Below are 72,089 nucleotides of genomic sequence, written 5' to 3'. Positions count from 1 at the left end.
CGTCTTTTAATTTCATGGCTGCAGTCACCATCTGCAGTGATTTTGGAGCCCGCAAAAAATAAAGTCTGACACTGTTTCCACTGTTTCCCCATCTATTTCCCATGAAGCGATGGGACCAGATGCCATGATCTTCCTTTTGTGAATGTTGAGTTTTAAGCCAACTTTTTCACTCTCCTCTTTCACCTTCATCAAGAGGCTTTTGAGTTCCTCTTCACTTTCTGCCATAAGGGTGGTGTCATCTGCATATCTGAGGTTATTGATATTTCTCCCGACAGTCTTGATTCTAGCTTGTGCTTCTTCCAGCCCAGAGTTTCTCATGATGTACTCTGCATATAAGTTAAATACTGTCCAAATGTTCTACAAACATAAAACAAACACTCTTCTCAAATACCTACTTCATGGTGACTGCAGCCATGAAATTAAAAGACGCTTGCTTCTTGGAAGAAAAGCTATGACAAACCTAGACAGCATATAAAAATCAGAGACATTCCTTTGCTGACAAAGGTCCATATAGTCAAAGCTATGGTTTTTCTAGTAGTCATGTATGGATGTGAGAGTTGGACCATAACAAGGGTGAGCACGGCAGAATTGATGCTTTCGAATTGTGGTGCTGGAGAAGACTCTTGAGAGTCCCTTGGACAGCAAGGAGGCCAAACCAGGCAATCCTAAAGGAAATCAACCCTGAATATTCATTGGAAGGACTGATGCTAAAGCTGATGCTCCAATATTTTGGCCAAAGTATTGCGAAGAGAAGACCTTGATGCTGGGGACTGAACAACAATAATGTCACATCCAGCGCTACAGTTCCAACCGAGGCTATCACAAACTGGTTGAGTTTGTGATAGTTCATTGTTATATGCCATGAACCATTCAGTTTTTACATGGATATAACTGTTGAGTTAAATGAAAGTTATGGAGAGAACTGGTTTTCTTGGGTGGCGCTGGTGGTAAAGAACCCACCTGCCAATTCAGGAACCATAAGAGATGAGGGTTCAATCCCTAGGTCAGAAAGATCCCCTGAAGAAGGGCATGGCAACCCACTCCAGTATTCTTGCCTGGAGAATTCCATGGACAGAAGAGCCTGGCAGGCTCTAGTCCGTAGGTAGCAAAGAGCTGGATACAACTGAAGCAACTTAGCATGCACGCACATCGTGAGAAGCACCACTCTTGCATCCTTTATGATATTAAGGGTGGTACTATACTCTTTGTCATTCCCGTTGGGATCCAGTATTGTTTTTGATTTACCGTCTTGACTTGGGGTTGCATACTCAGGAGTTTGCACTGGGCTTTACTGCTATTGTAGCTCTTACTCTAATGAGCAAGAGACCAATATGAGAAATACACCAAGAATAAAGTATGTCCATTACAATTATTTAGGAATTGAATAAATGACCACTGGGTAGCTCTACAGAATTACTGGATCCATTATGACACAGTATTGGGCCAGGACTCCAATTACACCTGACCTCTGCACATCCTTTATCTAACAAGGGAGAGTGTAATAGTTCCTTGGATTTTCACAGGATGTGAAAGAACTTGTGCCACATCGCCCTCAGAAGACAGGTATTCTATTTCCCCAGAATACAGTTGTCTGAGAAAATGGCTGGAAGCCCTTTGGAGAAAAAGAGGGTGGACTATATACATTTTCCATCTGCAGCAGAGTTTTTATTCAGTTGGTCAATTCTGATAACTGGGTCCAATCACTAACCCAGGTCTAGAAACTTGGTATGGGAAGATGACTTTCTATTGTGAAATCTTACCTCAGGCCTCTGCTCTCATCTATTTTTGAATCTTTTTTATCATATGCATATATTTTTAAATTGTATTTATTTCATTTATTTTTTGGCTGTGCTGGGTCTTCATTGCTGCACTCAGGCTTTCTCTAGTTGCAGTGAGCGGGCCACACTCTATCTGTGGTGCTCAGGCTCCTCCCTGTGGTGGCCCTTCTTGTGGAGCATGGGCTCTAGGCACACAGGTTCAGTAGTTGCAGCTCCTGGGCTTAGTTACTATGGGACACGAGGGATCTTCTGGGCCAGGGATCAATCTCGTGTTGGCAGAGATTGGCAGGCATATTCTTAACTGCTGGACCATCAGGGAAGTCCCATGATTGCATATTTTAAGTAACATCTTTGGGCTGCTTGTTTATCTTGTCCCTAGGAACCAGTACACATTCCATATGTATTTCATATATGGGCACGATATGTGGCCCTCTGAGCACCACTCCAAGCTGCTGATTATTACGAGAATTTCACTCAGTTATTTAGCTAATATTTAAGTGGTACCACCTGGCCTCTGCTATTCCTGGATCCTCTCATTCTCATTGCTATTTATGAGCCTAGATATGGTAACAGCACATTCTACTATCAGCCCTAGATTATGGGGGACAGCTGACACTGATCTTCTAAGATTCTGCTAGAATGTTCTGCCACCATAATCACAATATCTCTTACCTTCTTGATAAATATATGTCTCCTCTGCACCATCTCAAGGGATATAGCATCTGGTGAGCTTTCTAATCATAGGGAGTAGATTCCTTCCTGCGTGCTCCCTTCTCTGAGCCTTTTTATCTCTTTCTTCTTAGTATGTCATGGCAGTTCTGACATCTGTGATTCATTTATGTGAGCCATGACTTTTTCCATGCTTCTAAGAACCATCCCAGCAACAACTTAGAAGCAACTTATGGGGCTCTCGTCAAGATGTTAATTCTGTCACAGGAGAGTCCTACATAATTAAACTCTCTCATCAGCTTTATATAACGTACCCCCTGATGCCACACCCCCAGGAACCACTTCTAGGCATATTCTCCAGCTCCTGCCTGTGCGCTGTGAGTCAGACTGTGCAGCCGCTTTGGTGTAACATCCCTCTCCTCCTTTAGCAGGCTCGGCATTTTCCCAGTTAGACTTTGCTGAATTTTCAGCATAGTTATGGACTTGATGGGGCTTCCCAGGTGTCTCAGTGGTAACGAATCTGCCTACCAGTGTAGGAGACTTGGGTTTGATCCCTGGGTCAGGAAGATCCCCCGGATGAGGAAATGGCAACACAGTCCATTATTCTTGCCTGGAAAATCCCATGGACAAAGGAGCCTTATGGGCTACAGTCCATAGGGTTTCAAAGGGTCAGCTACAACTAGGCAACTAGCTTGCTCACATGGACCTGATGGTCAGGAAAGAGGTTAGGATAGATCCTGAAAGCTGGCGTTGACTTCTAAAGCACATGTCACTTTTGAGGTCTCTGTGTGTACTAACAGAGGTGTATTTCTAGAGGAAGACCGGACACTTCCACAGACAGGAAGATTCAGAAGAATTTGAGAGATCTCAGGTGCATCTACCAAACTTGATTTCAAGATTCAAACCAGGTTTCAGGGTTCAAATCCTTCCCTATTAGAGCTCTAATTGTGGGGTAGAAGAATTCTTGCCAACAGTCTATTTGGCTTCATGGGGTCTTAGTTGTGCTTTGCAGGATCTTTTGCATTTCAGGGACTCTAGTTGAGGGGTACAGGCTTCAGTGGCTGCAGGTTGAGGGCTTAGTCACCACGTAGCATGTGGGATCTCAGTTCCCTGACCAGGAATCAAACCTGAGTCCCCTGTATTGCAAGGCAGATTCTTAACCACTGGATCACCAAGGAAATTCCAAGAATGGATTCTTCACTGAAGTTCTACCACTGCCTCAAGCAGGCCTTCACTCTTGATAAGACTTTAATTTGGGGTGAAATTTTGACAAATACAAAGTAGAAAGGGATGCACTAACCACTGCAACATCTGCTATTTGATAGACATGAAGGAAAGAGTGACTATACAGACTACATGATTGGGTGCATGCTGCTAAACAGAGATAAAATGACAGATCCCCATTTATTAACAATTTAAGCAAATTTTGAGAATCAGGAAAAAAAAGTGAAAGTGAACGTCACTCAGTTGTATCTGACTCTTTGTGACCCCATGTACTATACAGTCCATGGAATACTCCAGGCCAGAATACTGGAGTGGCTAGCCTTTCCCTTCTTCAGGGGATCTTCCCAGCTCAGGGATTGAACCCAGGTCTCCTGCATTGCAGTCAGATTCTTTACCAGCTGAGCCACAAGGGAGGCAGAGACCCTCCTTAAACTTCAGAAGAAATCTCTTGAAATCAAAGGACAAAAAGTGTGAAGGCCTAGTTGAAACAATGGTAGAAATTCAGGGAAAAATGCATTCTCCAGACTTGCCCAATGGTTCAGTGGTTAAGAATCTGCCTCGTCATGCACAGAAAGTGGGTTCCATCCCTGGTGAGGGAACCCAGATACCACATTCTGTGGGACAACTAAGCCCTCGAGCTGGGACCAGAAGCTGCTCCTGATCCTGGATATGCTTAGTGTCTCAAAGCGAAAGACTGTGCAATCTATGCAGTGTGTAGTGACCTTGGGGGTCTGCCCCTATCTCCTGTATGGTGCTGGAGTCCCTTTGAGATACAAGACTGAGTTTGGGGCCCTCGTTCAGGATGTGGGATGTGTCCAGTGCTGCGCTCAGTGCAACCTGGGGCTGGACAGGAACTACAAGGTCCTTCTCAATGTTGCTCAGCCTATGTCTCTGGGGAACCTGCTTTTGGTTCTTCCCTCATAGCTCAGTCAGGAAAGAGTCTGCCTCCAATGCAGGAGACCTGGGTTCAATCCCTGGGTCAGGAAGATCCCTTGGAGAAGGAAATGGCAACCCACTCCAGTATTCTTGCCTGGAGAATCCCATGGACAGAGGAGCCTGGTAGGAGTCTATGGGGTTGCAGGAGTCAGAGGTGACTGAGTGGCTAAGCACACGTATTTTGGGGGCTATCACTGTAGGTTTGTATCAGCTGGGATTCTGCGGAGGACACGTTCCAGGAAGACACGGTAGAATCCTGAGGAAGAGGTGTCCATTGAGGAGGAAAGAGCACTATCAAGGAAGGCCCTGAGAGACATCTTGGATCAAGTGTATCAACCACTAGCCATCCAGGAATGACTTATCCACCTGCACTGATGGGAAGACTCACATGAGGTACCAGGCCCCAGGTTGGCTTCCACATCTATGTGGGTGGCTCCTGTCTGAAAAGTTAAGAAGGCCCAGTGTTGTTCCAGCAGTAGTCTGGGGCATTTTGGAAGGAGCAGGTGTGGGGGAGCCTGGTGAGAGTGATGCTGAGGGCATAGCTGCCGAATGGAAGGCATGTGCCCTGACTGCAGAGATTCTAGCCTCTGGTCCCCAGCAGTCTCGTTCAGCAGAGGATTACTATAGAGATATCTTCCTCCAGATATGGGGCAGATTTCATGTTCCAGACAGCTTGACAGCACGGCAATTTCAGAGAGTGGCCACCACTAGCTTTATAACCATGTGGAGGGAATGGCCATAACTGGCAGGAAAGTACTTCAGGCAGTGTTAGCTTCTCTTCACCGATGTTTAAATACAGCAGAGATGCCAGAGAGTGGCATGGTGCCAGGGACCATTTTGGTGACAGAAGAACTTAGTAGATGTACTGAGGGTGTATGTAAAGGTGTGCGGAGGGGTCGAGAATGAAACGTCAACAGTTGTGGTGGATTCCCTGCTTCTGCTCTGTGAGTGCTCTTTTGTCTTTACTGTTCTACCAGAGTGTGTCTCACATAAGGTAAATAATCTAGAGAACTTGGTTGTTTATAAATGGGCTTCCCTGGTGGCTCAGGGGTAAATAACCCACCTGCCAATGCAGGAAACACAGGTTTGATCTCTGGGTGCAGAAGATCCCCTAGGGGATATGGCAACTCTCTCCAGTATTCTTGACTGGGAAATCCCATAGACAGAAGGAGCTGGGAGGGCTACAGTCCATGGATCACAAAAGAGTCAGACATGACTTAGGGACCAAACAACAGCAACAGTCAATTCCATTGCTGCAGCATGCCTGGGATTATTGATACTCTACCTACCACCCTTAAGGGGGTTCTTTTTACCATCTGTCCAGCCCCTGATTCCTCTCCAGAATACCAACTTTAGACTCTGAATCTTAGAACAATTCCTGGTACTCACTGTCTTAGGTCAGGTTTCCTAGAAGCAGAGATGGGGGTGCTTAAGCAAGCAATTTATTTGAGAAGTGATTTTCACAAAAAAATGAGAAAAGCAGGGAAAATGGGCTTATGATTTCAAATGAAAATGAACCTCAGCTTGATCCCATGGGGAGAGCTCTAGCAAAAATCACACCTGGGAGTGGGTCCCACCATGAGGTCCCACCGCTACTTGTCCTCTGCTTTTCTGGGGATCCCTTTATATTCCCTTGTCAACCAGTCATTGCCAGCAGGCTTTGAGATGTGATGGTGTTCCCAGGCAAGGATACTCTCATTTAACCAAGAGCAGGTCTCTCTGGAAGTCTGCCAGTGCCCCAAGTATCTGGGAGATGAGATATCTGCTCTAGCTCCCAATGATGACCACTACACCCAGTATCCACCAGCACCATCCATTGTCTTGAACCCTTAGTCCTTTAATTCTCCACAATCCTGATAAATGGAAGTAACAAAAGAAACATGCCTGAATATTCATTTTGGATCATATATTTTAAAATGAGAATTTTCTTCTTTACTATTATTTCTTCCTAAAATAAGACTGATTTTAAAAGTGAGATGGGGGATACCAATCTATATACCAATCTGTATACTATACCATGTTATATATGGTCCATACTGTTCTTGGCTTCATAAATGATTGTAAAATAATGGAGTTACATATCACACATCACATTTTTTTAAAAAAATCTGGCTTTCACAGGACTGAAATATTAATGAAAATCATAAAGAAGACCAGTATCTGCTCAAAGTTTTTCATTCTAAGTATTGTGATGTTTCAGTTCAGTTCAGTTCAGTTCAGTCGCTCAGTCGTGTCCGACTCTGCGATCCCATGAATCGAAGCACACCAGGCCTCCCTGTCCATCACTAACTCCCGGAGTTCACCTAGACTCACGTCCATCGAGTCAGTGATGCCATTCAGCCATCTCATGCTCTGTCATCCCCTTCTCCTCCTGCCCCCAATCCCTCCCAGCATCAGAGTCTTTTCCAATGAGTCAACTCTTCGCATGAGGTGGCCAAAGTACTGGAGTTTCAGCTTGAGCATCATTCCTTCCAAAGAAATCCCAGGGCTGATTTCCTTTAGAATGGACTGGTTTGATCTCCTTGCAGTCCAAGGGACTCTCAAGACTCTTTTCCAACACCACAGTTCAAAAGCATCAATTCTTTGGTGTTCAGCCTTCTTCACAGTCCAACTCTCACATCCATACATGACCACTGGAAAAACCATAGCCTTGACTAGATGGACCTTTGTTGGCAAAGTAATGTCTCTGCTTTTTAATATGCTATCTAGGTTGGTCATAACCTTTCTTCCAAGGAGTAAGCGTCTTTTAATTTCATGGCTGCAGTCACCATCTGCAGTGATTTTGGAGCCCCAAAAATAAAGTCTGACACTGTTTCCACTGTTTCCCCATCTATTTCCCATGAAGTGATGGGACCGGATGCCATGATCTTCGTTTTCTGAATGTTGAGCTTTAAGCCAACTTTTTCACTCTCCACTTTCACTTTCATCAAGAGGCTTTTGAGTTCCTCTTCACTTTCTGCCATAAGAGTGGTGTCATCTGCATATCTGAGGTTATTGATATTTCTCCCAGCAATCTTGATTCCAGCTTGTGTTTCTTCCAGTCCAACATTTCTCATGATGTACTCTGCATATAAGTTAAATAAACAGGATGACAATATACAGCCTTGATATACTCCTTTTCCTATTGGGAACCAGTCTGTTGTTCCATGTCCAGTTCTAACTGTTGCTTCCTGACCTGCATACAGGTTTCTCAAGAGGCAGGTCAGGTGGTCTGGTATGCCATCTCTTTCAGAATTTTCAACAGTTTATTGTGATCCACACAGTCAAAAGCTTTGGCATAGTCAATAAAGCCAAAAATAGATGTTTTTCTGGAACTCTCTTGCTTTTTCCATGATCCAGTGGATATTGGCAATTTGGTCTCTGGTTCCTCTGCCTTTTCTAAAACCAGCTTGAACATCAGGAAGTTCACGGTTCGCATATTGCTGAAGCCTGGCTTGGAGAATTTTGAGCATTACTTTACTAGCATGTGAGATGAGTGCAATTGTGCGGTAGTTTGAGCATTTTTTGGCATTGCCTTTCTTTGGGATTGGAATGAAAACTGACCTTGTCCAGTCCTGTGGCCACTGATGAGTTTTCCAGATTTGCTGGCCTATGGAGTGCAGCACTTTCACAGCATCATCTTTCAGGATTTGGAATAGCTCAACTGGAATTCTATCACCTCCACTAGCTTTGTTCATAGTGATGCTTTCTAAGGCCCACTTGACTTCACATTCCAGGATGTCTGACTCTAGGTCAGTGATTACACCATCGTGATTATCTGGGTCGTGAAGATCTTTTTTGTACTGTTCTGCTGTGTATTCTTGCCATCTCTTCTCAATATCTTCTGCTTCCGTTAGGTCCATACCATTTCTGTCCTTTATCGAGCCCATCTTTGCATGAAATATTCCTTTGGTATCTCTGATTTTCTTGAAGAGATCTCTAGTCTTCCCCATTCTGTTGTTTTCCTCTATTTCTTTGCATTGATCGCTGAAGAAGGCTTTCTTATCTCTTCTTGCTATTCTTTGGAACTCTGCATTCAGATGCTTATATCTTTCCTTTTCTCCTTTGCTTTTTGCTTCTCTTGTTTTCACAGCTCTTTGTAAGGCCTTCCCAGACAGCCATTTTGCTTTTTTGCATTTCTTTTCCATGGGGATGGTCTTGATCCCTGTCTCCTGTACAATGTCACGAACCTCATTCCATAGTTCATCAGGCACTGTATCTATCAGATCTAGGCCCTTAAATCTATTTCTCACTTCCACTCTATAATCATAAGGGATTTGATTTTAGGAAACTGTAAAAATATTCCTTTCCAATTTGCCATAAGAAACTCCTTGGAGTTATATTGGAATAACTGAATTTACTTTGGTATAAATAGAAACAGAATACATATTTTATGTATTTCACAAATGCATCAGTTCAGTTCAGTTGCTCAGTCATATCCGATTCTTTGCAACCCTGATTTTTTGCTAGACTGTAGCACACCAGGCTGCCCTATCCATCACCGACTCCCGAAGCCTACTCAAACTCCTGTCCATCAACTTGGTGATACCATACAATCATCTCATCCTCTGTCATCCCCTTCTCCTCCTTCCTTCAATTTTCCCCAGCATCAGGGTCTTTTCCAATGAGTCAGTTCATCACATCAGGTGGCCAAAGTATTGGAGCTTCAGTTTCAACATCAGTCCTTCCAATGAATATTCAGAACTGATTTGCAAATATCTCTGGAAATAGTCAAATATTTTGCTGTTAAATAAAATATAGCACTACAAAAAGGATCACTACAGCTTCCTATGATGCAAAATTATCTGGTTTACTAACCAGTCAACCAATGAAAGAATTACTTTGCCACATGATTTTGCTTCAGATTCTTTTTGTTACTATTATTTTGCTATCTCAGCTTGAAAGAATTTAGGATTTATTCATATTTACATCACAATGAAAGGAAACCCACCCAAGTCAGAAATATTTGTCCAAATTCTCCCACAACAGATTTCAGAATGAATTCCTTATCACTTTGTCAAGTGCTTCAGCAGAGAAAATTAACAAAGTCTACCTTGAAAGTGGTAGGCTAAACAGGATACTAAGAATATGCAAGATAAATTAAATAGCAAAAAAGAAGGTGGAGTGAGGGAGACAGGAAAGAAGGGGGAAGGGAGGAGAAGATGAAAGAATTGATTTACTTAAAGACATTATATGATGATAATATCTTAGTTTCTTCTATTTTTATTTTTCTGTTTTTGAACTATTGTTTAATTCTTAATGTGAGTAAAAATATTGTTGTTCTAATTTTATAAATGAAAAAATGGTTTAGAGTGTCATAACTATTAAATAGTGATCTGGGATTCTTACTGAAATTCTAAACAATCCCCTCTTACTTCCCCTCCCCATTCCAGGATTTAATGATCTGAGTCCAATTCTGTCTTTGCCACTTATGAGGGAGTCATATTATCTCCTTGGGCCTCACTTTCCATCTGGAAAATAACATCTGTTCCAGTTGTATCACACTGTGATCTTATCTGGTAATAGCAAAGGAGAATGTACAGTTTTCAAAGAATATAAAATATACATACTAAACTGAAAAACTATTTTTATTATCTCTAGTCTCAGTGTGCCTAGTAATAGTACTTCTATAATTACTATAACTTTTTTTATAATTTCATAGAATTGTGGCCAGCAAAGCCCTTATAATACCACTTTGCAATCACCCTGTAAATAAAGACATTGTTACCTCCGTATTATAGTAGACTGAGAAGTTTCCCTGGCCACATTTAGAAATTAACTTTAATTCTTAAGCAGGCATAAATCTACAAATCAAATCATCCAATGAGGATAGTGACCACATTTTCTGTAAAAAAAATTATCCTAAAACTACAAAATGTATTTTGCTTATATTTAAGCAGAATAAATCTAGAACAAAATGCTGCTGCTGCTGCTGCTACTAAGTCGCTTCAGTCGTGTCTGACTCTGTGCAACCCCATACACGGCAGCCCACCAGGCTCCGCCATCCTTGGGATTCTCCAGGCAAGAATACTGGAGTGGGTTGCCATTTCCTTCTCCAGTGCATGAGAGTGAAAAGTGAAAGTGAAGTCGCTCAGTCATGTCTGACTCTTAGCGACCCCATGGACTGCAGCCCACCAGGCTCCTCCATCCATGGGATTTTCCAGGCAAGAGTACTGGAGTGGGGTGCCATTGCCCTCTCCAAGAACAAAATAGTAAACCTTTATTCCAAAATTTCATTTGTTAAAAATAGAAAAATCCATAAAACCATGAAAAATTAAAAGTACACTAAAAATCTAAAGATGGCTCTAGGAAACTAGACTATGACGGAAAAGTTCCAACTAAAGGAATCAGTTACGCATGGACAGTGAGAGATCTGCAGGAATGAATGCAGTGGGTAGAACGTGGATTCTTATGTGTAGAAGTGGGTCCAGAAATGCCTCTGGTTAAAGAAACCATCCGGGAAGGAGAAACCATGGACCATCATTAGTGCCCTTTCCAGTTGTGAGTGACTACAGTGGAACTCAAAGTTAAATAGGCTCGGCATATAAAAAGTGACTTTTGAAGCAGGTCCACAGAAAAAAGATGGCTATGCATCAAAGAATTCTGTTGTTGAAAGGCAGTCCAATTTTGGCCACTGGCATCTTTTTAACAATCTTTGATGCCCATAACTATGAAACTCATAATGCTGAGCAAAACCCGCACCTAAAATCTAACAATTTGTTCAAGATGGTGAGTGAGAGATTTGAAATCCAGCAGCAGATACCACTGGGTTTCCTAGGTGGTACTAGTGGTAAAGCACCTGCCTGCCAAAGCAGGAGATATAAGAGATGTGGGACAGAGTTGCAAAGAGTCGGACATGACTGAGCGACTGAGCACGCATGGAGCAGTTACCATTGAAGAATGATTTTGTTGTTCTCTCAGCCTCCTGATCATCAAACTTCACACTCTTCCCTGGTGGCTCAGACCGTAAAGAATCCACCTGCCGTATGGGAGACCTAGGCTTGATCCCTGTATTGGGAAGATCCCCTGGAGCAGGGCATGGCAACCCACTCCTGTATTCTTGCCTGGAGAATCCCCTTGGGCAGAGGAGCCTGGCGGGCTACAATGCAAGGGTTTACAAAGAGTCAGACATGACTTATCAACTAAGTGCGCGCACACACACACACACACACACACGCTTACACCAAATGATAAGTCTGTGTGATGAATTTGTCTGAAGATGCCTACCTTGCTGCTAAAATAACAATTGAAATATCTCTTTAGGCTCTATTATAAGTTATTGTTATTAGGGTGGTATATCTGCAGTTAATGCAAGTTGGTACACATACAGCTATTAATCTGGGAAACATTTACATTTTATTCCATTTCAAACATACAGGATATTCAAATGGTCTTCCTGACATTGTATGACATTTCCTCATGTTCAAGGAATTTTAGGTCCACTGGAAATGCTTCCTGCATGAATCCTGCCAAGAGGAATGAAAATAATATCTTTGGAAAAGATCTAGGATCTGCTATCATGAATGACATAATCTAACATAGTGGTTTTCAGAATACCATCTATTGCCTCAATAGAGCGAATTAATAGCAGACACATGAATCAGAAACACAAGTTTTCTGAAACAATATTAAGCATTACCACTTGTATTGAACTCTGGTATTTTTCCCTTTCCTCTACTCTCTTCCTAAGACTCCTAGTGAATAGATATTTAAACATATCCACTGTAGCCTCTGTCTCTTTAGCCCTGTTCTATAATTTTCAAAATTTTATTTCTCTGTACTTCATTTAGGATATTTTTTTCTGACCCATCTTTAATTTTGTGATTACGCTCTAAAGCTTTTTCTAATCTACTTTACAAACCATCTATTGTATTTTTACTTCACCTAATGTAATTTGAGTTCTATTTTTTAAAGTTTGTTAAGTTCTTTTTTTTTTTTTTTTACAAAAACTTCTTTTTACAGACTTCTTGTGGTGCTGGAGAAGACTTGAAAGCCCCTTGGACAGCAAGGAGATAAAACCAGTCAATCCTAAGGGAAATCAACCCTAAATAGTCATGGGAAAAACTGTTGTTGAAGCTGAAGCTCCAATCCTCTGACCACCCAATGGGAAGAGCCAACTCATTGGGAAAGACCCTGATATTGGGAACGAGTGGAGGCAGGAGAAGAAGGGGTCAACAGAGGATGAGATGATTAGATAGCATTACGGACTAATGGACATAAAATTTTTTTGCAAATTCCAGGAGATATTGGAGGGCAGAGGAGCCTGGCATGCTGCATTCCATGGGGTCACAAAGATTTGGACATGACAGCAACTGAAACACAAAACAAGCTGAAATTCTCAATCTCATTTATTATTTTTGGAACGTACACAACACATTTATTTCTAACTTTCTGTGATGGTTCTATATCAGGATCTGCTGTGTTCCTTGTCTCTGCTTCTAGTAGTTATTGTTCAGGTCTCTTCTTTCTGTGCTTTCTTAATATATCTCGCATGCTAGGCATTGAATATGAAAAATTTCAGAGCTATTTTGAGGTCTGGGCTTCCCTGGTGGCTCAGATGGTAAAGAATCTGCGTGCAATGCTGGAGACCTGGTTCCATCCCTGAGTTGGAAAGATCCCCTGGAGAAGGGAATGGCTACCCACTCCAGAATTCTTGCCTGAAGAATCCCCACAGACAGAGGAGCCTGAAGGACTACAGTCCATGGGGTCGCAAAGAGTCAGACACAACTGACCGACTTTCACCTCACTTCACATTTTGAGGTCTAGAATGATATTATCTTTCCCTAAAGAGGATTTGTATTTGTTTGTATAATGCAAAAGGTCTCTGAATCCTAGCTCTCAGACCTATAAGATACCAAGATGTTTCTAAACTGAGCTTCAATCCGTGTGAGAGCCTATCTATTTCAAGCTCACTTGTAAGTTGCTCTTACAGTGTGTGGTCCTTCAGAAAGTGAAGTCGCTCAGTCGTGTCCGACTCTTTGCGACCCCATAGACTGTAGCCTACCAGGCTCTTCTGTCCATGGGATTTTCCAGGCAATAGTACTGGAGTGGATTGCCATTTCCTTCTCCAGGGGATCTTCCCAACCCAGGGCTTGAACCCGGGTCTCCCGCATTGTAGACAGACGCTTTACTGTCTGAGCCACCAGGGAAGTTGTAGTCCTTCAGAGTGAGTAACAAATGTCTGGGGTATTTACCAGGGATTGGGTAGCAATTAAAGGGGGGAAAAAATCCCCAGAATGAAATAATTCCAAAATCAAGCTCACTTTTCTGGGTTTCTTTCTTCTGAATCTTTGTGAGCCTTCACTGAAACATTAGCTCTTCCACACTTTTCGTTTTCATGTTCAGTGTTTCTAACCATTTTCAGGACAGGATCAGTCACAGTTGCCTTGTTGGTCTCTTACTTGAGCTAAAAACATCTCAATGTATTTAAAAGACAAAACTGAATCAGAAAAAAATAGCACATAAATTTTTTAAGATTTTTGAATTGTGTGTCCTTACATCATTGAAAAAAACGAGGACTTCCCTGGTGGTCCAGTGGTTTAGACTCCAGGCTTCCACTTCGGGGGACACAAGTTCCATCACTTGTGTGGAACTAAGATTCTGCATCCCACTCTGCACAGCCAAAAAAAAAACAGTAGGAAGACAACATCTGTAACTGTATTTTCACAAGTATTTACTTCTGGCAAAGATGATAACACTCACCATGGCCTAAAGAATGTAGTGTTGCTGACATTGCTGTAGAAATTTACACTTTGAAGTTGTATATATATATAAATGTGATATTTGGTGCTCTGACAGTAACATAAAGGTCAGTTGCATAGGATGGCCCTGTATTACGTTAGAGCTGTGAAAATATTGGAGGAATATATTATATATTTTATTATCTGGTTTAAAGTATTATTTATCTGGAACACCAAAAGTAGGTGGTGGTTCAATTATTTAACTGGATTGAAATCTGAGCATATATAATACATATTATTATTTTGAAAATGTTAATTTTTCTGTATTGATGCTTGGTTGAATCCTCAAAGGAAAGAGTGGCTAACTATCTTTTGGTTTGCACTAACTTTATGGTACTTCAATTCAGAAATTATATTAATTTTTTAAATGGACGAGCTATCACCTATAAGGGCTTCCTTGGTAGCTCAGAGGGTAACCTAGGTTCCATCCCTGAGTTGGGAAGATCCCCTGGAGGAGGGCATGGCAACATTCTCCAGTATTCTTGCCAGGAGAATCACCATGGACAGAGGAGCCTGGTGAGCTTCAGACCGTAGGGGTGCAAAGAGTTGGACACGACTGAGCAACTAAGCACATCATCTATTCCTTCATTTAACAAATGTGATTGCATAAAGTAAAATATGTGCATGTGATATTGAAATTCAGTGGCAAGGTACTAAGTCAGAAACCACTGATTGATCTAAGTCTTTCATTAGAAATTAAGCCACAGATACGGCTTCATTTCGATATTTGGCAAAACCAATACAATATTGTAAAGTTTAAAAATAAAAAAAATAAAAAGAAATTAGGCCACAGATAATAAAATGGCGAAAGTTCTGGCGGGCTACAGTCCATGGGGTCGCAAGAGTCGGACACGACTTGGCGACTAAATCACCACCACCTAAGTTCTGAAAGGAATGAGATCATTAGAGAGCTTTTTCATTATAGTTCTGTGGTTTAAGAGCACCACCTAGTGGTCACAAATATTTATGCTTGTCTATATGTGCTGTGTGCTTAGTTGCTCAGTTGTGTCCGACTCTACAAACCTTTGGACTGGAGCCCAGCAGGCTCACCTGCCCATGGGATTTTCCAGGGAGGAAACTGAAGTGGGTTGCCATGTTCTCCTGCAGGGGATCTTCCAGACCCAGGGGTCGACCGTGCGTCTCCTTTGTCTCCTGCACTGCAGGCAGATTCTTTGCCAGCTGAGGCACAACAAAACCATGTTGGTGCTGGTGTTCAGGTGTTCAGTCGCTCAGTCGTGTGCACCACCAAAAACAGTACGCTTCCCTAATTGTTCCTTAATGTAGATGCTGTATATCTGCCTCTTCCTTCATTTTATTTCCCTTGAGCATATTCTTTCTTTATCATTTAGAGTTTTGAATTTTCAATAAAAGTAAGGGTAAAATATTTTAAACCCATGAAGGCTTATTTGCTCAAAAAATGAGATGGCAGAAATACAAGAGAATATGTGAAAACATTATACAGTTAACCTTGAGCAACGTTGGGGTTAGGGACATGGACACTCCACACAGTTAAAAATCCTAATATAATTTATAGTTGGCCTCCATATGCTCAGTTCCTCTGTATCCAGACTTCCGCATTCATGCATTCATCTATCAGATCATATAGTAATAGTAGTCATATTTACTACTGAAAAAAATCTGTATATAAGTGGATCCACGTAGCTCAAATCCATGTATTTTAATGGTCAGCTGAATATTTTTAATTTGCACTGTGATTTAGTCAATTTTGATAGAATAAAAAAATGAAATGTAAAAGAGAGTAAGAATTAAACACAAATGCATAAAAATGTAAGTACCGTCCATCTATTGTTTGACTTTTGAGCATTTGAATAGGAGATTAATATTGATAGCTATAAATTTTCATAAATATCTCTGTGAATCATTGCCATTAAAATAAATATTCATAGCTATCTACTTTAGCTACCTGGGAACAGTGATAGGCTGAAAAATACTTCTCAGATATGTCCATGTCATATTCTCAGAACTTGCAAATGTTATTTTATATGGCAGGTGGGACTTTGCAGAGGGGAATAAGTTAACAACTGTACCATCAAGAGACTCTCTTAGATTAACTGGGTGAGTCCAGTGTCATTGCAACAGTTGTCATAAGAGGGTGACAGGTAAAGCAAGAGGCAGCGGAGAAGGTAACATGATGTGGGATACAGAAGCTGGGGTGATGAGCTTTGAGGACGAGAGAAAGGGCTGCAGAACCATACACACAAGGAATATAAGCCACCACTTGAAGCTGAAAAGACAAAGAAACATTTGTATTTTTTTTAAGTTTGCAAATTTGATTTTTTTTTCCTTTCTTTTTTTCTTTTTCTTTGGCCACACCTCACGGCAGGTGGAACTTCCCTGACCAAGGATTGAACCTGCGTCCCCTGCAGTCCCCCTAAGTGTTTCTTAACCACTAGGGGAGCCATTGTGTTATTTGAAGATACCGAAGTCATGGACATTTGCTACAGCAGCAATAGAAAACTTATGAAAACATTTTGCTACAAATTGCAACTTATAGAACAATGACAGTTTTCATTTGAGTCAGAATAGCCCTGTGATTTCAGTGAGGATTTTAGTTCTGAATTGATTTTGACATGTTGTCATTAGTATTCTTAAGAAAATAGATATTTGTTAAGTATTTTCCTAAAAGGTTTTCTTTTAATGTTGAAATTCTAGATCTCTATTAGTGTGGCTTATTAGAAGAAATGTTGACAGAAGTTTCCAGTTAACTCTTAGAGTTATCTTCACATATGCTACTTAAAAGGGCCTCATTAACATGGGGGCTTCCCTGGTGGCTCAGAAGGTAAGGAATCTGCCTGTAATGCAGGAAACCTGAGTTTGATTTCTGAGTTGGGAAGATCCCCTGCAGAAGGGAATGGTTACTCACTCCAGTATTCTTGCCTGGAAAATTCCATGGTGATGTGACCAGGTACATTTGGCAGGCTTCCTAGGTGGCTCTGATAGCAAAGAATCTGCCTACAATGCAGGAGAGCCTGGTTCAATCCCTGGGTTGGGAGGGCCTCCAAATGCTTTCCTAGCATCATGTATCCACAGGAAATAGATTACCTTCCCTGGGTCCACCTTCCATGGTGGGGTTGCCAGTTTTTTTCCTTCCCTTATTGTGTACTGTGGTCTTCCCTTGTGGCTCAGCTAGTAAAGAATCTGCCTGCAATGTGGGAGACTTGGGTCAGTCCCTGGATTGAGAAGATCCCCTGCAGAAGGGAAAGGCTACCCATTCCAGTATTTTGGCCCGGAGAATTCCTTGGACTTTATAGTCCATGGGGTCACAAAGAGTCGGATACGACTGAGAGACTATCACTTTCACTTTCTATTGTATACTGTAGTTCGCCTTGTAAAAAAAAAATCCAGGTTAACAAGGAGTTTATCAGTGGGGACTTTCAGAAGGATAAAGAGAGCACCAGGACACTGAGAATGCTTGCCAGGATTAGAGAATAAAGTAAATTAGGAAGGTACTGTGAAAGAGTTTTATGAAAGGTGCAAGAAGAGGCTTAGCAGTGAAGAATCTGTCTGCTTATGCAGGAAATGTGGGTTTAATTCTTGGGTCTGGAAGATCCCTTGGAGAAGGAAATGGCAACCCACTTGCCTGGGAAACCCCATGGGGTTACAGGCTACAGTCCATGGGGTCCCAGTGAGTCAGACATGACTTAGTGACTAAAGATCATCAAGAAGCTTATAAGTTCACCCACACCATCACAACGACCATCAATACCACCACTCTCACCTTTGAAACCTAAAGCTCTTGTAACAATTTTCTCTTTGTATGCTTCTCAGCAAAGCAGGCCATTGGATATTTATATATCTCATTTTTTGTAAAGCACCGATAATGACCTCCCTGGTCAAAGACCATTTAATAAAGCCAACCCTCCACAGAGAGCTTTTGTTCGTTCTTCTTCTTTTCTTTTGTTCTTTTGTTACTTTTTTAAATTGTCTTACAAAAATGTAGATGTTTACCAGTACATTCTTACTTCAGTTTTTAAGGCTTTTAATCAATATGTTTTTCCTAAGTCACAACAAAGGGTACTAAACATCAGTCTCTTCCCCTGCCAAACGCCGGTCCTGCAGGCTTTGCTCCAGAATTCAAGGCAGATGGCATGGGGCTCCCACATCCCAGGGCAGAATCGGTCATGGGACGATTCCACTGCACCAAGGTTCATATAGATAGCATCCATAATTATAAATCTATGTTTATAGTAAACTATATATTGCTGCTTTTGCTAGCAGGTTATTGCGGAAATACCTAGTTTTATTACACTTTGTTTTATTGCTCTTGACAGATACTGAGATTTTATATTTTGGGGTTTGTGGCAGCAGTGTGTTCAATGTCACAGGCACAAGTATTCAAAAAGCATTTTGCTCACGTTGTGTCTCTGTGTAACACTTTGGTAATTCTCACAATATTTCAAGCTTTTCCATTATTATTATATGTGTTATGGTAATCTGTGACTGCTGACATGCGGCGTTACCACTCTAACTCACTGAAGGCTCCGATGGTGGTTTGCATTTTTTAGCAAGAGCATTTTTAGATTAAGTTATGTACAGTTTTTTTTAGATATAATGCTACTGTATTGCACACTTAATAGACTGTTAGCATAGTATAAACGTAACTTTTCTATGCATTGAGAAACCAAAAAACTTGTATGATTTGCTTTATTGTGATATTTGACTTATCACAGTGGTCTGTAAGAGAAATCTGCCATATCTCCAAGGTGGCCTGATAAACAGAGAAGTATCAGGGTGGGCTATTAGGGACAACTACCGTTTTAAATGGAGACCCTTCCTGAAGAATTCTTAGGAGGGGCATGATTGGACTTTCATAGAAGCAAGGGCAATTTTTTAAAAAATTGTTCCATTCATGAGAAAGTTGTGAGAATTTTTAAATGACTATTATTTAAATTCCTGGAGAGGAAGACTTTAAAGATGTTTGGCATTCCACCCATCCAGCCAGCCTTTTATTTATTCATTTAGTCATTCTTTCACTTATTTAATAAATATGTAATAAAGACTCTTTGTGTGTTACCAAGATCTACTTCTCTGGACACATACCAGGTGTTCTAGGTATATTATAATTTCCAGGGTTTCTTTCTCCACTAAGCATCAGAGAATCATACATATAATACATGAAATTTATATACTATTAGGTAGCAAGTTAACAACTCCAAGACAGTGGTTTTATAATGCATTTTATACAAAAACTTATAATAAATGAAAATATTTATTTTATTTTTAAATGTGAGATAACCATGCAAAGAAAGAAGCAAATAGTAATATTCATATTTTAAAATGTAACCTATATCATGTGACTTATAGTCAATACACATACCCATAATATTACAGCTGAGTGCTAAAGAATTGATGCTTTTGAACTGTGGTGTTGGAGAAGACTCTTGAGAGTCCCTTAGACTGTAAGGAGATCCAACCAGTTCATCCTAAAAGAAATCAGTCCTGTGTGTTCATTGGAAGGACTGATGTTGAAGCTGAAACTCCAATACACTGGCCACCTGATAAGAAGAGCTGACTCGTTTGAGAAGACCCCAATGCTGGGAAAGATTGAGGGCAGGAGGAGAAGGGGACGATAGAGGATGAGATGGTTGGATGCATCACCGACTCAATGGACGTGAGTTTGAGTGAACTCTGGCAGTTGGTGATGGGCAGGGGGTCTCGGGTGCTACGGTTCATGGGGTCACAAAGAGTTGGACACGACTGAGCGACTGAACTGAACTGAGTGTGATAGATTCCTCCTCTTCTCATATGAATTGAGAAACTTCAAGACAGGGTATAGTATTTGATATTAGTACCATGCTTTTGAACCGTGGTATTGGAGAAGACTCTTGAGAGTCCCTTGGACTGCAAGGAGATCCAACCAGTCCATTCTGAAGGAGATTAGCCCTGGGGTTTCTTTGGAAGGAATGATGCTAAAGCTGAAACTCCAGTACTTTGGCCACCTCATGCGAAGAGTTGACTCATTGGAAAAGACTCTGACGCTGGGAGGGATTCGGGGCAGGAGGAGAAGGGGATGACAGAGGATGAGGTGGCTGGATGGCATCACTGACTCGATGGACTTGAGTCTGAGTGAACTCCGGGAGTTGGTGATAGACAGGGAGGCCTGGCGTGCTGCGATTCATGGGGTCACGGAGAGTCGGACACGACTGAGCGACTGAACTGAACTGAACTGAACTGAACCAAACTATTTTTCTTCTTGCATCCTAATAGAATTCTCAGCCAATATGAAGGTTCCTTGTAATGAGTAAGATAAATACTCCATTAGCAAGAAAGCTGGATTATTTAATAGAAGGCATATATTTATTAAATACTGTCTATTCTCTGTATAAAGACAGCAAAATTCACAGTGATGGTATATGCATATTTTAATGAAGTAATTTAGTAGAAGCAGAGCCACATTCACTGCCAGTGAGCTGGTAGAACCCTTTCCTCTACTGCCTTCCATAGGATCAGTACTCACCTCCATAAGCTGATGAACGGAAAAAAAAATAAAAAATAACAGAATTCTCCCTCAAAATCCTGGCTCTGGGCAGCAGGTGCTTGTTGCAGAGGGAAGTGTGGGTTATTCCAGGAGCGGGATCCTTAGCATGGATGGGGACCCTCTTGCAGATCGCTGCTGGCATCATACCTACTATCCCTATCCTCTGCCTCAGTCTCCTCAGAGATATCTGAGAGACAAAGGAAGTGTACCAGGCCTAGAATACTCATACTGGGAGGACACTAAGCCAGTGCTGGTTTATCTAGACTACTGTTAATATTGTGATGACCTGGGATGCAGAGAAACTGAAGACTACATCCTGCCCCCTCCTCTGTCCATGGGATTTCCCAAATGTAGTCAGCCAGATTCTGGAAATAACTACAACGGGTGGTCTGAAAAACAAAGCGGTCGTTTTCATCTCACCAGTCCTAGATGAAGAGATCAAGCCCTGAGCCTTTGGAGTGGGAGTACTGACTCCAACACCCTAGACTACCAGAGAACTAACCCCAGGCAGTATCAAACAGTGAGAACTCACACAAAGGAAGCCACTTAGATACAAGACCTGGCATCACCCAACCACCAGTAGCACCCTGTGCATGATGCCTCGTCTAAACAACAAACAAAACAAAAATACAAACCAAATCATCAGCAGACAGGATTACCACCTCACTCAGCCTTTCCCATCAGAGAGAAAAAAAGAACTCAGCACAAATCTCACCCTATACAAAGCTTACACAAACCACTGGACCAACCTAAGAACAGGAGAAACCAAAAAGAAGAAATAATTCAACCTTGAAGCCTGGGAAAAGGAGACCTCAAACACAATAAGTTAAAAAAAAAAGTAATGACAAGGCAGAGAAATACTACACAAATGAAGCAACAAACTAGAAACACAGAAGTCCAAACAAATGAAGAGGAAATAGGCAAACTACCCGAAAAAGAATTCAGAATAATGATCGTAAAGATGATCAAAAACCTTGAAAACATAGTGGAGAAAATGCAAGAAGCAATTAACAAAGACCTAGAAGAATTAAACATATAGAGACAAACAGCACAAGTAGTGAAATTAAAAATACTCTAAAAGGAATCAATACCAGAATATCTGAAACAGAAGAATGAATCAGTGAGCTGGAAGATAAAATGGTGTAAAAAACTTCTGAAGAGCAGAATAAAGTAAAAAGAATGAACAGAATTGAGGATAGTCTCCGAGACCTCTGGGGTAATATTAAACCCACCAACATTCAAATTATAGGGGTCCCAGAAGAAGAAGAGAAAAAGAAAGGGTATGAGAAAAATTTTAAAGAGATTATAGTTGAAAATTTCCCCAATATAGGAAAGGAAATAGTCAATTAAGTCCAAGATGAGAAAAGAGTCCCATATAGGGTAAATCCAAGGAGAAACATGCCAAAACACATACCAATCAAACTAACAAAGATGCAACAGAAAGAAAGAATATTAAAAGCAGTAAGGGAAAAGCAACAAGTAACATACAAGGGAAATCCTATACATTTAACAGCTAATCTTTCAGCAGAAACTCTACAGGCTAAAAGGGAATGGCGAGATATATTTCAAGTACTGAAAGGGAAAAATCTACAACCAAGATTATTGTATCCAGCAAGGATCTCATTCAAAATTGATGGAGAAATAAAAAACTTTTCAGAGAAGCAAAAGTTAAGAGAATTCAGTACCACCAAACCAGCTTTACAACACATGTTAGGACTTATATAGTCAAGTAATACAAGAGAGAAAAAAAAAAAAAGAAATACAAGAGAAGAAAAAATCTACAAAATCAACCCCAAACAATTAAGAACATGGCAATAGGAACACATATCAATAATTACATTGAATGTAAATGGATTAAATGCTCCAACCAAAAGACACAGACTGGCTGAATGGATACAAAAACAAAACCCATATGTATGTTGTCTACAAGGAATCCACTTCAGACCTAAAGATATACATAGACTGAAAGTGAGAGGATAGAAAAATATACTTCATGCAAATGCAAAGCCAAAGAAAGCTGGAGTAGCAATCCTCATATAAGATAAAATAGACCTTAAAGTAAAGAATATTAAAAGAGATAAGGGAGGATGCTGCATGATGGTCAAGGGATTAATCCAAGAGGAAGACATAAAAATTGTAAATATCTATCCACCCAACATAGGAGCACCTCAATATATAAGACAAACACTAACAGACATAAAAGGAGAAATTGACAGTAACACAATAATAGTAGGAGATTTTAGCACCACACTTACACCAATGGATAGATCATTAAAACAGAAAATTAATAAGGAAACACAAGTCTTAAACGAGGACATTAGATGAGATGGATCTCATTGATATCTTCAGAACATTCCATTCAAATGCAGAAGAATACACCATCTTTTCAAGTGTACATGGAACATTCCCCAGGATAGACTACATCTTGGGTCACAAATCAAGCCTCAGTAAATTTAAGAAAATTGAAATCATATCAAGCATCTTCTCTGACCACAATGCTTTAAGACTAGATCAATTACAAGAAAAATACTGTAAAAAACACAAACACATGGAGATTAAATACATTTCTAAATAACCACAGGTTACTGAATAAATCAAAAGGTAAGTCAAAAAAATTCTAGAAACAAATGACAATAAAAACATGACAACTCAAAATCTATGGGATGCAGCAAAAGCAGTCCTAAGAGGGAAGTTTAGAGCAATACAATCCTACCTCAAGAAACAAAAAAACATCAAATAGACAAACTAACTTTGCACCTAAAACAATTGTACAAGGAAACACACACACACACACACACACACACAAAAAACCCAAAATTAGTAGAAGGTAAGAAATCATAAATATCAGAACAGAACTAAGTGAAAAAGAAATGAAAGAAGCAATAGTAAAGATTAATAAAACTAAAAGCCATTTTTTGAGAAGATAAACAAAACTGACAAACCTTTAGCCAGACTCATCAAAGAAAAAAGAGAGAAGAATCAAATCAACAAAATTAGAAATGAAAAAGGAGAGGTACAACAAACAATGCAGAAATATGAAGGATTATAAGAGACAATTATGAACAACTATATGGCAATAAAATGTATAGTGTGGAAGAAATGGACAGATTCTTAGAAAAGTTCAATCTTCCAAGACTGAACCAGGAAATAAAAATTATGAATAACCCAATTACAAGCACTGAAATTGAAGCTGTGATCAAAAATCTCCCAAAAAACAAAAGCCCAGGATCAGATGGCTTCACAGGAGAATTCTATCAAACATTTAGAGAAGAGCTAATGCCTATCCTTTGAAAACTCTTTCAAAAAATTGCAGAGGAAGGAACACTTCCAAACTCACTCTACAAGGCCACCATCACCCTGATACCAAAACAAGACAAAGACAACACAACCAAAGAAAACTACAGGCTAATATCTATGATGAACATAGACGCATAAATCCTCAACAAAATTTTAGCAAACAGAATCAGCAACACATCAAAAAAAGCTCATACACCATGATCAAGTTGGGTATATTCCAGGGATGCAAGGATTCTTCAACATATGCCAATCAATCAATGTGATATACCATATTAACAACTTGAAAGATAAAAACCATATGACAATCTCAATAGATGCAGAAAAAGGCTTTGACAAAATTCAGCACCAATTTATGATTAAAACTCTTCAAAAAAAGTGCATAGAAGGAAACTACCTCAACATAGTAAAGGCCATATATATGATAAGCCTATAGCAAACACTATTCTCAATGGTGAAAAACTGAAAGCATCTCCCCTAAGATCAGGAATAAGACAAGGGTGTCCACTTTCACCACTATTACTCAACATAGTTTTGGAAGTCCTAGCTACAGCAATCAGAGAATAAAAAGAAATAAAAGGAATCCAGATCAGAAAAAAAAGTAAAGCTCTCACTGTTTGCAGGTAACATGATACTGTACATAGAAAACCCTAAAGACAGTATCAGAAAATTACTTGAGTTAATCAGTGAATTTAGCAAAGTTGCAGGATACAAAATCAATACAGAAATCACTTGCATTTCAATATACTAACAATGAAAAATCAGGAAAAGAAATTAAAGGATCAATCTCATTCACCATTGAAACAAAAATAATTAAATATCTAGGAATAAACTTACCTAAGGAGACAAAAGAACTGTACACAGAAAATTATAACACTGATGAAAGAAATCAACGATGACATAAAGAGATGGAGAGAGATTCCATGTACCTGGGTAGGAAGAATCAATATTGTGAAAATGACTACACTACCAAAGGCAATATACAGGTTCAATGTGATCCCTATCAAATTACCAATGGCGTTTTTCACAGAATGAAAACAAAATATTTCTCTATTCATATGGAAACACAAAAGACCCTGAATAGACAAAGCAGTCTTGAGAGAAAGAAGAATGGAGCTGGAGGAATCAACCTTCCTGACTTCAGATTATACTACAAACATACTGCCATCAAGACAGTATGGTACTGGCACAAAAACAGAGATCTAGACCAATGGAACTAGATAGAAAGCCCAGGAAAAAAACCCATGCACTTACGGGTACCTTATTTTTGAAAAAGGAGGCAAAAATATACAATGGGGCAAGGACAGCCTCTTCAATAAATTGTTCTGGGAAAACTGGATGGCTACATGTAAAAGAATGAAATTAGAAAATTTCCTAACATCATACACAAAGATAAACTCAAAATGGACTAAAGACCTAAGTGTAAGACCAGAAACTATAAAACTTTCAGAGGAAAACATAGGCAGAACACTCAATGACATAAATCAAAGCAAGATCCTCTATGACTCACCTCCTAGAGCAATGGAAATAAAAACAAAAGTAAAAAAGTGGGACCTGGTTAAACTTAAAAGCTTTTGCACAGCAAAGGAAACTATAATCAAGATGAAAAGACAACAATCAGAATGGGAGAAAATAATATCAAATGAAGCAACTGACAAAGGATTAATTTCCAAACTATACAAGCAGCTCATACAACTCAATACCAGAAAAATAAACAAGCCAATCAAAAAATGAGGAAAAGACCTAAACAGACATTTCTCCAAAGAAGAGATACAGATGGTTAACAAACACATGAAAAGATGCTCAACATTGCTCATTATTAGAGAAATGCAAATCAAATCTACAGTGAGATATCACCTCACACCAGTCAGAATGGCCATCATCAAAAAGTCTACAAACAACAAATTCTGCAGATGGTTTTGAGAAAATGAACCCTCTTGCATTGTTTGGTGGGAATGTAAATTGATACAGCCACTATGGAAGATGGTATGGAGATTCCTTAAAAAACTAGGAATAAAACCACCATCAGCTCAGTTCAGTTCAGTTCAGTCGCTCAGTCGTGTCCGACCCTTTGCGACCCCATGAATCGCAGCACGCCAGGCCTCCCTGTCCATCACCAACTCCCGGAGTTCACTCAAACTCACGTCCATCGAGTTGGTGATGCCATCCAGCCATCTCATCCTCTGTCATCCCCTTCTCCTCCTGCCCCCAATCCCTCTCAGCATCAGAGTCTTTTCCAATGAGTCAACTCTTTGCATGAGGTGGCCAAAGTACTGGAGTTTCAGCTTCAGCATCATTCCTTCCAAAGAACACCCAGGGCTGATCTCCTTTAGAATGGATTGGACCCAACAATCCCACTCCTAGGCATATACCCTGAGGAAACCAGGGTTGAAAAACACACATGTATCCCATTGTTCATTTCAGCACTATTTAAGTAGTTAGAACATGGAAGCAACCTAGATGTCCATAAACAGATGAATGGATAAAGAAGTGATACATATACACAATGAAATATTACTCAGCCACAAAAAGGAACACATTTGAGTCGGTTCTGATGAGGTGGATGAACCTAGAGCCTATTATACAGAGTGAAATAAATCAGAAGGAGAAAGATAAATATTTTTTCTAACACATACATACAGAATCTAGAAAAATGGTACTGAAGAATTTATTTGCAGGGCAGCAATGGAGAAACAGACATAGAAAATAGACTTATGGACATGGGGAGAGGGGAGGAAAGGGTGAGATGTATGGAGAGAGTAACATGGAAACTTACATTACCATATGCAAAATAGACAGCCAATGGGAATTTGCTGTATGGCTCAGGAAACTCAAACGGGGAGCTCTGTATCAACCTAGAAGGGTGGGATGGGGAGGGAGACAGGAGGGAGATTCAAAAGGGAGGGGATATATGTATACCTATGGCTAATTCATGTTGAGGCTTGACAGAAAACAACAAAATTGTGTAAAACAATTATCCTTCAATTAAAAAATAAATAAATTTAAAAAAAATAAATAAAATGTGCAGGAGACAAAAAGGGACATGAGGCAATTTCCATTATCATGTGAAGTGTGATAATGTCTTCGGGTGGATGATGATGGAATTAAAGAAAGAATTGTGAGAAATTCTGCTGAATGAGTTTTGGATGAGAGGGAAAATTAAGGGAACAGGGAAAATCCATAAACATGAAGCCCTTTAGTCCATCAGTAGCATGGCTCACTTCTCCTTTCTCCTACCCTCTCCTATACACATTTATTCAGCACAAGCATATACATTATCTCAATAAGATGGCAAGTTCTACTCTGGGTGATTTTTGAGTACTCCAATTAACCCTTCAATGAAGGACTTTTTCTGTCTCTTTCAGAGTTCAGTGTGGGTGAGCTTGAGGCAGGCAGACTCGGTGCTCACTTCCATCAACTGGGTGACTGCTGGGGCAGAACCTCCCCTCCTGGAGCCTAGGGGAGCTCAGAAAGCCCAATAGAGAATGAAAGAATCTCTTGCCTGGGAAACTGTTAAGTCCCATTCTCTGATCTCCTTTTTTGTCTTGAAAATAATACAATTATTAATAGTCAACAGAATTTTGATTAATCAAATTTTAATTTTAATAATAAGCTCTTTGACCAAATGCTTGAGTTCTTCTGAAAATACATTTTATTCTTCACCAAAATATAGAAGAGTTGACAGCAATTCTTTCAGTGATTAGTGATCTGTCAGTAAAGTGATTTTTTTCCAGAAGGATTAAGTCTAAAAGTCTTAAAGTTGATCCTGTTTTCAGCTCCTCTAGTATACCTCTATCCCTTTCCTGGTCAAGATTCTAAAGGTCCAGTTTTACAATATGTCAATTAAGAATGGGGAGCACAGTAACATACTCATAAATATGTGAGTGGCCTAAAATCAAATAGTGCTTCAACCAACATTGTTGCTGTTTTGTCACTAAGCTGTGTTTGACTGTTTTGCGACCCCATGGACTGTAGCCTGCCAGGCTCCTCTGTCATGGAACTCTCCAGGCAAGAATACTGGAGTGGGCTGTCATTTCCTTCTCTAGGGGATCTCCCCAACCTAGGGATCAAATCCAGATCTCCTGCATTGCACGGATATTCCTTACCACTGAGCAACCTGGGAAGTCCTGCAACCAATATGCATATATATAAAACCACTCTTTAATTAATTTAAGAGTAATCTACCAAATGATACTGATATTATATTTACCTTTTGTCCATTTTCAATATTTATTGACTATGATAAGGCTTCCAAACATCTAGGTGTTATAAATGCTTTGCTCATCATACCACTTGTCACCATTAGGTGACACTATAAGGCAAAAAATTAAAAAAATAGTTTAAAAAGGAATTTCTAGTTTGACTTTTTTCACAAATAATCTTCTTAATATGTCCCTTAGTTTCCCTGAAGTTTATCTTTAATTCAATAGTAATAAGGTCCTATCATCTATGCACCCATCTTTGTATCTTTTTTTCCTCCTGTCACATTCTTTAAAATTATGAAATGTGCAAGAAAGACCATCTGACCCATGTGTCACAACTACTGTGCCCATGTGCCCTAGAACTCATGTTCTGCTTCAAGAGAAGGCAACACAATAAGAAACCCAAGCACTGCAACCAGGGAGCAGTCCCCGCTCTCCACAACTAGAGAAAGCTGGCTCACAGCAGTAAAGACCCAGCACAGCCAAAATAAATAGATAAATGAGTAAATTAATTTTGAATTAAAAAAAATAAAAGAGGATCCTGGAGACCTTCCAGGATACATGTGAATTAGGTCTTGAGATTAACAATGACTGAGAACATCAATCAACTGAGAAGCACGGATGAATTTCATTGTCCAGGAGCTCAAAGCTTTTAAATGCATTAAGTCCCTAAACCCACTAGGTAGATGTGTTTAGATAACCTGTCACACATCCACCAACATTCCTCAAATTACCTTTGATTATTTATTTAGTTATTATTAAATTATTTACTTAATTATTAAGTACTTATTATTAAAGGGTGAAAATTGTTCATGAATATTCACTTTAGCCCAGTTTCACTACTAGAAATGTATTGGAGAAAATGGTAAATTTTCTTCAATTCTTTGGAGAAAATTGTTTAGGGTAAATTGTTGTGATTCCACAATCCTATTGCAGGCAACATGATATTATATGTAGAAAACTCCAAACCCTCTTTAGGAAGAAAAATAAGGATTACCTTAATGAGCTATAACAAAATTATAATGATTACGACAGTGTGATATTGCTTCAAGAGTCACAGATTGACCGAGGGAACACAGTAGAGATTTCAGACCATAAGAGAATACTAAATTCTTAATAAATTTGGCACTTTAGAGTAGTAGGGGATGCAAAGATTCAATAAATGTTAGGAAAAATGAATATCCATATAAAAAAGAAAACTACCAAAATATTTGCAAGAGAGTCAAATATTTCTTAAACATAAGCAGGATTAATAGTAAAGAAAATATTTACAATTGTAACTACAATAAAATTAACTTTAATAAAAATAATTTAAAATTAATGAAAAATAGTTATTTCTTTTAAAACACTATTATAAGAATGAAAGGCACTAGAAATTCTACTAAAAAGATACTTACAGTACCATGCCATATATATATGTATATATATATGTATATATATACACACACAAACATATATATAGGTGATTAATGCCAAAATGAGGATTTTTTTAATAGTCAGCGAGACATAAAAAAGTCTTCAATTTCATTATTCATCAGGGACCTGCACACTAAAAAGCAAATTTTAGTATTACTATGTATACACAACAATGGCAAAAATAAAAAAGACTGAGGCTAATAAATGTTAATGAGAATGCAGAATTTTCATACATCACTGTTGGGACTATAAATTGGTATGACATCTTTAGAAAGCAGTCAGGTTTCTATAGAAAACTGAAGAAATGCATTAGTCTAAAATCAGTAACTCCTCTAGCCTGGATGAATATATAGCTGTGTGTGCACCAAAAACATTTAAAAATATTTGTAGCAGCATTTTTTTTGTAGCAACAAAGATTTTATTTTTATTTTCTAATGTTTTAATTAATTAATTTGGCTGTCCCAGGTATTAGCTGCCCCACTGAGAATCTCCACTCTGGCATGTGGGATCTCCAGGTCCCTGACCAGGGATGGAACCTGTGCCCCCTGCATTAGAAGCCAGGAGTCTTAGCCACTTAACCACTGGCAAAATCCCAATAAAAGATTTTTAAAAGTCCAAAAGTGTAGGAGAGTGGTAGGAGGTCAAGGCCATGGGAAGATGCTGCACTTTAGGTAAATTGCAAATCATGAGGGATCCTTTCTCAAATTCAAGATAGAAATGACAGTTCAGATAAGTGAGCCTGCCATTGCTGCTTTGAACACCACAGAATGGGAGAAGAGATTTATCAGGAGAGAAAAAGAAGAGCTTGCTACAAGGCCAAGAAAATAATAAAAAGTCCAGCACTGGGGCTCCTTCTCTTATTAAATTAAAACACTACTCTGATGAGATGTCCAAGGATCACTCTAAAGATAAAGGGGCCACCAATGAGTCAAGCTGGAATGCAAAGTCAAGTGGGCCTTAGGAAGCGTCACTGTGAACAAAGCTAGTGGAGGTGATGGAATTCCAGTTGAGCCAGTTCATATCCTAAAATATGATGCTGTGAAAGTGCTGCACTCCATATGCCAGAAAAATTTGGAAAACTCAGCAGTGGCCACAGGACTAGAAAAGGTCAGTTTTCATTCCAGTCCCAAAGAAAGGCAATGCCAAAGAATGCTCAAACTACCACACAATTGCACTCATCTCACACGCTAGTAATGCTCAAAATTCTCCAAGCCAGGATTCAACAGCATGTGAACCATGACCTTCCAGATGGTCAACCTGGATTTAGAAAAGGCAGAGGAACCAAAGATCAAATTGCCAAAATCCGTTGGATCATTGAAAAGGCAAGAGAATTCCAGAAAAACATTTATTTCTGCTTTATTTACTATGCCAAAGCCTTTGACCATGTGGAGCACAACAAACTGGAAAATTCTTAAAGAGATGGGAATACCAGACCACCTGACCTGCCTCTTAAGAAATCTGTATGCAGGTCAGGAAGCAACAGTTAGAATTGGACATGGAACAACAGACTGGTTCCAAATAGGGAAAGGAGTACATCAAGGCTGTATATTGTCACCCTGTTTATTTTATTTATATGCAGAGTACATCACAAGGAATGCTGGGCTGGATGAATCACAAGCTGAAATCAAGATTGCCAGGAGAAATATCAATAACCTTAGATATGCAAATAACACCACCCTTATGGCAGAAAGTGAAGAACTAAAGAGCCTCTTGATGAAAGTGAAAGAGGAGAGTGAAAAAGTTTTCTTAAAACTCAGCATTCAGAAAATGAAGATCATGGCTTCTGGTCCCATCACTTCATGGCAAATAGGGAAACAGTGGAAACAATGACAGACTTTATTTTTTTGGGCTCCAAAATCACTGCAGATGGTACTGTAGCCATGAAATTAAAAGACACTTGCTCCTTGGAAGAAAAGCTATGACCAACCTAGACAGCATATTAAAAAGTAGAGACGTTACTTTGCCAACAAAGACCTGTCTATAGTTTTTCCAATAGTCATGTATGGATGTGAGAGTTGGACTATAAAGAAAACTGAGTGCTGAAGAATTGATGCTTTTGAACTGTGGTGTTGGAGAAGATTCTTGAAAGTCCCTTGGACTGCAAGGAGATCCAACCAGTCCATCCTAAAGGAAATCAGTCCTGAATATTCATTGGAAGTACTGATGCTGAAACTGAAACTCCAATACTCTGGCCACCTGATGCAAAGAACTGACTAATTTGAAAAGACCCTGATGCTAACAAAGACTGAAGGAGAGAGGAGAAGGGAATGACAGAGGATGAGATGGTTGGGTGGCATCACCAACTCAATGAACATGAGTTTGAGTAAACTCTAGGAGTTGATGATGGGCAGGGAGGCCTGGCATGCTGCTGTCTATGTGGTCGCCAAGAGTCAGACACTACTGAGCAACTGAACTGAATGAGTCAAGCGAGAAGGCTAGTAGCAGGGATAAAACTTGAAAGAGGTGCAGCGCTTCCTGTGGTTGCAGCAACCCCAGGCCTAGGTCCCAAAAGAGATAAGTTAGCGGCCAAGCCCTTCCCCACATTGGCAGGCTCACCAGGAGTGTGACAAAGGTTCACATCATAGAGATATTCTTCACCTATTGGTGGTGGTTTAGTCGCTAAGTCATGTGTGACTCTTGGGATCCCATGGACTGTATGTAGCCTGCCAGGCTCCTCTGTCCATGGAGTGGGTTGTCATCTCCTTTGCCAGGGGATCTTCCCGACCCAAATATCGAACCCGGGTCTCCTGCATTGCAGGCAGATTCTTTACCCACTGAGCCACCAGGGAAGCCCCGGTAGCTCCACCTATGGGAAGATTCAAATGATTGACATGCCTGTAGAAAGGATGAACCCACATCTGTCTATAAAGCCTCTGCATATATGGAATTTGAGAGTCTAGATGAGGCCAAGAAGGTACTGAAGCGCATGGATGGAGGACAAGTCGATGGCCAGATCACTGCCACCAAGGTACTGACCCCTTGGCCTCAGCCACCCACCCTACCTGCCTCCCCATTCCCCCAGGAGATTCAGCCCTGCTGGGAGAGAGCTGCCATGGCTTCCCATGTAGCACAGGCCCCCTGGGGGCTGGAGATCCCACTCCCCTCCCCCCAGTCACCAGCACAGGAGCCTCTCCAGCTCCAACTCCTCCCCTCCACGAGCAGGGCCATCCAAGATCTGCCCCTGTGACTTGTATCCCATCCAACTCACTTCTGTCACTTTTCAAGCTGGCAGAGTTCCCGCTGCAGGAGTTGCTGGTTTGGGAGTCCTGCTTACAAAGGTGCCCTCCAGTTTTCTGCTAGAAAGCTTCTATATTTCTAGTTTCTGAAAGCCAAGTTAGTGGCAAAGCCAGTGGGGATAAGCAAAGGATTCCAGGTGGTGTGATACAGTCCCAGCCTGCCCAAATGGTTCCTTTCACATGTACTCCTGTGCAGGCGTAAACACACACCCATGTCTCCCTTCCACACTGAAACTGGTAAGTTGACAGCTCTGTAGGATCATCACAGAATCCCTTGTGTTGATATTAATAGTGGTCCTGTGGGTTACCTTGGCAACGTGTAGATTGCTTTTTTTGGCTTTTAATGTACAGTCAGTACTACAAATTTTCTGTTTTGAGTTTTGTAACTTTGTGGCATTTTAGATAATGTTGTGTTCATACTTTGTTGTGTAGAGTAAGAGAATTGTACTGAATAAACCTAGGATTAGAGTGCAAAACAACAACAACAACAAAAAGAATCCAAATGTCCAACAAGTGGAGAGTGGATGATATTTGTGGCGGTCAGATTCCCAGATGCCTCTGCCAGAGAGTCCCTGTGACTTTATGGGTGCTGAGCCCTGTTGCTTGGCTGGGCCCCTAAGTAAGTTGTCATCCGTGGAAACATAGTCTCAGGATCAATGAGCAACACCAGGAACTTCAACTTTGACATAGGTTGGCTGGGCTCGGATACATGTCGAAGGGACACTGCTCCAGCCTTCCATCATCTCAGTGCAGCTGTTCTGGGAGCTGTCCGCATTGCCGCCAGCATCAGCAGACTTGGACTTGACACTCTCCCCTTGGCTGTTGGCGAGGATGTTTGGACTTCCGCCTCAGATACCGGATCCTCCTTGTCCCCCATTACTGCAGAGGAAGAGTCATTGGTTAAGCCATTGCTCTCCACGGAACCCATTTCTCTGCTGCTCTGCAGAGTCAGGACAAGAGTAGCGAGACCCGCCTTCACTGGGGCATCCAGGGACGCCACCGTGGCCAACCCTAGAAGAAGGTGATGACAAGCGGATGCCGGGAAGCCGCTCGGAGACCTTCGAGGAGCTCCCAGGGACCTCCTGGGCGCAGACTTGATCTACATCGATGACTTCAACAACATCCCTATGACAGAGGGCACCATTTCCCCTGATCATCCTTGGCTCAGGACCCATAAAGTTACAGGGATTCTCCGCCAGAGGCATCTGAGAATCTGACCGCCCGTGTGCATTCAAATGCTGGTAAACTTCTTCCAGCAGATCCGGCATTAATGCTGCGTCTTTACCCGCATGTTGGTTGGGTGGACCCCGAGCTGCGTCTTCAGGCTGCCTTCGGTGGAGAAGGCCCAATCACAGATTTTACACTGGAACGGCCTCTCCCCGGTATGAGTACAGTGACGCCTCTTGAGGGAGCTTTGGCAGCTTAGGACAGGGTGGCAAGTGAGACATTTGTTGGGGTTGAGGGCGGTTTTGTGGATGTTCTCCACCTCTGCTGCAGTTTCAGGGTCTCTGACCCTAGCTCAGTGTCCCACTCCCTTGGAAGCCACCAACCCTTGGGGAATTACGGTTTGGTTCCATCCGATAGGATGAATCCATCCTCACTTTTTGGAGAAGGCCTGGAGTGCAGGTGGTTAGGCAGTGTGCCATCCATGAGATCCTTGGGGTTAGTCCCAGAAGAGAGATTCTGAGGAGTGGGCTGAGTTGGGGGTACTCTATACTTATTTCTGCAGTGACACGTATGCAGGTAAGTGGACAAGGCCTGTGGTCTATTTAGGGACCTGTTTTGTATTCTTCCAACCCCAAACCCAGTTTTCTTTTGTTTTTTGAAAGTACTATTTTTTAAAGCCAAGGTTGTAGAATTCCAAAATTCTTTTCAACCTTGAAACCTTAAATAGGATGCTTTCAAGTAGACTAATTTTAGTCATTAGAGAGTCAGTGTGTGAGTGTTGCTGCTTATTTAAACACAGTTCAGGTGGTGCCCCAAGAGCACCAAGATCCTCCAGATGCTTTCCAGATGCCTTCTTCTTCCTAAAACCAGGAGAGGTGAACACCAGAGCAGGGAATCTCAGGTGACGTAGCTTAGCTCACCAATGCCTATCCTGTTGAAGAGCTGGGGTCCATTCTTGAAGAAAGAAACTCAAGGAAGAGTGTCTTTTCTTATTATATATACTAGTAAGTACATGCACTGATTTGTACTAAAATCCCCTTGATTGTGACTAATGCCAAATGATAATGAATGTTTGTTTGTTTGTTTGTTTTCCTTTCTGGTATTGCATGAATGCTACCAAGTTAGAACAGGCAAGTACTAGATGTGAAAACTTTAATTTATCTACCTCATTCATGTGTCATTTTTGAAGTGATTAGTCTCTGTTTTCCTATTTGATGATTGCTGTGGTGCTGGAGTGGAGAAGGCAATGGCACCCCACTCCAGTACTCTCGCCTGGAAAATCCCATGGATGGAGGAGCCTGGTGGGCTGCAGTCGTGGGGTCACTAAGAGTTGGACATGACTGAGCGACTTCACTTTCACTTTTCACTTTCATGATTGGAGAAGGAAATGGCAACCCACTCCAGTGTTCTTGCCTGGAGAATCCCAGGGACAGAGGAGCCTGTTGGGCTGCCATCTATGGGGTCGCACAGAGTCGGACATGAATGACGTGACTTAGCAGCAGCAGCAGTGGTGCTGGAGAAGACTCTTTTGAGTCCCTTAGACTGCAAGGAGATCCAACCAGTTCATCCTAAAGGAGACCAGTCCTGGGTATTCATTGGAAGGACTGATGCTGAAGCTGAAACTCCAATACTTTGGCCACCTCATGCGAAGAGTTGACTCATTGGAAAAGGCCCTGATGCTGGGAGGGATTGGGGGTTGGAGGAGAAGGGGATGACAGAGGATGAGATGGCTGGATGGCATCACCAACTCAATGGACATGAGTTTGAGTGAACTCTGGGAGTTGGTGATGCATAGAGAGGCCTGGTGTGCTGCGATTCATGGGGTCGCAAAGAGTCGGACACGACTGAGCAACTGAACTGAACTGAACTGAAGTACTCCTAGGCCCTGTGGGAAACCTAAGAGTTGATGTATTGGTGGGAGCAGCTGAAAGTACAAGATATTGTTGTGATTCCTTTTTTTCTTAATTCCCTTTCTATATAGATGATATTAAGTAGACAATAAAGCATTACTTTTGAGGATTTAACAAGGAAGGAGAAAGACTCACGTTTCTGGGTGGAGAAGTCTCTGGCCCTCTATGTTTATGAGTGGATCATGACTGTTCTCAAATCTGCCTTTCAATAATGGCACTTAACTTTAGAATCCAAAGAAATTTTTTGTTTTGCCAAGTTGTGCCTTTCCTTCTGGAATTTTAAGTGAACACATTAGTAGTCCCTGTTTACACTGTGAAGTGGCTATTGTTACAGAAAATACATCAGAAGCTTTCTCACTTGTTAAGTTAATAATGTCTTGTGAATGTATGATTTACAGAGAAATCCCTATAGTTTTTACCTGCTGGTGCTGTCTGTCAGCGGAGAAGGCAATGGCAACCCACTCCAGTACTCTTGCCTGGCAAATCCCATGGGCAGAGGAGCCTAGTAGGCTGCAGTCCATGAGGTCGCTAGGAGTCGGACACAACTGAGCTACTTCATTTTCACTTTTCATTTTCATGCATTGGAGAAGGAAATGGCAACCTACTCCAGTGTTCTTGCCTGGAGAATCCCAGGGATGGGAGAGCCTGGCAGGCTGCCGTCTGTCTATGGGGTCGCACAGAGTCAGACACGACTGAAGCGACTTAGCAGCAGCTGTCTGTCAGAGGCCAGGGGCGGTGGCCAAGAGGAGCTACCCTATGCCTGAGGCCAGGGACAATGGCCGGGAGGACCAACCCCACGTCCGAGGAGTGGTGGCTGCACAGGCGCAGGAGGGCCTAGAGGAGTTATCCCACATTGAAAGTCAGGAAGGGTGGTGGTGAGGAGATACCCCTCATCCAAGGTAAGGAGTAGCAGCTGCGCTTTGCTGTAGCAGCCGTGAAGAGATACCCCACATCCAAGGTAAGAGAAACCCAAGTAAGATGGTAGGTGTTGCAAGAGGGCATCAGAGGGCAGACACACTGAAACCATACTCACAGAAAAGTAGTCAATCTAATCACACTAGGACTACAGTCTTGTCTAACTCAATGAAACTAAGCCATGCCCGTGGGGCAACCCAAGACAGGCAGGTCATGGTGGAGAGATCTGACAGAATGTGGTCCACTGGAGAAGGGAATGGCAAACCACTTCAGTATTCTTGCCTTGAGAACCCCATAAACAGTATGAAAAGGCAAAATGATAGGATACTGAAAGAGGAACTCCCCAGGTCAGTAGGTGCCCAATATGCTACTGGAGATCAGTGGAGAAATAACTCCAGAAAGAATGAAGGGATGGAGCCAAAGCAAAAACAATACTCAGTTGTGGATGTGACTGGTGATAGAAGCCAGGTCTGATGCTGTAAAGAGCAATATTGCATAGGAAGCTGGAACGTCAGGTCCATGAATCAAGGCAAATTGGAAGTGGTCAAACAAGAGATGGCAAGAGTGAATGTCAACATTCTAGGAATCAGCGAACTCAAATGGACTGGAATGGGTGAATTTAACTCAGATGACCATTATATCTACTACTGCGGGCCGGAATCCCTCAGAAGAAATGGAGTAGCCATCATGGTCAACAAAAGAGTTCGAAATGCAGTACTTGGATGCAATCTCAAAAACGACAGACTGATCTCTGTTCGTTTCCAAGGCAAACCATTCAATATCACAGTAATCCAAGTCTATTCCCCAACTGGTAATGCTGAAGAAGCTGAAGCTGAAGTTGTAGGTTCTATGAAGACCTACAAGATCTTTTAGAAATAACACACAAAAAAGATGTCCTTTTCATTATAGGGGACTGGAATGCAAAAGTAGGAAGTCAAGAAACACCTGGAGTAACACGAAAATTTGGCCTTGGAATACGGAATGAAGCAGGGCAAAGACTAATAGAGTTTTGCCAAGAAAATGCACTGCTCATAGCAAACACCCTCTTCCAACAACACAAGACAAGACTCTACACATGGACATCACCAGATGGTCAACACCGAAATCAGATTGATTATATTCTTTGCAGCCAAAGATGGAGAAGCTTTATACAGTCCACAAAAACAAGACCAGGAGCTGACTGTGGCTCAGACCATGAACTCCTTATTCCCAAATTCAGACTTAAATTGAAGAAAGTAGGGAAAACCACTAGACCATTCAGGTATGACCTAAATCAAATCCCTTATGATTATACAATGGAAGTGAGAAATAGATTTAAGGGCCTAGATTTGATAGATAGAGTGCCTGATGAACTATGGAATGAGGTTCATGACATTGTACAGGACACGGATCAAGACCATCCGCATTGAAAAGAAATGCAAAAAAGCAAAATGGCTGTCTGAGGAGGCCTTACAAATAGCTGTGAAAAGAAGAGAAGTGAAAAGCAAAGGAGAAAAGGAAAGATATAAACATCTGAATGCAGAGTTCCAAAGAATAGCAAGAAGAGATAAGAAAGCCTTCCTCAGCAATCAATGCAAAGAAATAGAGGAAAACAACAGAATGGGAAAGACTAGAGATCTCTTCAAGAAAATTAGAGATACCAAGGGAACATTTCATGCAAAGATGGGCTCGATAAAGGACAGAAATGGTATGGACCTAACAGAAGCAGAAAATATTCAGAAGAGATGGCAAGAATACACAGAAGAACTGTACAAAAAAGATTTTCACGACCCAGATAATCACGATGGTGTGATCACTGACCTAGAGCCAGACATCCTGGAATGTGAAGTCAAGTGGGCCTTAGAAAGCATCACTATGAACAAAGCTAGTGGAGGTGATAGAATTCCAGTTGAGCTATTCCAAATCCTGAAAACTGATGCTGTGAAAGTGCTGCACTAAATATGCCAGCAAATTTGGAAAACTCAGCAGTGGCCACAGGACTGGAAAAGGTCAGTTTTCATTCCAATCCCAAAGAAAGGCAATGCCAAAGAATGCTCAAACTACCACACAATTGAACTCATCTCACATGCTAGTAAAGTAATGCTCAAATTCTCCCAGCCAGGTTTCAGCAATACGTGAATCATGAATTTCCTGATGTTCAAGCTGGTTTTAGAAAAGGCAGACGAACCAGAGATCAAATTGCCAACATCCGCTGGATCATGGAAAAAGCAAGAGAGTTCCAGAACAGCATCTATTTCTGCTTTATTGACTATGCCAAAGCCTTTGACTGTGTGGATCACAATAAACGGTAGAGAATTCTGAAGGAGATGGGAATACCAGACCACCTGACCTGCCTCTTGAGAAATTTGTATGCAGGTCAGGAAGCAACAGTTAGAACTGGACATGGAACAACAGACTGGTTCCAAATAGCAAAAGGAGTACGTCAAGGCTCTATATTCTCACCCTGCTTATTTAACTTATATACAGAGTGCATCATGAGAAACGCTGGACTGGAAGAAACACAACCTGGAATCAAGATTGCCGGGAGAAATATCAATCACCTCAGATATGCAGATGACACCACCCTTATGGCAGAAAGTGAAGAGGAACTAAAAAGTCTCTTGATGAAAATGAAAGTGGAGAGTGAAAAAGTTGGCTTAAAGCTCAACATTCTGAAAACGAAGATCATGGCATCCGATCCCATCACTTCATGCGAAATAGATGGGGAAACAGTGGAAACAGTGTCAGACTTTATTTTGGGGGGCTCCAAAATCACTGCAGATGGTCACTGCAGCCATGAAATTAAAAGACGCTTACTCCTTGGAAGGAAAGTTATGACCAACCTAGATAGCATATTCAAAAGCAGAGACATCACTTTGCCAACAAAGGTGTGTCTAGTCAAGGCTATGGTTTTTCCTGTGGTCATGTATGGATGTGTGAGCTGGACAGTGAAGAAGGCTGAGTGCTGAAGAATTGATGCTTTTGAACTGTGGTGTTGGAGAAGACTCTTGAGAGTCCCTTGGACTGCAGGGAGATCCAATCAGTCCATTTTGAAAGAGATCAGCCCTGGGATTTCTTTGGAAGGACTGATGCTAACGCTGAAACTCCAGTACTTTGGCCACCTCATGCGAAGAGTTGACTTATTGGAAAAGACTGTGATGCTGGGAGGGATTGGGGGCAGGAGGAGAAGGGGACGACAGAGGATGAGATGGCTGGATGGCATCACTGACTCGATGGACATGAATCTGAGTGAACTCCGGGAGCTGGTGATGGACAGGAAGGCCTGGAGTGCTGAGATTCATGGAGTCACAAAGAGTCGGACATGACTGAGTGACTGAACTGAACTGAACTGTCTGTCAGAGAAGAAATTTGGGTTTGTTTTTTTAAATACATTTATTCTCATTTTGCTCTTGTATTATTCCACTTATCAAGGAAAATAGAAATTGGTCAAAAACTCTACCAAAGATTTTTCAAAGATTTAAATAATTAATTCAAGTCTATGGGGAATCTAAAGTTGAAAATTTAACCCAGGAAGTAGCCATTTCATGTCTTTCTGTGGATCTGATTGCCCATCCTAAAGTGACACATGTAATTTTCCATATAATTTTGTTTTATTCTTTAGTCCTGCTTACTGAGTTAAATTATTTTGTTAGTTCATTTTTTTCCCTTATTTATTATTGTCTCTATACCTGGGTCTAGAAATGAGACTTCTAAGAGCAGTGACCTTGGATAGCTATTCTCCTTGGATTTCTAGCACTTACAACCTTGTCAGGCATATAATAGAAGTACATGAAATAAGTTAGTGTTGGTGCAGTTGATATTTTTTGAAATGCGTACATGGACAATGTCAAGAAATATTATATGAAAGGGAGTTCTCTGGTTCAATAAGTTTAGGAAATCATATACCTTACATTTCCTCATGGTGACATTTAAGGGCTGAGTGTGTTAATTGCTCAGTCGTGTCCAACTCTTTGTGACCCCATAGACTGTAGCCCACCAGGTTCCTCTGTCCATGGATTTCTCCAGGCAAGTATGCTAAAGAGGATAGCCATTCCGTTCTCCATGAGATCTTCCTGACCCAGGATTGAACGTGGGCCCCCTGCATTGCAGACAGAATTTTTACCATCTGAGCTACCAGAGATGCCCTCAGAATCCAGAAGTAAAATGAGTTGTTTAAACAACATTGCTTAGAGGAGCGTTTTCCAAATTTTGTGTCATACTTTCTTGTGAGTAGCAGGCCAGAGTCTTGCCAAAAATGAACAATCTGAAAAATAAATCCTGAAGAAGTCATGGCAGACTCAGCAAAACATACAAGCCTTAGCAGATTGTGGAAATGTTTCATGGACCTGAATTCCCAAGTCTCCAATTCCACCTGGAAGACACAATGGAATAGCTCATGGTGCTATTCTGCTTGCCCTGGTAGGGATCTTTCTAGTGTTCTTCAAGCCTCTTACATGTCACTATGAAACCTCAGCATAATCACCTTACATTGGTGCAAAAGTTACTTTTTGAAAGCTGAAGCTCCTTGATTTCACATCCAAGTTTAGGATAAAATTGCTCCCTATAGCCCCATCCATAGGAAACTGCTTATAAATATGACCAGGCATCAAAACTGTGGCATTCCATTAAACCTAAAGTGTAATGAGCAGTCGCAGGACATGCACAATTGTTTATGTGCAATCTGAAAACCTTTTATTAAAAACAAACATTCATATCCCGGGGAACTAGTGTTACATGTAAATATTTTAAAAACACTTGGCTATGCAATCCAATATATATACATTAACTGAATATTTGGGGTGAAAATACATTGACAGTGTCTCAGTTTTCATTGATACATCATGTAAGTGTAATCAGTGCCAATTAACTTGATACTTTTCAGGCCATCCTGACCTGGAGGTAAAAATTGGTTCACTTTTTATTATTTGAGAAAAAATCTTCAAGATATACAAAACTTTGGATTTCATTAACTTTTCCTCTTATATTGCAAGATTGAGCCATTTCATCACTTCCTGTCACTGAACTGTAGAAAGGAGAGAGGCTTTATTCCATCACTCCCAAATTGGCATTGATTTCTCTACTCCCTTATGAAATCCCAGAGGCTATTTTCCTTTACGTATTTATGGCAATCTTTCTGACTCCTAGGCCAGAGCATTTGGCTGAACTTATTATTCTACCCCTTAGTTAATAAGTGTAACCTTGCTGCAGAGGCAGAATGCTTCTAGGAGCTATTTTCTCTAGCTTTTAGTCACAAATAATGGCGGCAATGGAAGGTTTTGCATCATTACACATAATTCCTCGGAATTGATGCAGCATGCTGATTGCTTCAATAAGAGCTACAGTGAGAATGATTCTCAGAAATCATCTATTGCCAAAAGCACAGGAATGACCCAGGTCGAAGTATAGCCCACCACAAAGAGATGAGAGATTCCTTTCAAAGAGCAAGGCAGCGATGTACTGGGTACTTTTCATCTTTGCATTTTGTTGAAGGATTCAAATAGAACTGTGTACTTATTTCAAAGACTGTTTAGGTTCCTGAGAAGAGGGCAAAATAAGATTCACAGTAGTCCCTTTGCATCAAATCATAGATTTTTTGAAGTTATCATGCTCCTTTGTAGTTCACAGAAATGTCCAAAATATATGTTGGTTCTTTGTCCATAAATATAGAGAGATTCTGACTCTGGTCTCAGCACGTTAACTTATTACATGATTTCCCAAACTAGGATTGAAAAACAGCTAAAAATGAAAAGGTCATCGGTGGCTGGTGGAAAACAAGATTAGTTTGGAATAACTCTAGCAGTTCTTCAATCTAAACATTTTTTTAAAAAGTTCCCATCCAAAATACCCTTATTCCAAATCTTGCCCTCTATAACTCCAGGCAGTCTGACATAGAAATATGCACACTGTGTTAGGTAGGAAATGGATTTTTAAATTGATTGTTACTGGAATGAGAGACAATGAGAGAAAGAGAGTGACATAACAGGGTGAAGGTCAGCCTCTGTCACTTTCATATTTTATTCTGAGAGGTGAGGATGTTATAGCATTTCCTTTAATGAGTTTCATGACTGTCTTCCATATAGTACTTCCCTATACCCTTACAAATAGTTAAATAATATTATGAATGAATGTGAGTCTTCTCATTTTTCTTCAACAAAGTTCAATATACAGTCCTAAGTTCTCTTCTCTATTATTGTTCACTAATTAATATCAGTAATGCATAGGCCATCAAATACTATCTATATAATTATGATTTTTAATTTCACAATCTGTACCTCCAGCTTGACCTTTCCTTAAAATTCTATCTCCTTTATTCAGCCACTTACCAGACAATTTACATTTGGGAATATCGAAGGATGTCTCAGACATATATGAAACCCAATACGAGCCAAGGTCAACTCCTGAACTGTGACTTCCCTATTGTTGTTGATTGAATTGTGTCCCTTCAAAAATCCTATGTGGAAGTCTTAACAACAGTACCTCAGAATGTGAACTTTTTTGGAGATAAGGCAATTGCCAATAAACTTTCCCAGTTTATTGGGTAAACAGTCTTCCTGCAATGCAAGAGACGTCGGTTCAATCCCTGGGTTGGGAAGATCCCCTGGAGAAGAGAATGATAACCCATTCCAGTATCCCTCCCTGGAGAATTCCATGAAGAGAGGAACCTGGGGGGCTACAGCCCATGGGTCACAAAGAGTTGGACATGACTGAGCAACTAACACTTCATTTAATTGTAATAAGTTTCGATGAGGTCATACTGAAGTAAGGTGAGCTGCTCATCCAGAATGATGGTGTCCTTATAAAAAGGGGACATTTGGCCACACACACACACACACACACACAGAATGCCAGTGAAGGTGAAAGCAGAGCTTGAGCTGATGTTTCCATGAGCCAAGGAGGGCCAGCAATTGGTAGCAAACAACTAGAATCTACAGAAGAGGCAGATTCTTCCTCACAGCCTGCAGAAGGTGCCTATCCTACAGATACCTTGAGCTAAGACTTCAAGCCTCCAGACTGTGAGACAATAAATGTCTGCTCTTTAAGCCATTAATTCATGATACTTTGTTCTAGCAGCCCTGGGAAACTAGTACATCTACCTACGCACTCCCCAAACTCAACAGTAACCACTGAACAGAAAACAAATGAGACAACATCACTGTCTTTTAGTGCATCTTGATTCCTCAGGCTGGAATCCTAGGAGTCATTCATTCCACTCAGTAGCGAATCAAGATAATCCAGCCTTCGTATGCATAAAATTCTCTCACCTATTTGAAGTCACTTATGCTCCTCTTAAAATTTCTTTTTTCAAAGATATGAGCCCCAATCCCTTATGCTGCTGCTGCTGCTAAGTCTCTTCAGTCGTGTCTGACTCTGTGCGACCCCATAGATTGGCAGCCCACCAGGCTTCCCTGTCCCTGGGATCCTCCAGGCAAGAACACTGGAGTGGGTTGCCATTTCCTTCTCCAATGCATGAAAGTGAAAAGTGAAAGTGAAGTCACTCAGTCGTGTCCGACCCTCAGCAACCCCATGGACTGCAGCCCACCAGGCTCCTCTGTCCATGGGATTTTTCCAGGCGAGAGTACTGGAGTGGGGTGCCATTGCCTTCTCCCCCAATTCCTTATGACTCATTTTAAAAGCAATCTTATTATTCTTATCTTCACTACCTATATATTCTCCAGTTTGTAAAAGTTTTCTTTTTTAGTTTGTTAAAGTTCTTAATTAGAATCATTGATAAAAGACAATCTTCTGAATGGGAGACAATATTTGCATCACTTTACCAATAAGGGATTAATATCCAAACTATATAAACAGCACTGCTAAGTTGCTAAGTCACTACAGTTGTGTCCAACTCTGTGCAACCCCATAGAAGGCAGCCCACCAGGCTCCCCTGTCTCTGGGATTCTCCAGGCAAGAACACTGGAGTGGGTTGCCATTTCCTTCTCCAGTGCATGAAAGTAAAAAGTGAAAGTGAAGTCACTCAGTTGTGTCCAACTCTTGGTGACCCCATGGACTGCAACCTACTAGGCTCCTCCATCCATGGGATTTTCCAGGCAAGAGTACTGGAGTGGGGTGCCATTGCCTTCTCCTATAAACAGCACATACAGTATCAAAACAGTATCAAAAAACCCCACCTAACCAAGAAATGGACAGAAGACCTGAACAGACATTCTTCCAAAGAAAATATACAGATGGCCAACAGGCACATGAAAAGATATTCAACGTCACTAACCATAAAAGAAATGGGAATCAAAGCCACAATGAGGTATCGATAGCCTCATACCTGTCAGAATGGCAATTATCAAAAAGTTTACACAGAACAAATGTTGATGAGGATGTGGAGAAAAGGGAGCGCCTCTACATTGTTGATGGGGATATAAATTGGTGCAACCACTATGGAAAACAGTATGGAGGTTCCTCAAGAAACTAGAAATAGATCTACCATATGACCCAGCAATACTATCCCTGGATATATATCTGAAAAAGATGAAACCATGCGTGTGCCCCGAGTGTCCATAGCATTTCTCACCTGCAAATTTGAAAGTACACAATTCAATGCTGGTCAGTTGGCTCTGCTTCTCAGGGACTTGAACTCCTTCTAGGTCACCATGCCACACTTTGTGTGTTGCCCTAGATATTAAAGTCCAAGATGGTATTTACATTCCAGGAGGCAGGATGGAGAAGAGATCAAACACAAGGTACAAAGACTGTGTGTCCGTTGTATGTTCAAGGAGATTCTAGGAAGTTGTCATGTTAACTCTTCCTCTTGTATCCCAACGGCCAACTCAGTCACATCAACATAGCATGTGATTTGGGAATATATTATTTGTACCTAGGTGGAGAGCTGGTAAAGAATCTGCCTGCCAATACAGGAGCTGTGGATTTGATCCCTGGATCTGGAGGGGAGATTCCCTGGAGGAGGAAATGACAACCCACTCCAGTATTCTTGCCTGGAATATTCTGTGGACAGAGGAGGCTGGTGGGCTACAGTCCATGCGGTAGCAAAGAGTCAGACACGGCTGAACACGCACACATGCACGTATTTTTACACAATAGGAAGCATGACTTTAACTTGGTGTCCCGATGCTTTGCACAGTACCTCAGGGAGTACATATTGAGGAAATACTTGTTAATTAAAAGAGTAACCAAATTATCAACTGAACTCTGATAAAATAAGAATCAGAAGTCTTGGGGAAATTTTTGAAAAAAATCTAAAACTTTAAATCTGAAAGAAAGATGGTCTCAGAAAGTTGATATGGACTTGGAACTCACTCTAGCATCTTTGTGACTGTTTCCTAGGTATTTCATGAAAATATTTTGGCAGTCCTATGTCTGTTTCATTTTGGCACATTTTAGATACCAGGAAGACATTTCAGGAAGAAATAAATATCTAACATCTCTGAACTGCTCTGTCGGTAGGCAGCTTTCTCTTGATTAAAAATTGGTTAGCAACAGTGAGTCAGATTGCTTCCTTCAAGACAGTTAAACAGCAGGCTTCTATCTACTAAGGAAGTGGGAAATTCTTAAATGAATAGAAATTAAGATTTACAAGCACGACCCAGAGGGTATCTTAACACTTACTGAATTTAAATCAAGAAACATAAAGTGTTCTCTTGTAAATGCCAGATGTGTTGTCTTCATGAGGTTGTGTCATGGTAAATGCAGTCACACACTGTTATTTCACACCTCCTTTAAAAGTTACCAATATCACAAGAAATGGCTTAAATTCCCTCACTTTCTTCTTCCCCAGGGCCTTGCTGAAAATACTCAAAAACTCTTGCTTAAATTCATTTACACATATTTCCAGCTGCTAGTATTTCAGTATTCATCTGAGTTCTTCTCCTAAAGTGAAAGTCCATATACTGAATGCCCTATAAATGTCTGAAGTAATTTAAATTGGAACAAGGTAAAATCAGATGCAATCTAATGAAGCTTTGCAAAAATCTTCAAAGCACTGAAATTTCCTATCACAGAAAGCCTAACTATATTTAGGCTGCTATTCTTAATTAGAGGAAAAACTGGTTTGTGTTGGTCTTGATCAGGGTAGCAATCCCTGGTGGAAGGAGCCAATTTGTTGTCCAGGGTAGCTGGGTTCTATAAGAGGATAGCAAACTTTCAATACTTCCTGATGGGTCAGAGATGCTTCCAGGATGAATATCAGACAGGTAGGATTGCTCTCTCTCGAGGACTTCATTTTGTATGCCACTTACTGAGTGACTGAACTGAACTGAACTGAACTATCACACACTGAGCTGGGTAAGTCAATCCCTGAAGCCACTAGCTCATTAAGAGGCTAATGACACTCCAAATTTGGGGAGAGCTCCATGATCCTTGTGAAATAAGAACATTATGACTGATACAAGTAGAATCTCTGTATCCATAGAGAATGTTATAGTTGAATCTACAAGGGGATAGATTTGGTTCTTTCTTGGGGGCATCTTTCTAGAGGGTTATCCTCAAAGGAGTGAGGTGAGAGTAAGAGATTACAAGCACTGCCTATCTCAGCTAAACAGTGGTTTATTCATCAACAAAGATCTTCTTAAATGTACCAGGATCTGCATCAGGATATAGAGATGAACAACGCATAATATCTAACTTAAGGAAATTTGACCTATTTTCAGAAGAGCATGCAACTTGTTATTGTACATGCAGGAAATGTGCCTACAGGAACATACACAGGGATTATAGCAATAATCCCTTATTATTGGGACAAATACAGAGGAAACCTAACTCAACTTTGGGTGGTGAGTTGATAGGTTAAAAATGTTTCCAAGAAGTGGGATTTCATCTTAATCTCAAAAAGAATGGGACACGATCAGTTGGACAAGCCAAGAAGTAAATGTTAAGTAGAATAAATAACAAGAGAAAGTGTGGAGCAAAAGGCACAAGAGAAAAATCACAAATCACAAGTGGTTTGAAGTAAACACACAGAGCGTGACTGTGAGGGAAGATGAAGCCGGAGAGCTTGGTCACATACTAAGTGTACGCCATGTTGGATGCGGGATGGCTTATTTAGATGTATTTTTACACTTAAGTGAATTCAAAGCAGAAGGAAAATTCAGACTCATTTTCAATATAGTTTCAAATTGTATCAGTGGCATAACTTTAAAACCTTGCAATATTCTGATCCTGTGAAATGAAGGATTCATTACATCAAGTTCTTTTGACTTCAAGAGTACTTCTGTGCCATCAATAATCATTCAGATGAAAACTGAATCAGTTACCAGAAAGACATTCTGCCACAGATGTGGCACCTCATCAGATTTCCCATCTCAGTGTGAAGTGGAGTTGGGCAGAGTAAAAAACCAGGGAAGATAAAATAAAATGGGTTCCTCCATTCCCTCCTCAACTTACTTACATGTTTGAATGGTAATGGAGGGTAGCATAATAAAATTTTATTTAGTGATTTTAGAGTTTCTAGTATATATATTTTTGTAACCCTATAAGAAAGACTAGGGAATTTTAAGACAACTTTAGTTTATCATGTCTCCTTACTTGAGGCAATAGTAAGTTTTTAATTTAACCTGTAACTTTTTCTGGCTGCATTCAGTCTTCGTCGCAGCATGTGGGACCTTTCCTTGTGATGCACAAACTCTCTAGTTGTGGCTTGCAAGCTCCAGAGCACGTGAGCTCACTAGTTCCCAGTGTGTGAGATCTTAGTTCCCCAACCAGGGATCAAACCTGTGTTCCCTGCATTGCAAGGCAGATTCTTAATCACTGGACCACCACGAAAGTCCTTTTAACCTGGAACTTGATACAAAGAAAGTCTAATTAAGTCAAACAGATTGTCAGGTGGGAAATAAGTCTCCATCAATAAAATGCATGCATGCTCAGTTGCCTCGGTCATGTCTGACTCTTTGTGACCCCATGGTCTGTAACCTACGAGGCTCCTTTGTACATGGGATTATCCAGGCAAGAATACTGGAGTGGGTTGACATTTCCTACTCCAAGTGATCTTCCTGACCCAGTGACTGAACCCAGTGGCATCTCTTACATCTCCTGCACTGACACTGTGCCGCCTGGGAAGCCCCCGACATACTAAGTACCAGGCCATTAATTCAGTCTCCATTCTGAATTATATTCTTATATCTGTTCCTTAGAATTTTTAGCCTTTGGGTATGCTAAGCTTTGGTTGGAATTATTTAGGGAGTGGTTAGATATATGCAAAGAGTTTTGTGCTTTAGAAACGTTCTTGTTTTATCAAAGTGAAAAGATAAATATTATACATGTTGAAAATGTGAAAATGTTTATGAGAGCTGCCAACTCTTTAGGTACCACCAAGTTGGGTGGCATAAGGTAAATAGGAAAAAGAACACATCGATTTTGTCGAAGATTATCTCTGACTTTCAAAATAGAGATAGGCATGGGTGTAGTTTGGGGAACCCATCCTTCAGGCAGCAGCTACAAAGTCTGGGGCACCAGATGTGTGAGTAAGCTCCTTCTAGGGAGATATTCATTTTATCACTATAGAGCCAGAAGGATAAGGTGAAGAAAATGTCCACATTTTTTTTGTTCTCTGGGGAGAACCACAGTCAGGTCCTAGATGTGTGCTAAAATTAGAAGTCAGATCCTCAGGCAGAGTTTGTAGGATATGAAGGTAGACCCCTTGTAGGAAAAGACAGAGATGAGGTTTTGCCTGCTCTCCCTCTACTGAGCCCTGGGGGATAGGGAGTATTAATACATGCTTCGTCTGGCAGCAAATTATGTTCAGACACTGAAACTGCTTTGCCAAGAACTTATCTAGCACAGGTTCACTGCAGGAATTATAATAATTTCACAAGCCAATAGTATACAGGATAATGTCTCTTAATAAGCCAATAAAGAAATAATCTACTCCAAACCATCAACAGATTAATTACAATATTGTTTCAGGCAAGGGAGATAAAAGGAATAAAGCCCAAATTTAGTGGAGGAGTATCTTTCTATGCATTGTTCTCGAGAGAGTTGGCTTAGCTAACCGTGAGCTGATGTCCAACTGCTGGTGCAAAAGCAAAAGTCCTTTGTTGCTAGGGTCGTTGCTAGGGTACAAAGATGCCAGCTTTGATGGGAAAGATGATTTTCTTCTTGGGGCCTCTGCATGATTTTGACCATTGCCAGCAAAGAATCGCCTTGCCCAGCCAGGAGCTAGTGCCCCAAGGTCTTTGGAAAGCTATTTTGATTAGCAAGGAAAAGTTGCCTTCCCCAGGCCAAACATTTTCAGTTGCTGGTCAAACCTCTTAATATTTAAAGCTTAAAATCCTCTAGCCAGAGTCACTCTTTCACAAAAGTTCTTTTATTTAAAAGAAAAATTTTTTATTTACTTAATTTTTTGGCTGTGGTGGGTCTTTGATGCTGCTCGCAGGCTTTCTCTAGTTGCAGTGGGTGCGGGCTACTCTTCATTCTGGTGCACAGGTTTCTCATTGTGGTGGCGTCTCTAATTGTGGAGTGTGAGTTCTAGGTGGTAGGCTTCAGGAGTTGCAGCACACGGACTCAGTAGTTGAGGCTCACTGGCTCTAGAATACTGGCTCAGTAGTTGTGGTGTACGGGCTTTGTTGCTCCATGGCATGTGGGCTGTTCCTGGACCAGGGATCAAACCCATGTCTCCTGCATTGCAACATGGATTCTTAACCACTGGACCACTAGGGAAGTCCCCAAAGTGCTTATCAATAAGCTCCCAGCTGTGCCTGTCAATAGCTGAGCTACTGAGTGTTCATGCTAATGATGACATCCTGACACAGCTTTCTCAATGTAAACAACTTCATTAGAACAAAAAACAAGTGGATTTTGAATCATATCAAACCAATACCCAACATTGCACAAGTGTGAGCATGCCTGTTAAGAACCGCTCCTTTGTTTACCATAGTCTTATAGGTCTCATGGACATAAATCATGTTGGCTTTCAGGACTGAGTGTTGGGGGGGACCTGTTCCTCAAGTGGAAGTGTAAAAAGTAGGGGCACCAGATGTGCAGTCCAAATCCTTCACTTCTGAAGGTGACAGTAGGAGTTGGGTATCCCCTCCCAATTATATGCCATGGTGCCAAGATTGGGTTGTATTGCCAAGGCATGTCTCAGCTTTTCTTACCTGTTTCAACGTGGTATATTCTCATTTGCCCAATGTAGGAGTTGCTCAGCTAGTTTCTTGATTTCTTTCAGAGGGAATGGTTCCATCAGTTCAGTTCAGTCACCCAGTCATGTCCAACTCTTTGAGACCCCATGAATCGCAGCATGCCAGGCCTCCCTGTCCATCACCAACTCCCAGAGTTCACCCAAACTCATGTCCACCGAGTCGGTGATGCCATCCAGCCGTCTCATCCTCTGTCATCCCTTTCTCCTCCTGCCCCCAATCCCTCCCAGCATCAGGGTCTTTTCCAATGAGTCAACTCTTCGTATCAGGTGGCCAAAGTATTGGAGTTTCAGCTTCAACATCAGTCCTTCCAAGAACACCCAGGACTGATCTCCTTTAGAATGCACTGGTTGGATCTCCTTGCAGTCCAAGGGACTCTCAAGAGTATTCTCCATGGATGCTGGTAAATTTGGCATGCCTTCTAGTGAAGGAGTTCAGGAGCTTTCCATGCTGTCATCGGGGTGGACCTCAGGCAGGGGATGGATTTAAATTTAAGTCTCACATAGCTCAAATTAACCCAACAGTGATTGGGAAATCTCAAAAAGTGCAAATACAGAGTGAGGTTCCTGACTTTACATCTCAAAATAATTGAGAATATTCCTGTATTATTTCCTTCACATTCAAGTAGTTCTTCCTCTTTGTATTTCACAAATCTATTCTTTCCCATTTTAAATACAGTTGACCCTGAACGACATGAGATTGAACCGCACAGACCTACTTACATATGGATTTTTTTAAATGAATATATACTGCAGTACTACACAATCCCTGTTGGTTGAACCTGAAGATGCAGTAAATAAGGAGCTGATTGTGAAGTTATATATGAGTTTCCAACTATACAGGAAGTCAGTGCCCCTAACCCCCATGTTGTTCAAGGACCAACAATACTGTCAATTTCACTTGACATTTTTGTTTATTTCCTTCTCAGAACAGAATCTAAGAGACAAAAACTGAGGCATCATTTCCCAGGCTGCCACTGATGAAGGTGAGTTTTTACCTAGATTCTGTGTTGTTTCACATAAAATCAGGGACATTGTATAGATACCTGAGCTCATAACCAATCCCTCCGAAGTAGAATCACTAAGTTGGGGCTTAAAAATATGTAGAAGCTATGTGGAAAACCTCTTACTGAAATGGAGCAGGACCCCGTAGTCCTTGCTCCCTATGTCTTCAGCCTGCCTTTTGTCTGTGGAAATTTTTACCCAAAGAATGAGTTTAAGCAAAGAAATGAGAACATGCAGAAACAAGGGAAAACAGTCAAAAAAGACCAAATAATATTAGTGTAGTCATTAAGCATCGTCAAGGATCTTTTGTTCCCTCTCAGGTGCTATAGATAATATTCTGAGCCGTAACTTGGGAGCTGTCTTATAGATACTGAAACCCCCACTAAAAAAAAAGGTGGAAAAGTTAACTACACAATGAGCAGACTCTGGCCATGACAAAAGCTGCCACAGTTCTGAGAACTGGCCTCAAAGAAATGGAAACACACTGACCCTGAAACTGAAGATAAAGTGTACCTAAAACAAAACGATGCTGATCAGCCCACCTATGACCAATTTCAAGATGACTGTCAGAGCTGATTGTGCTATCTCTGCATGTATCCCGCTCCCTCAGACTATTAAAGTTCTTGCCCACTGATTGTCAGTTGGGGGGGAGTCGGCCTTTGGATCAAGGTCCGCCTCCCTCTCTCTCCTAGTTGCTGGTATCCAAAATAAAGCAAACTTCCCTTTCCACCAGCTTGGCCTCTTTATTGGCTTTTGAGCAGTGAGCAGCTGGCCTGAGTTAGGTCACATTATTATAAGAGAAAATCCCTTTTGCTGCTAATTTATTCATTTGTGAACAAATCCTTACTAATGCTTAGCAGGACTGGTGCTCAACCTTTGGGAATTCAACTGTGAAGAAGAAAGGCAAAATGTCTGTCCTCACAAAGATTACACATTTGGGTGGGGGTGAGAAATTATATACGAGTAAACAAATAAATGGCTATATAACTTCAGGTTACGACATGTGCTTTGCTGATGCCTACGAGCCAAAGACCGCAGAAAGCACACTCCCACAAAATTGAGTTTGCCAGTGCTGGAAACCTCATTCAATGGAAAATCATGGGATCCCAATAAGAGGGTATATGTATGGGCCCTAGTGGCTCAGACGGTAAAGAATCTGCCTGCAGTGCAGGAGACCCAGGTTCAGTCCCTGGGTAGGGAAGATCCTCTGGAGAAGAGAATGGCAACTCATTCCAGTATTCTCGCCTGGAGCATGCCATGGATAGAGGAGCCTGGCGGGCTACAGCCCATGGGGTCGCAAAGAATCGGACACGACTGAGCTACTAACACTTTCTTTTTGTACAGGATTTAGACTTGTGATTTGAGGAGTGTTCTGAAAGTGTGGTTTTACTCTGCTTTGGGTGTTTTCAGAAAAATGAGGGTAATTTTTTGACTAGATATGATGGTGGTTTTACGCTAGAGGTAGAAAAATAGAGCTTAGTTAAAGTGGCCTCGATCAAATTATGTGGAAAGGAAGATGTTTGATCATTTCTGTGGTTTGTGGTGTTCTTGTTTTTGATTTTGCTCAGATAGAATTACAGAGTGGTCTTGTTTATTGTCTTTCACCATCAGGGTTAGAATGACCCTGTCTGAAGTTTTATACTGTGAAATCATTTAACAGGAGGGCACCATAGCCTCACTGCTGGTGCCAGGACAACTCCCAGTTGATTGCTGTCAGTGGCTGCTTTTCTTTTCTTTTTCACATATAAAGAAAAATAAAGTAAGTTAGATGAAATGAGATGGAACGCATTCAGGGAAGTATGGCCGTGGACAAATAAAGAAAGTTGGATGGATGTTGACTCAGGGATAAAGGTAATTTAAGAAAAATCTTTACTGTATGCATATCACATGTGCAGAGATCTAAATGATGTGAAAAATAAACTATGAGAAACTCTGTAGAAGACTGTAGCAATTAAAATAATGGTTGAGGCATAGCAAGGAGGCTGAAAAATGCAGTGCCTGAAATAAGTTAGAAATACATTTCTCTTTCAAGTAACAGTCTGGTTGATCCAGGGTGGTGAGGTAGATTTGGTCCACAGCATTGTTAAAGGATTTAAGCTCTATCAATCAATGTCATCTTCAAGAGAATGGTATTCATTTGTGTGGTTAAAATAAATTCATATTTAAAACCAAAAAAAAAAAAAAAAACAAAATAAGGAAAAAGTCAAAGTTCAGGGAATGAAGTTTCTCTTTAAGTTATAATAGACCCACAAGTTATATTTTTACATTTTTTCTACCCATTATCTGTTGGCTCTAACTTAGGCATTCCTATGAAAAGGGAGACTTGTCTTTTAGTGGGTGTCCTGTGTACAGGGAAAAAGATTTTTAACCAGAAGAGCTTTCCAGAAAAGAAGTTTCAGCATCTGTAAAGGCTCTGGAGCAGAACAAACTGGATATGTTAAAGGAATGACAAGAAGGCCAGTGTGACCAGAGGAAGTGAAGCCGCTTGGTCCTGCCTGACTCTTTGTGACCCTTTGGACTGTAGCTTATCAGGGTCCTCCGCCCATGGGATTTTCCAGGCAATAGCACTGGAGTGGATTGCCATTTCCTTCTCCAGGGGATCTTCCCAATCCAGGGATCGAACCCAGGTCTCCTGCATTGCAGGCAGATGCTTTACTGTCTGAGCCACCAGGGAAGCCCTGAGACCAGAGGAGGATGAGTGGAATTCAATAGAATAGACAATACCAAAGCATTTCAGGCCTTTCATGACAACATTTGATTTTATTCAAAGTGAAATGGAAAGACATTGTGGGGAGTTGAGGAGAGACATATGGCATAATCTAATTAATATTTTTAAAACCTTATTCTGCTATATGGATGCAGATAAATAGAAAGACAATGGGAAAATGGTTAGGAAGAAATTGTCACAGTCCAGCAAGAGGGGGAAACTTGCAAATTAAGGCAATAATGGTGGATGATGTGGCAAGAAGCAGAGAGATATGACATGTCTTTTGAATGCAAAGCAGCAAAAGTTCTTAATAGATGAAATCCCAGGTTCGTATTAAAGAGCGTGAGTGCATGCTCAGTCACAAAGTCGTGTCTGACTCTCTGAAACCGCATGGACTGTAGCCTGCCAGGCTCCTCTGTCCATGGGGTTGTCCAGGCAAGAATACTGGAGTGGGTTGCCATTTCCTTCTCCAGGGGATCTTCCCCACACAGGGATTAGACCTATGTCTCCTGCTTGGCAGGCAGATTCTTTACCTCTGAGCCACTTGGGTGGTGGCGTGTAGCAGAGAAGAGTTAAGAATTATGACTAGATTTTTTTTATACCTCAGTAGGTGGTGGGACCATTTACTAACAAGCAGAAATGAAGCAGTGAACCTCAGAAGAGAAGAGACATTTCCTCCATTGAAATAGAACAGAGTGAAGGGAAATGCTAGGGGATTGTAACATTCAGTTGTAGGACAATGATATAGTTTTCTCCTTATTGCTTTGAATTTTAGGTGAGATCATTAGAAAGGCATCTGACAAATGTGGAAAAGGATGAGAGTTGCAATTCAAGGAAAAAGATAAGATATAAAACAACCAGTAGAGAGAATTAGAGGCAAAATTTATCAGGCAAAGGAAATAGGGGTATTGGACAGTACTAAGGACCCACTTGAGATTGGGGATCACAAATTTGAAATGTGTCTCCTCATCAGGTTGGGGATTTTTCTCCAGCTATGTTCAGCTTCTCAGGTGAGGTCAGAATCAAGGGGAGATTTCAGTTTAACAAATGGTGTTTCCACAGGCTCATACAAGGTGGAAGGACAGGATGTTGAGGGTAGTAAGACAGTAATTTTAGTTTTGGATGATAAAATCTAAGCTAAGTAAAGTGCAAAGTGAGAGTGTGATTAGTAGTTGAAAAGTGAACAGAGGTGGGCAATAGATTAAGTAAGATCATAAATGGTAGAGTGAGAATCATAGATTATATGAACTGAAAAGAGAAGATGACGTGGATAGAGTGAGCAGAGTGTTTGGAATTGAGATTTTTGGAGAAGTTGAATTTATTGAGAGTATAATAAGTTCTATAGTATGACTGTGGAAATGATGGGATGAGATGAAATGGTTAAAATGTTTATTATTGGAAGTGAAGATGTCAGAGACTGAGGAGGGTGATTGTGGAGCGATTTTGCCCACGTAGGTGAAACTCATAGATAACGAATGAAGCAAGTAATAGGAGATCAGCTGTTGTTCAAAACGCCAAGGGTTAGATCATGAAATTGTGTTATGCTCTGTGGTTTTTTGAAGGAGAAAGGAAAACCGGTATGAAAGTGGCTAGAAGAAGTGTTAAATGTAGTGTGGTTAATATATTCCAGGCACTGTTCTAAGCATTTTATGCCATATCAGACCACTTTGCCCTCACCCAGCTCTGACGTTTTGTAGTTGAGGAGACAGAGGTGTCCAAGAATACTAGTGAAGAGTGGGGCTGAAGCTGGGCATCCCGACTCCAGAGTGGACACTCCTAATCACTATGGAATAGTTTCCCTTTTAGGATCAGTTCCTTGGGCACTTTTTAATGTTGAAGCTGATAGGATTGTAAAAGATCGTGGGGAAGTGGTTATGAGAAATCATGATTTTACCAGAAAAAAACTCAGAGATTGGTGGGCTACACTTAAATCCTAAGTGGAGTTTAGCCTATGGGAGGGAGTGCTCTCAACTAAAGGACACAGAGTTCTCAAAACTCCTTAATTCCAGAATAACTCAAAACCTGGTTATCTTCCTTCAGAGATGACTGTGGGACTTGGTTGCATTGCTGTAAATAGAGGTCCTCATAGGCCACCTGTCAAAGCAGCAGTCTAGGAGACCACTGTTAATGGTGGGTCGGAAGGACTATGAGGGTTTACGAGACCATAACTACAGTTTTTAAGGAAATTTATGAGGAGTTATTTAAAGTATTCCTTTTGCCTCAAAAATGTTCTCCTAAGTGGGAAACATATTAGTCATACAAATTCCTCAGTGAAGTTAAAAATAAAGCTATCATTTACTGAATGTGAGGGGGAAAAGTGGATAAGGGTAACTATTCTAATGGAAGTAAATTTGCAAAGAAACATAGTTCTGATGGCTGTTGTGTTTTTATTAGCTATTAAATTCATTTAACAGAAAAACAAATTCAGTCTAAGATCATTCATTAAGACACGCATAATTAACAATAATTCATTAATCATTCTTTGAAGATGGTCCTATTTTACTTCTATTGCCTTCCCCATTTCTGAGATTAATGAGTAAGTCTTGGAAAAGCGCATGTGTTTCAGTTCAATGAAACATTCAAATAATAAAACAGGTGTTACTTTGTTCTGGGTTAATGACAGGTAGGCTAGACTTTGCGGTAAAACTGTCCTAATCTCTTTTAATTTGGTTTAGAATGGCAAACATTTTAACTGCTTGAACAACCCATTAAGTGCTTTGCAAAATGACAAAACATTCTATGTGACTTAATTAATATCTACTCCAATTATACACAACATTTCATGCTCAAGATCTAGATTTATTTTAAAACATTTAGTCCAATTTATAGTAATGCAGAAAAAAATCACATCTAATAAACCACAACTGTAGAAGAGACAAAATAATTGTGCTCTGTCACATTTCCACACAAATATAATTTGATATTTCATTAAAAGAAATCACAATCACATGTAAATAAAATATTTATCCTCTCAGTAGTAGTAAGAACCTCTTTTGAGTATGTAGGGTCTTCTGGGTTTATTCTCATAAAGCTGCCGTTTCAGAATGTAAGGAATTTTTCTCTTTATCACTTCTTCCTTTTCATTTTTGTCATTTCCAGCATCAAGAATGTCTTCCTGAATCAACTACAAGATAGACAGAATATGAATCAAACTTACATGCATTAAAGTCTTCCATTTCAAGCTGTTTCATCTACCTTTTATCTCATTTGCATTCAGACATAAGACATATGTGGATGATGTGGTTCATAGCAATTAAGTGTTTTGCTTGAGGACAGGTAGATATCAGGTGGCTGAGAGGATGAAAACATGGTTTTTCTTATTCTCTGTTCAGTGTTCTTCCTAGTTCATCAGCTAGCTTTTAACTTTTTTATTTGTCAAGGCCATATTACTACCTCCAAATGAAAAAAATTCACTTAATGTTACTTTCAGTATTTTCCTTCAATGTATGATAGACCAAAAGATGGAAATATATCATAAGTCACAACAAATATAGAGATCTGAATTTAGTGAACCAAGTTTGACCTCAAAGGTCAATAGAAATTTATATTCCATTGTTAATTAATGATTTGAATTGAAAGCCATTCTAGAGATCCATTTCTCAGTCATTAGAGAGAGGAATGCTTGTTCTGCCTACTTGCTCAGCTGTTTAAGCAAGGCTCTGTTTAAGTGTTAAAGATCTTTAGTCTGTGCTTCTTTAATTAATCATTAAAATCAAGTTCACATTCAAAAACTCAAGGAAGTTAATCTTCATGTAGAATCTTGCCTAATGTCTCATTGAACACGCTGTATTCTAAAATTAGTTCCAAATACTTTTTCAGATAGTACTGCTCTGATTCAAAATGTTCAACCAGCATAAAATATTTAGAAACTCTTCCCAGAATTTTGCACATGATTTACATAAGATTTTTAAACAAATCAATGCTAATGCTCAAGATAAGAATTATGTTCATATTTGTGATTATCTTCTAAACTTTGGGGTGACTATAACTAGTACTAATAGGAGACTAAGTTTTTAATCATAATCTGTATGCATTGAATCGTATCACAAATACTTTATTTCAACCCACAGCTATTCAATTTCAGAGAAGGAAAAACAGCTACTGTCAGAAAATCTAGTTCCTTAATCTTTTGTTTCTCTGTGCACATAGTCTGTAATTACTTGTACCACACTCTGAGTAATATCATCATTTCATTTTAAATCACTCTGTAACATTTCAAATAGCAAAAGTTTTAATCTTATGTGCACCTGATTTTTGTGTATTATGGTTTATTAAGGGTTTTTTTTTCTGAATAAAGAGCACATAATTGACATTTCCCAATTTTCCATGTTTTATTGACATAATATTTTAAAGAGAAAATCATTTAACTGGAATTGGAATTAGAGGATAAACAATCCAGCAAGAAAAATTAAAAACCGTTTTTTTATTTTATTTTAATCTGGAAAATACTTTTTTTGTCTAAAAGTTAGAATAAATACTAGAAGTTCTGCACTGCATTTCCTCTTTTCTACAGGATATCTCTGTGATGGCATGTTATAGAGATGGTTATAGAGATGGTCATATTAGCAGGAAAGGCACCCTCAGACCCTCAGATCCCTGATGTTGGTGTAAGCCCAGAATATGAAACATGAAGTAAATTTCTCTTAGGGGTTAATCCAAAAGAAATGTTTCCCTTGTTGGGAAAATTATAAAATTATAAATTTTCTTAAAGCATTTTCATCTTCCTTTTCTCCTCCAAATATTTTCAAACCAAAGGTGGTGAGTCACCAGTGTAGTATTTTTTTAAATTTTAATTTCATTTTTAAATGTTTAGTTGGAGGAGAATTGCTTTATGATGTATTGGTTTCTGCCATACAACAATGCAAATCAGCCATAAGTATACACATATACCCCCTCTCTTTAGAGCCTCCATCCCACCCACCCCCATCCCACCCCTAGGTGGGTCATCACAGAGCACTAGCTGGGCTCCCCGTGTTATATAACAGTTTCCCACTAGATATCTATTTTACACATGTGGTGTATAATATACATCCATTCCTTCATTGTAGTTCTGTATAGTTCTATATTTGGCTTTATTAGCCAAATAAAATTAGCTGAATCTAATTCAGCTTCTAAGGATGATTGAAATCCACCATCCACACACTCAATTAAAATAGAAGTAGAAGTGGTAAGTGGAAATATATATATTCTTATCATTCCAGTTTTATTTACCTAATATTTTCAAATACAAATGAAGCCTTTTGTGTTCTGTGTTTATTTATAAACAAACACACAGGATTTAGTATTTCTAAGAAAACATTTTGAGTTTCCTAAATTTCTTCAGCATGCCACTACCACCACCAGCACCAAAAGCTGCCTAAGCACGCCATCCACAATAAAAGCCTGTGGATCAAATCTGCCTGAAGACAGATCCCCCTTTAGAGACCAAAGGAAAGATATTTTGCTAAACTTCAAATATTTGCAAAACACTTTAAAGATCTGAAGGAATGTTAACCTCAACACATGGTTTATTCTTCCTTAATATTTGTAAATCTTCCTGTTATGATAATTATCAGGATTAAAACAATCAGTGTAAATGAGAGTTAACTAGTATAACCATAATCATATTCATATTTTTCTTTTGTTTTACCTCCCAGTGTTGAAAGGCCCTGCTGTGACAGATTTTTTGGAGCTGGTATATCGTCAACATTGCTTCCAAGCTAAAACCATCTAAGGCAGCAGGAAATTTCCTTCTTGTAATGAGCTCCTCCTCATGAAACTCTCCTGTTTCCTCAGCTTGGCTGTTCAGGTTATTTATAAGACTGCAGACATTCAGCAGGCTCATTTTCCAAGAGGGAACACTTGCCTTACTGATCTGAAATGTAGAAAGAAATAGCTATTGTAATTAAACTTATGTCATATGAGTTAGAAAATTTTCTACTGTGCTAAGCCATTACCTTTTAGGATCTAACTGTTACTCTAGCCTAACACTGTTATTAACTTAGTAACTTCATATCACAAAATTGAATAGCTCCAAATACTTCATATCCTCTATTTAACAAAAGCAATAAAGCTAACACATAAACACACACATACACAAGCAAAGCAAGAAAGAAAATAGAAATTACAGTAAATAGAAATGCGTAAATATATATGTATACATCACAGGTGAAAATATTCAAATACCACTCTCTCTTTATTATACTTCAGGTTAGTGTCCAATGGAACAGCAACTATGATGGTACTAATAAATATTGGCAATTATAGTATTGTGAGACCACAAATCTATTCCACACATTAATAGTTGTCATCTTGCTGCTGCTGCTGCTGCTGCTGCTGCTAAGTCGCCTCAGTCGTGTCTGACTCTGTGCGACCCCATAGATGGCAGCCCACCAGGCTCCCCCATCCCTGGGATTCTCCAGGCAAGAACACTGGAGTGGCTTGCCATTTCCTTCTCCAGAATAGTTGTCATAGGTAGCATCAAAGCTGACTAATTTATTTATCTTAAAATTATAATATTTTCTAAAATAACTATTCTTTTCTAATAAGACCCTGTATGAAACCATTATTACCATAGTAAACAGCCTTCTCATTTGTCAATTTTAGGAGAAACTAAATGTGAAATAACTTATAAAAATTAATAAACCTCAAAGGACACAGATAAAAAAAAGCATCAGTTTTTTCTAAAGAACATAAAAAATGTTTTGTAATGAACACAGAGGTGTGATAAGAAGACTCAAAAATATTAGTATCGATTCTATTGGCATCAATTTTCTCTGAATTATTCTCCAAATGCAGTGCAATTGCAAATCTGGAAAATATGGGGAGACTGGAAGAAGAGGGAGTGTAGGGAAATAATTATGAATTCGAAGTATGAATGTGTAAGAACCAAGAAAATTTAGGAAAATAAAAAGCTCATGAGTCAGGACTTACTCTGCCAGATATTGAAAGATATCTTAGAGCTCAGTGATCAAAGAGTGATCAGAGAGCGATCAAAGAGTGGTCAAAGAGTAATCAGAGTGATCAGAGAGTGATCGAAAAGTGATCAGAGAGTAATCAGAGAGTGATCAAAGAGTGATCAGAGAGTAATCAGAGAGTGATCAAAGAGTAATCAGAGAGTGATCAAAGAGCAATCAAAGAGAGCTGAGCGCCAAAGGATTGATGCTTTTGAACTGTGGTGTTGGAGAAGACTCTTGAGAGTCCCTTGGACTGCAAGGAGATCCAACCAGTCCATCCTAAAGGAGATCAGTCCTCCGTGTTCATTGGAAGGACTGATGTTGAAGCTGAAGCTCCAATACTTTGGCCACCTGATGCGAAGAGCTCACACATTTGAAAAGACCCTAATGCTGGGAAAGATTGAAGGCAAGAAGAGAAGGGGACGACAGAGGATGAGATGGTTAGATGTCATCATCGACTCAATGGACTTCAGTTTGAGTAAACTCTGGGAGTTGGTAATGGACAGGGAGGCCTGGCGTGCTGCAGTCCATGGGATCACAAAGAGTCAGACACAACTGAGTGACTGAACTGAACTGGACTGAATCAAAGAGTAAATCAACAGAGCAAGAATAAATATTAAACTCAAAAGAGAATATAATGTCCAAATTTTGATCCAAGTCCATATGATTGAAAAGCACATAGCAAAGTGTGCATTTGAAGTCCTTAAGACAGTTGGTTCAGGGGAAATCTGGATTTAGATCTAGTTATAACCTTTATTTATATATTATAGTCTAACAATATCCAGATGGGTTAAATATGAGTAAAAGTAAAAATATGTAAATATATAGAATTTATTTTATAAATTTGGAAATATATTGTTAATCAAATAGCCAAACCAGAATCCATAAAGAAAAAGATAATTATATGCATAAATTTGTAAATTATCTCTAGAAAGCTAACAGCCTGAACTAAAATCAAAAGCAAGATATAGCGTAAAAGCTGTCACAAAATGCTAATATACTTAACACAGGAGCAGCTCTTCAAAAAGAAACTGGGGAATACTCCATAAAAGATATTAAACCTCAGGCAAACAATATGAGCAGACAGGCACAGAATCACTCATCAAAGAACAAATATGTAACAGAAATATGTGGAATGACGTTCAGCTTGGCTACTAGCAAGTCAAGGACCCTAAAAGTATAAGTACACTTGATGTATTTATGAGGATATGGAGAAACAACACTTTATCTTCTAAATATTTGTTGGTCTGAGTAAACCTTGCAATAACTTTTTGAAAAGTGTTTTTAGCAATATGTATTAAAATTGTAAATGTGCATACCCTTTGATTAAGATTTTATCCTAGGGACATGAAAACCTATAAGTACAAAGATATTCACTAAAATGTTTTCAACCAGTTTGGAAACCCGTTGCTTCAATTTTTCTGCCATGGGAAACTTAAGAGGTAAAATGTTCCATTCTGTGGCAGCAACACCTGATTTGTTACCAATTAAGGCAACGCTACAATTTTATATCCAGAAAGCTCTTTAGAGATCATCTGAATATGTTCCTTAGAACACTAACTTTGTACTCACTGTTTTTAAAAAGGAGTTTTGCTGTCAAGTAAATTGAAAAACTTGAGTTTAAAGGAAACTTAAAAGATTCTTGAATTTAGTATCCCCAGAATTTTTTGCTTGCAAATATTCATTAAAACTTTTCAGTGTGTGTGTATGTTAGTCACTCAGTCATGTCTGACTGCTTGCAGCCCCATGGATTGCAGCCAGCCAGGCTCCTCTGTCCATGGAATTCTCCAGGCAAGAATACTGGAGTGGGTAGCCATTCCCTTCTCCAGGGGACCTTCCCCACGCAGGGATTGGACCCAGGTCTCCTGCATTGCAGGCACATTCTTTACCATCTGAACCCCCAGGGAAGCCAACTGTTCAATGGTGCCAAGATAATATCCAATGCTCTTCAAACTAATTAGCCACAGAATGCTTTATTCATAAATTATTTGTCAGGACTTTTGTTGTCTGATTAATTTTTGGTTGAGAAAACAGTAAAGCATCTTGCTCTCTTCTGCCAGTTAAAACAGTCACTATAACACTTAGCAGTACTATTAAATATCACCTTAGCCCCTGTCATACTCTGGAAGCACAGCAGAGAGAGTACTTTGAACCATACGGTATCTAAATAGACAGGTATTAATATTTGAGAACATTTCTTATGAGGTTTAAATAGTTTACTCAAGAAAATGACAAAGACTCTCTCTTTGATGAAATCTGAGTCAGGATCCCCTGAACCCTCTTCCTGACAAGGTCCCGACCTTGGTCTTTGTCCTTCATCCAACTGAGGCCAATTTTAGCAAGAATCCTTCAGAGTCAAGTTCGTAAAAATGCCTCACTGTTAGTATCTGATCATCCTAGAATTCTGCTTAGTAGTCTAGCAAGAATCCTCCTAGATTCAGATTTTCCTTTTAGTAATTTTCCATACACTGACCCCCCACCCCCCCACTCCAACCCTGCTCCTTGGCTGGAAATCCACACTTATCTTTGTTGTATTTGGAGTTGAACTTGACCTTTCTGCATACTGTGGATAGTTCTCTTTCTTAATAAAACTATACCAAAGCACTAGGATCAGTAATGAAGAGAATTCGATTGTGAGAAAAAATTCCTTTATCTTCCACTTCTAGTCAAACTTTGCCATTTCTCTTGACTTTCTGTTGCTACATTTTGGTGTCTAAACAGTTTTACTTTAAAATTGAAACGGCTCACATATTTTACCTTTAGAGTGGAAAGAGGAAAGCTGGAGGTTTTGGAAGCTTTTAATATGGAATTATTAATAGTATTATTAATTAATAAATAGTCTTAATAATACTATCCTTTTAAAAATTGAAATACAGCAATTTGCTTAAAATGGTCAAAAGTTTAGAGTTCTTATTTGCATAGAATACCCACAGCAAACATGAACTGAATCAGAGAGAAATAAGTGGTAGTAGTTTTGTACAAAGCAAGAAATGAGCTTTTTGTTCCCATTTAGCACCAAAATTGGGATAATTATGCTTCTGAGTGCTTCCTCATAGTAGTCTGTATTTTACTTATTTCAAAGAGGCAATGAGATTCAAATTTTCTTCCATGATCTGTTTTAAAGACATATTCCATAACTGAATGAAAGAGAAATATATAACTGTGTCTACACTTTTGCTACGTATTTTTCTTAAGAATAAAACTAAACCACACCATATACTGGAATTGCTTTTCCCTTGCAGTATCTTCATCAAGGAAGGAATCATAATCACTCCCACATTTTTGCAAAGTAGCTAGCACTCCTCAAACCATAACACATTTTGGAGATTACTTAGGACCTTTATTTATCAATTAAACTTGAAATCATAAAGGTAAAATCTCTACCAATACACTAAGGCATACTAATCTGCTTCATTATTTAAATAAGACTATTGACTTCACATGTCTTCCTATTTATGAATTGAAGTGATTGTAGTCATGGTTATTCTGATTGAATATTAAACAAAGGATCCATTTTCTTAAAGTTAAATATACTTGGTCACTGAGTTTTAATGACTAAATAAAATTTGATCATTTGTGATAGGAAGTCTAACAAGTTATGGTAGAATTTGGTTTCAATGTGTTCAACTTTTATGGATCTGGGCAATTGTGGAAATACCCAAATGTCTTCTAAGGACCATAGTAGAAAATATGTCTGTTAGCTTTCAGATAATAATGTCTCACAATCCTAAACACACACACAAATGGGTATTTCCCCTTCACATCCACTACTGAACATAATTCTACTTACATGCTAGAGGTATTGCCCTGGACATCTGCCCAGTATATCTTTCATCATCTAATTAGGGAAGACCTGAGGTGGCAGGAGGAATTCTGAACATCTACTTTCTAATCACAGCATTTGTGGAGTCTGGAGTCCTCAACTTTGGGACCCGTGTTACAACAGTGATTACACAGGGTGACTGCCTCACTTCAAAATATATTTTTGATTTTTGGTTTTGTTTTGTTTTGTTGAGAAGCATCTTTTGGTTGGGAACGCTGTTCTCTAACCCTACATTTAGATATATTCTGATTATTTCATTCTGAGTAAATCAAAATTGTGTAGTAGCGTGGTACCTGGGGATATTCTAATTGAGTTTTATTCTTAGATATAGGCTGGAGTCTAAAAACCTTGCTTTCAAGATCCCAAGAGAGGAATAATAAGGTCCAGTACAAAGTTTTATCTGATTCAATACAAACAATACGCAGGTTCCAATAACATTTCTGTTATGGGGAGAATTTAAATCCAGAGGAGGACTTCATGTAAATGTCCCACTACAGTATTCTTGCCTGGCAAATCTCATGGACAGAAGAGCCTGGCAGGCTACAGCTTATGGGTCACAAGAGAATTGGACATGACTTAGCAACTAATCAACAACAACTGCTGCTGCTGCTGCTGCTGCTAAGTCGCTTTAGTCGTGTCCGACTCTGTGCAACCCCATAGATGGCAGCCCACCAGGCTCCCCCGTCCCTGGGATTCTCCAGGCAAGAACACTGGAGTGGCTTGCCATTTCCTTCTCCAATCAACAACAATTAGGAGATCATAAACTCCCACCCCAACATTTGAAAATGAGGATACAAAGGCAAGCATTGTTAACTAGCCCCCTTTGCTTAAGATCAGACTGTTCACAAGCACAGTTGCAGGCTTAGATCTCCAAGTTTCTGTTTGCCGGTCTTTGCTCTTTACTTTCTGTCACATTTCTTTCATGGATTTCACAAACTTTCATTCTTACTTTAGGAACTTCATTTCACTCTCCCCAATACAAAAACAAAAGGCAAAAATGTCGCTTAATTTTCATTTATGTATGTAACTTGAAGTCAGTGTATCTTTCATCATATACAATGTGATTGAAATGGAGAGAGGATTTCCACATAAATGTGACTACTTAATTAAATTTGCAATGTAGTGATTGATATCACTAAACTTCTGTCCCTGTCACATTGATACCCTTAAGTCCTTTGAACTTAAGGAACAGTTTACCCAAAAAGGAAATGCGTCCCAGTGAGCTTTTCAGTCTCACTGGGAAGCTCTTACTATAAGAAGAGGATACCATGTTTGTAACAAGAGTTCATATGTTTTCAGTCTTTGGTTTAGAAAGAAAGAAAAAGTTACCTTTGATGTATGCATATTGGTCAGTAAATCTGTTTCTAACGCTTTCATTTCCTCTTCTGAATCTGAGTAAAATCAAAGCCACATGTTTACTATATAACCACATATCATATAATTATAATTTGAATATTTAAGATTAATCTCAGAAAACTTTGTCTTAGAAGTTTATTGTCTTTGCTATGTATTTATTCTCCTTATAATAATATTAAAAAAACAATTATAGTTTTATTTTAGGCTAACAGAATAGAACAATAGAAGCACTTTTACAAAAATAGGCACATGATTTTAGGCCGAGAGCTCTCGATGATCTGGAGTTGTTTAATCTCTGAATCTCAGGATAATAAAACCTGATTATACTACAAAGATGTCATCAAATATGCTGGTTAATTTTTACTGGCAGTAGTCTACATATACATAGAGTGTATATATATTGATATTTTCAAAGCAAGATAATGAAAAGGTAAGTACAAGACATTTTTTAAAGATAAAACCAAAGGAAGTTACTTATTGATAATTTTGGAATAAGGAAGACACTGAGATTTATTTTATTTGAGATGCTATTTTACAAAACACACTTTGAAAGATTTGTTTCTCTATATTAAGCAACAATTTAGAATTATGTGTACTTGGCAATTTTATCACAGGCTATTAAAAAATCATTTAAGCAAAAGTAGAGATGTCCACCAATACATGTACAAGAGTGTTGAAAATGGACTTCTGATATTTTTTAGAATATCCTTTGTTTCCACTAATGAATATTTCACAGAGAAGAAAAACTTGGAAAATACATAAGGTAATAGAAATAAAGCTACGGGACACTATAATGAAAACCAGAGCAGGAATTTGAATTAAACATTTCAGTGTTATATTTATGACATTACAGTATAAAACAGGTTAAATGATTTTTTCTACACTTATCCCTTGTTTTTTTTTTTTCCACCTTGATGTGATCATTCAATTATTTTTCAAACATTAATTGGAGCATATTGCAATCATTATATTTCATATTACTCTCTAAAATTTGAAATTTATTTTCAAGGTAAGCTATTGATAGATATTTAGCAATGTATGATTTCTTCTTAATTATTACATGCAAAATACACTATAGGGAAATAAGTTTTATCAATATAAGAATGATATTATTCTAGTTACATTATGTATTAACTTAAATGACATTCAAGAAAATAGTGAAATTCGTAATATGTCTACTTGTCACAGAAAAAAGTTACTTAAAATATATTCTTAAAAAAAACTTGGCATTTTTTTTGTATTTTCCTAGAGATCATTTTCTACAAATAATGCTTTATTCAGTTGATTCATTAAACATGAATATTCATTTTATCTTTATACACACACTATGAAGAAAATAATTCTTGAGAGGGAGAAGCCACCATGTCTTAAGAGAATGAATGAAAATGATATAAAACATTTCAAATACAATCAGTTTGAATTATGAGTTTGCATTTTGACAGGCACCACTTCTGTACTTTTCATTAGATCAGCTTGATTTAAGTTTTACATTTTTTTTTCCTAGTGATTACATTGCAAACTGGAACATGAAGTGTCTCATTGAAATCCCTTATACTACCTAGCAAATTTAAAAAGGGAAGGGAAAATTTTCAGTTCTTGTAATCATAAATACAGAGAAAGAAAATATCCAGTTTCTATCACTAAAAAGCAAATCAGAATAAGGGAGAAACTCTTCTCCCCAGATACATTAGCATTAGTAACAACACATTGCAAAAACAGAAAAAGATATCATTTCAGGGAGTTGTGAAATGCAGCTGAGCTTACCTGAGCACAGACTCCAGGAGCTGAAAGCCAGAAGAATCATGCACACCAGCTGGATTTTCATTCCTGCCATCATCTTGAGCCTTCTAGCAAGCCAAGTTCATAAACGTCAGGAACAGGCTGAAGGGGGCTCTCTAGCACAGCTGACTTTGGAAGTACTGAACTATGAGAGATGCTTTGACCATTCCCTATATATACATGCAGGAGATGATGTCATGAGTATACAGAGATTATCTCTTCACGATGTACCCTTCATCTCCAACCCACCCCACTTCCTCCTCCCCTTTTCCTTTGTCCCCTCACACTTCACCCCCACTTCTGAACATCCAGGAACAGTGACATCTTCCCTAATTGCCACCGCTGCTCCAGATTATGACGCACAAAAGGAGTCATTCAAAAGCAATTCCATATAGAGCATACTGGAAAAGAACTTCCAGTACTATTCTTTCCCCCATTTCCTCTCATTCTTTAAGAAGTTGTCATTCTGATTTCGTGAGGCATAAGATCTGTTATTTCTAGTGTGAGCAAAATCTCCAGGATGAATGCCTAAAGTCAGTAATTCTTTAGGTTTGGAAGTTGTTAAAGAGTTAGGATTCTTTTCTGATAACCCACACTTTTGAACAAGTGTTTTGTGGTTTCAGGAATAATATAGTTCTGCTATACACTGTTGCCAATAAGCTGAAAGAAGAAAGGAGGTGGAAGATAAGCAGAGAATCAGTTATAATACTAGGTTAAGCAAGACAATTTAGAGAAAGGAGAGAAAACCAATTTTAAGGGAAACTCGTAGCTCTAAGAGTATTATTTCCTAACAAATCGTAAAACCTATATAAGTAACTGGAAGGATGATTGAATTACACATGCTGACTTATGGTTGAATGTTTTAGAAAAATAATTTGATGTTTACAAAATCCAACTATAAATCATTTATGTGCTAGCAGTCAGAAATATGTATTGCTGCATCACTGACTGCTGTTTTCTGATACTTTCCTCTTTTTCTGTCTGCATTGCTCTGCTCCTTTTACAATCATTCTTGCTGCCACATTTTGTTCAGTCTGTAACCCCCTTCTCACTGGCTCTCACCACTGTATCAGATTTCTTGCCCCGTGACAGTCACAAAAATGAGACTGCGCTTCTGGGAAGGAGAGAATTCTAAATAATCACTGTCCACCAGTCATGTTTCTAAGACAGCGTCTCTTCACATGAGTTACAATGACACTCATTCCCTCTCGGGGTTCTCAGTAGAAAATTGCTCAAAATGTTTTTCGGAGTGAAGTTTTCTTCTTGTATTAAGTATTTCAGGATATATGACATGATCTGAAAAGATGGTACTGTTAGAAATGTGAATATTTGAGGTTAAGGGGTCTGAGACCTGCTCACTTCTGAAACATATCAGATAGTAACAATCTAGAAAAGAAGCCTTGATTACTACAGAGAGTTGATTTATTCCCTATAGTATATGTCTATGGGATTGGCTACTCTATTTTACCCTACACCTAAGAAGAAGGACTAATTTTCAACTTTTAATAATTTAAAATAGTCATTCATGTAATTTAATATTTAGGAATTTAACAATGGCTGATATTTTTACTACTTTTAGTTTGTTTTACAGGTCTACATGCCACACAGCATTGAACACGACTCACTTGAGGAAAGTTTTGTGTATACAGTGTAATTAACTAGCAAAGAAATGTGAAATATGTACTCTGAATTTTTGCTTCCGCGCCACTAGGGGGCGCAATAGAGGTCTAAAAAGCTGTATTTTCACTTAACCGATCATATTAGAATTCTCAGCGTTCTGCTTACTTTTTTCTCACTGTTAGAGCATCTTTGTGACAGAATACTTTAAGGGCACTTTAATAAATACAGCAAGAAATTTTATATTTTTTTTGCATCACATTTAAATTAGTCATTTTATGAGCTTCTGACTTGCAAATATAAAAACTAATCTTTTCAAATGTGTGATAGCAGCCAGATTGTAAAAAGTAAGTGTGATTCCTATTTATCTCAACTGATTTTTTAATACATGAGGTTCAGGGAAATGTTGGCAAAATTTATTCCTAATTAGTTAGCTGAAAAAGGAGTAGAATGGATAATGGGAATTCAATTTGTTTTAAATGGTGCTGCGGCTGCTGCTGAGTCGCCTCAGTCGTGTCCGACTCTGTGTGACCCCATAGATGGCAGCTAACTAGGCTCCCCTGTCCCTGGGATTCTCCAGACAAGAACACTGGAGTCGGTTGCCATTTCCTTCTCCAAAGCATGAAAGGAAAAAGTGAAAGTGAAGTTGCTCAGTCGTGTCTGACTCTTAGCGACCCCATGGGCTGCAGCCTACCAGGCTCCTCCTGCCATGAGATTCTCCAGGCAAGAGTACTGGAGTGGGCTGCCATTGCCTTCTCCTTGTTTTAAATGTACCACTTTAATATTAGCTGTCAGTGTAGAAATTATTTTAAATATGACAAACTGAAAGAATTGGGGGAAATGTGTAAACAAATGTCAAATGATTCAAAATCAGATAGATTGTATACACTATTTTTCTTTGTAGGGAAAAGAAGGTATGTGACTTTTGTGGTAAAATTATGATATAGATAAATATTATCAGACCTTGAAATGGTGTTTTGAAAAAGTCTGTTACACCTTTGTTCTTCAGCCCCAATGTCTTTAAGCTATGGAAAGCCAATTAGATTATCTGTTCTAAGAAAAGGAAAGTTATGTGTGGATATTTGCCTTTAAAAGTATTTTAAGAAGTACCACAATGATGCCTTTTATGCAGGATTTCAGGCTACTTTCTATGGAGGTGGGTGAAATATCCTTATTCTAAAGATTTTATGCCTAAAACCCTAATTTTTATTTAGCTCTTGAAATACTAATGAAGAGTTTGAACATTACCCTGGGATTCCCTAGTGGCTCAGGTGGTAAAGAATCTCCCTGCAATGCAGGAGACACAGGTTCCATCACTGGGTCAGGAAGATTCCCTGGAGAAGGAAATGGCAACCCACTCCAGTATTCTTTCCTGGAAAGTCCCATGAACAGAGGGGCCTCACAGGCTACAGTCCATGGGTTTGCAAGAGTCAGACACGATTGCAGTGATTGAGTACAATCTTTATTTGTTGGCCTTCCAGGTTGAGGTCATCATGGAACAGCTAATTCTAAACAGGTTTTATCTATTTATCTAAATGCTTGAATACTTGAATGCTAAATCACTTCAGTCATGTCCAACTCTTTGCTACCCCATCGGCTCATCAGGCTCCTCTGTGCATGGGATTCTCCAGGCAAGAGTACTGGGGTGAACTGCCATTTCCATAGGTTTATCTAAATAGGTTTAAGGGGCTTCCCAGGTGGCACTAGTAGTAAAAGAATGCACCTGCCAATGCAAGAGACACAGGTTCAATCCCTGTGAAGATTGTGAAGATCCCTTGGAATAAGAAATGGCAACCCACTCCAGTACTCTGCTTGGAAAATTCCA

At 39.7% G+C, this 72,089-nt stretch overlaps 1 protein-coding gene and 1 pseudogene across 1 annotated transcript; both read right to left on the bottom strand.

Annotated features, from left to right (window-relative positions):
• Positions 1-33,553: 33,553 nt before the first annotated feature.
• Positions 33,554-43,755, bottom strand: LOC107132461 (sal-like protein 4; annotated as a pseudogene).
• A 13,368-nt stretch (positions 43,756-57,123) lies between these two features.
• NTS (neurotensin) lies at positions 57,124-68,794 on the bottom strand. The gene is given in 4 exon segments (NM_173945.4): positions 57,124-57,878; positions 60,384-60,608; positions 66,842-66,903; positions 68,633-68,794. Coding segments are annotated over 4 exon segments (513 nt in total). The 5' UTR covers positions 68,706-68,794; the 3' UTR covers positions 57,124-57,725.
• Positions 68,795-72,089: the final 3,295 nt, after the last annotated feature.

Source organism: Bos taurus, chromosome 5, assembly GCF_002263795.3.
Source record: "Bos taurus isolate L1 Dominette 01449 registration number 42190680 breed Hereford chromosome 5, ARS-UCD2.0, whole genome shotgun sequence".
NCBI lineage: Eukaryota > Metazoa > Chordata > Mammalia > Artiodactyla > Bovidae > Bos > Bos taurus.
Note: the sequence above shows the minus strand (reverse complement) of the source record. Positions and strands in the feature narration are given on the sequence as shown.